Source organism: Micropterus salmoides, unplaced genomic scaffold (assembly GCF_014851395.1).
Source record: "Micropterus salmoides isolate LMB-PRFRI ecotype aquatic unplaced genomic scaffold, ASM1485139v1 Ms_hic_scaffold_2, whole genome shotgun sequence".
Classification (NCBI taxonomy): domain Eukaryota; kingdom Metazoa; phylum Chordata; class Actinopteri; order Centrarchiformes; family Centrarchidae; genus Micropterus; species Micropterus salmoides.
Genome location: NW_024041150.1, coordinates 9,038,160 through 9,109,461, shown reverse-complemented (window position 1 = coordinate 9,109,461; position 71,302 = coordinate 9,038,160). Strand labels below are relative to the sequence as shown.

The 71,302-nt window shown below is 45.6% G+C and overlaps 2 protein-coding genes across 4 annotated transcripts; both read right to left on the bottom strand.

Moving 5' to 3' along the window:
• Nucleotides 1-7,104: 7,104 nt before the first annotated feature.
• LOC119911363 (potassium voltage-gated channel subfamily G member 3-like) lies at nucleotides 7,105-13,087 on the bottom strand. Its single transcript, XM_038730235.1, has 3 exons — nucleotides 12,954-13,087; nucleotides 11,916-12,819; nucleotides 7,105-10,098 (listed from the first exon to the last, which is right to left on the bottom strand). The coding sequence occupies exons 2-3, from the start codon at nucleotides 12,488-12,490 to the stop codon at nucleotides 9,453-9,455; spliced, it is 1,221 nt and encodes a 406-aa protein (XP_038586163.1). The 5' UTR covers nucleotides 12,491-12,819; nucleotides 12,954-13,087; the 3' UTR covers nucleotides 7,105-9,452.
• Nucleotides 13,088-19,413: 6,326 nt separating this feature from the next.
• On the bottom strand, nucleotides 19,414-50,480 carry LOC119911368 (protein quaking-B-like). Of its 3 annotated transcripts, XM_038730243.1 has the most exons (8): nucleotides 50,228-50,480; nucleotides 49,318-49,889; nucleotides 43,611-43,747; nucleotides 42,787-42,903; nucleotides 41,799-41,888; nucleotides 35,986-36,129; nucleotides 25,144-25,231; nucleotides 19,414-24,994 (listed from the first exon to the last, which is right to left on the bottom strand). In XM_038730243.1, the coding sequence occupies exons 2-8, from the start codon at nucleotides 49,457-49,459 to the stop codon at nucleotides 24,588-24,590; spliced, it is 1,125 nt and encodes a 374-aa protein (XP_038586171.1). In that variant the 5' UTR covers nucleotides 49,460-49,889; nucleotides 50,228-50,480; the 3' UTR covers nucleotides 19,414-24,587. The 3 variants fall into 3 exon arrangements, with proteins under 3 accessions (XP_038586171.1, XP_038586172.1, XP_038586173.1); XM_038730244.1 differs by lacking the exon at nucleotides 41,799-41,888 and having other exon boundaries at nucleotides 50,228-50,417; XM_038730245.1 differs by lacking the exons at nucleotides 49,318-49,889; nucleotides 50,228-50,480 and adding an exon at nucleotides 44,029-44,169.
• Nucleotides 50,481-71,302: the final 20,822 nt, after the last annotated feature.

Below are 71,302 nucleotides of genomic sequence, written 5' to 3'. Positions count from 1 at the left end.
CACAGCAGAAATTTGAGGTCGATCCGACTAAATCCCTAGGAGGAGTTCGTTAAAGTACGAAGTATGTAAATCATCCAAAAATGGCCATAAAATTCAAAATGGCCGACTTCCTGTTGACTTTAGGCTATGGGTTCTTGAGGCTTTTTTGTGCGTCTTGATACGATACATGTCCCCAGAAAATTTCGTACATGTAGGTTGAACGTGAACGAGGGGCTAATCATTTCCAATTTTCTAGGTGGCGCTAGCGAGTCATTTTGCCACGCCCATGTGCGAAACTTGTAGAATACGAAATTTTTCACCGGTTCTGACATGTTTGCAAATTTTGGTGAGTTTTCGAGTATGTTTAGGCCATGTCATTTGGGCCTACTTTGCAGAAAAAAAAAAAAAAAAAAAAAAAAAAAAAATTAAAGCTGCAAGCAGCGTTGGGCGGGCCCTCGCACTTGTAAGCGCGTCCGCGCGTGAGCCGGCCGAGTTGCACATTCTGGAGCTCTGCCGGTGCGGCTGTGAATTTCCTACGCGGTTCCGACACCGCATGAATGTGCTATATGTCAGTTCCTGTGTCCCCTATGTGGAGCTACATAGCACTTGCCGCTATGAATATAAATCGGTATTGGCGTGTAGATGTCTGCGGGGTGGGAGAGTTATCAAGCACGTAAAGTTTGTTTCAGATGTGACCATGTACACTGAACAATAATGTACACAAACAATAAAATAAATTCCTTGCCTTGTTGTTTATGTGTACATACAGAGGAAGAATGTGAGAACAGCACACATTTCATCGTTACTGTGTGTTAGAGCATGGGAGAACAGTGGATACTTTTAATACAGCCCACACCCCTAATACTGTGTAACTATAACAAGTAGAGAACAGAAGAAAAAGATGTTCTTTCTTTACAACTGTCTGCATAGCTTATTCATATTGTGTAATGAATGAAAATAAATAGGCCTACTAGGATCCTCTCTACTTTGACATTTAAGATTAGCTTGTTTGATCCACCTTCATACACATGTGACATTACTGTACAACTTGAGAAAGGTGAGTTGTTTTCTGCTCCAGCCTGCCTAAAAGAAAAGCGTTTTTGGGATGAAATGGACTTTATTAGCTGCTGCAGTGCAGGATGAACTCAGAATAGACCCATTTCTCACCTTATTATTCTAAATCATGCAACGAAGAAGAAGAAATGCATAAGAAATCCTGGGACAAAATCTGTCCACAAATACTGTACAGCATGTAGTCTGATGAACAAGACTTGTGTTATAGCTGACTTGGGCAGTGAAATGTTTAATTTTTTTAATTCATGTGGTCATAGTTGTCCACAACTCAAATCAGAATATAAGAAGAAATGTTTTATACCACCTCAAGAAGGCTTCCTATCAGAAAGGTAGGAAGGTATTTCAAATGTACAACTGCAGTACTTAAATCTAAGTAAAGTAATTTCCCTGACATTTTTGTGTTACTTTACTTTTAATAGACCCATGTAAGAGGTTTTATACTTCCTGTGAGTATAATCCAATCAATCTTATTTTCATACTGTATATCCGTTGTGTAATTTGATAAATTGTGTTGTATGTCGTGCTCGCATCTCAGAGAAGACTCTGACTGCAACATGCGTCTTTGTAAAGAGAGAAACAGACAGAAAAAGTCTCTAACTCTGCCTGTCAGCTCGCTCTGCTCCGTTAAAACTGAATTTACCATACAGAATTGAATACGAGTGCACTCCAGATTTAGCTGCAGCCAGCTGACCGTGTGCTTCTCCCTATACCGCAGTCTGTGTCCATGCATGCAGCAAACTGAAAGCACTGTCTGTCGGTGCTTCTACGTGAAAAGAGAAGGAAGACATTGCTGGTAGTATTGTCTTCAGAGTTGTTAAACACCTCAGCGCACTGAAGGAAGCCATCTGACTGTGTGAGGGGCAAGATCGTTGATGTCTGCAGGCAGAGTAGGAGCTCTCCTGTCTGACTGGTCCACCAATAGCAGAGAAGATGACCCCTTGAGACACAGCCCCTCCTCATTTGCATAGTGAGGCAGAAATGCATACAAAAATTTAAGACAGGCAGAAATAAATACCATGGGTGAAAATAAATAAGGTAAATAAATACAAAGGAAGAATAAAACAGACAAAAATATTAAAACACACACATAAATAAATACATTAAAAAAATTAGTAATAAATAAAGTTGAATAAACAAATAAGGTAATTATAACAAAGGTGAATAAGTAAAGGCACTAATTAAAATATACATTTATGTCTCCTTGTATAATTTAATTACTACCTACATTTATTTATTTACTTAATTTTTTTGTGTATTTAATTGGATGCTTATTTATTTATTGAGCATTTATTTATTTCTGTATTTATTTCTGACTGTGTCAGGATCGGTCCTCCATAGCGGGGTGGGAGAGTTATCAAGCACGTAAAGTTTGGTTCAGATGTGAGCATGTACACTGAAGTTACAACAACTTCCTGTGTCATGGCGAAGACTTGATCTCTGACGCCACGCCACGGACACACCCATTGACGAAAACTCGCAAATAGCACAACTTTTCATCTTCAATGCCTTTAGAAGGCACAGCACAAATTTGAAGTCGGTCGGACTAAATCCCTAGGAGGAGTTCGTTAAAGTACGAAGTGTGTAAATCATCCAAAATTTGACGTAAAATTCAAAATGGCCGACTTCCTGTTGATTTTAGGGCATCGCTCCAAGAGGCTTTTTTGTGCGTCTGGACAAGATACACGTACCACAGAAAATTCGTGCACGTAGGTAAAACGTGCGGCGGGGGCTGCTTCGTTAAAAGTCACTTCCTGTTGCCAGCAGGTGGCGCTATGACTGTCTGTGAATGTGAGCATGTACATGTGTTCAGGGCGGGACTCTCATCCTACATGTACAGTTTGGTCCAGATGTGAGCATGTACACTGAAGTTACGACAACTTCCGTGTCATGGCGAAGAGCTGATCTTTGACGCCACGTCACGGACACGCCCATTGACGAAAACTTGCAAATAGCACAACTTTTCATCTTCAATGCCTTTAGAAGGCACAGCACAAATTTGAGGTCGGTCGGACTAAATCCCTAGGAGGAGTTCGTTAAAGTACGAAGTGTGTAAATCATCCAAAATTTGACGTAAAATTCAAAATGGCCGACTTCCTGTTGATTTTAGGGCATCGCTCCAAGAGGCTTTTTTGTGCGTCTGGACAAGATACACGTACCACAGAAAATTCGTGCACGTAGGTAAACGTGCGGCGGGGGCTGCTTCGTTAAAAGTCACTTCCTGTTGCCAGCAGGTGGCGCTATGACTGTGTGAATGTCAGCATGTACATGTGTTCAGGGCGGGACTCTCATCCTACATGTACAGTTTGGTCCAGATGTGAGCATGTACACTGAAGTTACGACAACTTCCGTGTCATGGCGAAGAGCTGATCTTTGACGCCACGCCACGGACACGCCCATTGACGAAAACTTGCAAATAGCACAACTTTTCATCTTCAATGCCTTTAGAAGGCACAGCACAAATTTGAGGTCGGTCGGACTAAATCCCTAGGAGGAGTTCGTTAAAGTACGAAGTGTGTAAATCATCCAAAATTTGACGTAAAATTCAAAATGGCCGACTTCCTGTTGATTTTAGGCTATGGCTCCAAGAGGCTTTTTTGTGCGTCTGGACAGATACACGTACCACAGAAAATTCGTGCACGTAGGTGAAACGTGCGGCGGGGGCTGCTTCGTTAAAGGTCACTTTCTGTTGCCAGCAGGTGGCGCTATGACTGTGGGTGAATGTCGGCATGTACATGTGTTCAGGGCGGGACTCTCATCCTACATGTACAGTTTGGTCCAGATGTGAGCATGTACACTGAAGTTACAACAACTTCCTGTTTCATTGCGAATCATCGACGCCACGGACACGCCCATTGACGAAAACTCGCAAATAGCACAACTTTTCATCGTCAATGCCTTTAGAAGGCACAGCAGAAATTTGACGTCGATCGACTAAATCCCTAGGAGGAGTTCGTTAAAGTACGAAGTGTGTAAATCATCCAAAAATGGCCATAAAATTCAAAATGGCCGACTTCCTGTTGACTTTAGGCTATGGGTTCTTGAGGCTTTTTTGTGCGTCTTGATACGATACATGTCCCCAGAAAATTTCGTACATGTAGGTTGAACGTGAACGAGGGGCTAATCATTTCCAATTTTCTAGGTGGCGCTAGCGAGTCATTTTGCCACGCCCATGTGCGAAACTTGTAGAATACGAAATTTTTCACCGGTTCTGACATGTTTGCAAATTTTGGTGAGTTTTCGAGTATGTTTAGGCCATGTCATTTGGGCCTACTTTGCAGAAAAAAAAAAAAAAAAAAAAAATAATAATCCGAGCAATTCAATAGGGACCTCGCACGGTCGTGCTCGGGCCCTAATAATCCGAGCAATTTCAATAGGGACCTCGCACGGTCGTGCTCGGGCCCTAAATATATATATATATAATCCGAGCAAATTCAATAGGGACCTCGCACGGTCGTGCTCGGGCCCTAAATATATATATATAATCCGAGCAAATTCAATAGGGACCTCACACGGTCGTGCTCGGGCCCTAAATATATATATAATCCGAGCAAATTCAATAGGGACCTCGCACGGTCTAATAAGACTAGTAACAATAGTCGTTGCAGCAGAGGGTGTCGAGCAGGAACACAGGGGCAGCAGGTGACCCGCAACCACAGATCCAGACTCCACAGCTCCAGAGCCAGAAAACCTGCAGGAAGTGATAGGAGGAGAGAGGAGAGGGACGAGAAAGCACAAGACTACCGGAAAGGGGAGAAGTTGTGTTTGTAACATGCAATAATGGGATGAGGTTGCATACAGAGGGAGAGAAAGTAGAGGAGAGAGGAGCTCAGTGCATCATAGGAAATCCCCCGGCAGTCTAGGCCTATAGCAGCATAACTAAGGGATGGTTCAGGACTCACCTGAGCCAGCCCTAACTATAAGCTTTATCAAAGAGGAAAGTCTTAAGCCTACTCTTAAATGTGGAGATGGTGTCTGCCTCCTGAACCCAAACTGGAACCTGGTTCCACAGGAGAGGAGCTTGATAGCTGAACGCTCTGGCTCCTAGTCTACTTTTGGAGACTCTAGGAACCACAAGTAACCCTGCATTCTGGGAGCGCAGTGCTCTGGTGGGGTAGTAAGGTACTATGAGCTCTTTAAGATAAGATGGTGCCTGACCATTAGAGCTTTGTAGGTAAGAAGAATGATTTTAAATTCTATTCTGGATTTTACTGGAAGCCAATGCAAAGAAGCTAAAACAGGAGAAATGTGATCTCTTTTCCTGGTTCCTGTCAGAACACGTGCTGCAGCATTCTGGATCAGCTGAAGAGTCTTAATGGACTTTTTCGAGCAGCCTGATAATAAGGAATTGCAGTAATCCAGCCTAGAAGTAACAAATGCATGGACTAGTTTTTCTGCATCATTTTTAGACAGGATGTTCCTGATTTTCGAAATATTACGTAGGTGAAAAAAGGCGGTCCTTGAAATTTGCTTAATGTGAGACTTAAACGACATGTCCTGATCAAAGATAACTCCAAGATTCCTCACAGTGGTGCTGGAGGCCAGGGCGATGCCATCAAGGGAAACTATATCTTTAGATAATGTGTCACGGAGGTGCTTAGGCCCCAGAGCAATAACTTCAGTTTTATCTGAGTTTAACATGAGAAAATTACAGGTCATCCAGATTTTAACATCCTGAAGGCACATTTGAAGTTTAGCTAACTGATGAGTTTCATCTGGCTTGATCGATATATATATATATATAGATATAGTATCATCTGCATAACAGTGAAAGTTTATGGAATATTTCCTGATAATATTGCCTAAAGGAAGCATATATAAAGTGAAGAGGATTGGTCCGAGGACAGATCCTTGAGGAACTCCATGACTAACTTTGGCGTGCATGGAGGACTCATCGTTAACATGTACAAACTGAAATCGATCTGATAAATAGGACTTAAACCAGCTTAGAGCGGTTCCTTTAATGCCAATGAAATATTCCAGTCTCTGCAATAGGATCTGATGGTCAATGGTATCAAATGCAGCACTAAGATCTAATAAAACCAGTACAGAGACAAGTCCTTTGTCTGATGCAATAAGGAGGTCATTAGTAATTTTCACCAGTGCTGTCTCTGTGCTATGATGAGCTCTAAATCCTGACTGAAAATCCTCAAATAAACTATTGCTCTGTAGAAAGTCACACAGCTGTTTAGCAACTGCTTTCTCCAGAACCTTAGAGAGAAATGGAAGGTTAGATATAGGTCTATAGTTGGCTAAAACATCCGGATCAAGTTTGGGCTTTTTCAGAAGAGGTTTAATTACAGCTACTTTAAAGTACTGTGGTACATAGCCTGTTGATAAAGATAGATTGATCATATCTAGTATAGAGGTGCTGACTAAGGGTAAAACATCTTTAAGCAGCCTAGTCGGGATGGGGTCTAAGAGGCAGGTTGATGGTTTAGATGAAGAAATTATTGAAGTTAGTTGGTAAAGATTGAGGGAAGCAAAACAGTCTAAACATGTATCTGGTTCTACAGCTGTTTCTAAGGTTCCTGAGGTAAGAGATAAGTTGGTGCCAGTTGAGGGCAGGTCTTGGTGAATTTCGTCTCTAATAGCTAGAATTTTATCATTAAAGAAGCTCATGAAGTCGTAACTACTGAGAGCTATGGGAATACTTGGCTCAATAGAGCTGTGACTCTCTGTCAGCCTGGCTACAGTACAAATTATATTTTTATTATTCTGTATTATTTCTCAATATTCTTGCTTCTCTTTGTTGAGTACATGTCTGCACTGCAAAAAAAAAGAAAAAAAGACAAGAAATTCTAAATCTGATAATTATTTTTCTTACCATGTTAGGGTAGAATATTCCTAATGACACCCGAGGGCGTCTAACATGAGTACAGAAGCTTTGGACCGTTGGTTCAGAGCCAGCTGATGACAGTAGCTGCCGTTAGCAGCAGCTAGCAGTTACTGTGGCGTTAGCAACAAGTAAAGCTATCTGTCCATCAGGAAATATTTCCCTTCCCTTCATAATAAAAATACTTTCTGTGAGACACTAAACAACCTGTAGCTCCATAAGCTTCTCTGGAATGGGGACCGGTTTAAATTTTCGGACTCAGGTGAGTCCTTCCAGGTGACGCAAAGACGAGTTTTCTGCCGGTCAAAAACACCCAACTGCTCTTTAATGAAGAACCGATCTGGATTTATTGATGCACATTTAAAGGGGAGCTTAAAGGGACAGTACTGGATTGTGCTTTGGTTTGAACCCTGCAGAAATTCACACCAAAGGAGAAGAAATACAACAAGTGTCTTCAGCGAGATGATTCACACTCCAGCAGCTCCGCTGTCCTGACATTCAAATGTGTCCAACACTTGTATTTCCTGTCTCTGAGTCTGCTGTTGCCATGGAAACAATGGACGGTGTCCAGCCGTTCCCAACAGGTCCGGTTACACCCCAGAGTGCTGGTCCTGAGGGGGGTGCTACAGGAGATCAGCTGGTGTTTCTGTTTCCTTCAGACCATACCTGGTTCTGGTCTGGATTCATGAAGAGTCCCAGAACAGACCTGGTGTTCGTCATTCATCACATTTAAAGGGAAGTTTTTCCACTTTTATGGGAGCAAACAGAAAGATTTGATTTGTTTTACATGAATTTAAAGCACTAAAATATTTTACTTTAAATACCTGTGACAGAATGAAACCCTGGATCTGTTAGAAGAACTGGTACAGGACCTGATAGGAGGGGCCACATCAATCTATTAATACATTATCAATACATTGTTAATACATCATTAATCAAGCAACAATCTGAAGCCAAAACCTGCAGTTCCTCCAGTGACCACCAGAGTCTGGCCCTGAAGGCCGGTCAGTCCCGTAGACCCCCATGTTTAAATGCAGCATTTACAGCAGAAATTCTGACGTTTTGTGAACTGTAAATACTTTTTGAATTCTTTAATCTGAACTTATGAACCCTAAAATATATATTTATACCCCACTCTGACACCAATGTGTTCCTGAGCAAGACCCTTAACCCCTACTTGCTCCACAGGTATGTGACCTCTGACACATATAGTAACTGTAAGTCTCTTTGAATAGAAGCGTCAGCTAAAATAATAAATGTAGTTTACTGTATATATACTGTGTACTCTGTACTGTGTACTGTTTAAATACCAAAAATAAGCCTGGCTGTGACTTCAGAGTCTGATTCAGACTGATGGTTTTCAAAGTAAAATATTTCAGTGCTTTAAATTAACTTTAAATTTCAACATTAATATCTTTGTAGTCATTACAGAGTTTCTTTTAAAGGTGCAGTGTATAAGATTTTTAAAACACACCCCATGATCAACAGGATGTGAAGAAAAACAGTTAGCATGCTAACAGCTAGCCGCAGCCCGTCCTGTAACACCACTCTGTACCTGGAGCGGCGACAGTCCTGTCCAGCTCAGCCCCCCGTAGGTTCAGTTCTCTATGTTCCACCAGCTGTCTGAGCTTTCTGAGTCTCTTAATGAACTAAATAATATTAATAATAATAACTCATCGTAAAACACCCTTCATCCAAACTCCACAGAAAGGAAATAAACTCACAGAACCGTCTTTCAGCTGTTCAACAAACAGCAGCAGCTGAGAGGCAGAAGTGAAAACTTTCCTCCTCCCTGAAGTTCTGTCAGTTTATGCTACCTGTCGAGATGTGCTACTCAGCGGTTCTGCACATGACCCACTTTGTCTTGGTCTGTTTCCACACACACGATACCGATGCATCGAGACTAAATATGCTGTAATAGAGCATGAAAATATGCTCCCTGTGTTCTTATTAGAAAAGGATTCTGTCGTGAGAGCGTCTGCTATTGGTTTGTGCTACTGTAGCATTTTATTAACCAGTCAGCATAAATCTCCCTCTCACTCACTCCCACCGAGTCTTCATCGCGCCCCAGAGTCAGAGTCCTGGTCAGAGTCCTGTCAACCACCTCGTACTGTACTTCCTGTTGTCAGACCGGCATCTGTCGGCCTCTGAGGCTCTGTTCAGTCCAGCCGTGATCACTGGGAGGCTGCAGAGCACGGTTCTGTTGTCCGTTAGCTGCACAGCTATCTGAGCTAACTAGCTAACGGCCGTTACCAGCAGAATGAATCTAATGTGTGGGATCTTTCTGGAGTATGAAGTGAACTCTTACACAGTGCACCTTTTAAAGCTCGCCAGGCTGAACCACAGAGAAACTGAGGTTCTGCCAGCTGGTGAAGCTGAAGGAAACACTTTCAGTCAAGTTTCTCATAAATCAATACGTTCGTTTGTTTGATGAACCCCTGCTGTATGAGGAGGCTGTTCAAACCTTCAGCTCCTAAAAGACACACCTGAACGGGTGAGGCAGCTCTCCAGCTGTAGTAAAGGTGCGGCGCGCTGAGCTCCGAGTGCCGCCCCTCCCCGCCACTGGTCAGTGGATCAGCTCTGCAGACAGGCTGTGGGCGCAGCGGGCGGAGCGCACCTTGAGCTCGTGATAGCACTGGATGAAGCTGTGGTAGATGAAGGTGATGGGCAGCGCCAGCAGCACGATGCCGCTCACCACACAGAGCCCGCCCAGCACGCGGCCCGCCACCGTCACCGGGTACATGTCCCCGTACCCCACTGTGGTCATGGAGATGATGACCCACCAGCAGGCGGCGGGGATGCTGGCGTAGTCCTGGTTCCCTGTCTCCAGGTCCAGGCCATGCTCCAGAAGCTGTGCTAGCGCGCTGAAGATAGCCATGGCGACGCAGATGAAAACCAGCAGCATCATCATCTCGCGGTAGCAACGGCGCAGCGTCAGGCCGAGTGTCTGCAGGCCCATGAAGTGACGCGCCAGTTTGATTACCCAGAAGATCCGCATGATGCGCAGGACACGCAGAGTGACCCCGGCACGCTGCAGCTGGGAGTTCTCCCCTGTCAGAACCGTCATGGTCACGGAGACGTAATACGGTGTGATGGCCAGCAGGTCGATGATGTTCAGAGGACGGCGGACAAACTCACACTTATCCCGAGACAGCAGGAAACGCACAAGACACTCCGCCGTGAACCAACCGATACACACCGCCTCGATGATCCTGCAGCCAAGGGGCAATCAGAGAGAAGGGAGAGAGAGAGGACCAATCAGAGAGAAGGGTAGAGGACCCATCGGTGGGAGGAGGGGACCAATCAGAGACTTGCACATTCACATATGTTTTTTTACAGTATGTCAGCTATTAGGGGTCCAAGCCCATGTGGGGCTGGGATCCAGCGAATGCAAAACATTGTGGGTCCCAGTACCAGCCGTGCTAAGAACCCTTTTGGAACATTAAGGTTTCATTATTTTTATTCTTCTGTACATAAAAGTCCTCATTTCGATATGTAGCATTCTAAACAGAAATCTCATTTTGAGATTACACTGGGAAAAGGTGTAATAGCTTTCCGCTTTACTCTACTTGCTCTAGCCGACCATGTTGCCCTGGGGAGCTGTGCAAAATCTGTCAGCCAGCCACTAGATGGCGCTTTTATGACAACAATAAATATGCTGAAATAGCCATTTGGAGTTGCTCTTTTTGAGCATTTTCCACTGCGTTTCGCGTCCGTGGGGCGCTGGGGGTTTGCTTGCACGACTGGAGGCTTGGACCCCTTTTATAACTGTTTGGAGTTCTAGTTATTATTTTAATTATTATTGTACGCGGTCTGTCTACAGGTGGTCTCAGATGCATTATTGGCTTGTACGCGGTCTGTCTTCAGGTAGTCTCGGTCGTGTCTTGTGTTTGTACGCGGTCTGTCTACAGGTGGTCTCATATGTATTCTTGGCTTGTACGCGGTCTGTCTACAGTTGGTCTCAGATGTATTCTTGGCTTGTACGCGATCTGTCTTCAGGTGGTCTTGGTCGTGTCTTGTTTTTGTACGTGGTCTGTCTACAGGTGGTCTCGGTCGTGTCTTGTGTTTGTACGCGGTCTGTCTTCAGGTGGTCTCGGTTGTGTCTTGTGTTTGTACGTGGTCTGTCTTCAGGTGGTCTCGGTTGTGTCTTGTGTTTGAACGTGGTCTGTCTACTGGTGGTCTTGGTCGTGTCTTGTTTTGTATGCGGGCTGTCTTCAGGTGGTCTTGGTCGTGTCTTGTTTTTGTACGTGGTCTGTCTACAGGTGGTCTCGGTCGTGTCTTGTGTTTGTACGCGGTCTGTCTTCAGGTGGTCTCGGTTGTGTCTTGTGTTTGTACGTGGTCTGTCTTCAGGTGGTCTCGGTCGTGTCTTGTGTTTGAACGTGGTCTGTCTACTGGTGGTCTTGGTCGTGTCTTGTTTTGTATGCGGTCTGTCTTCAGGTGGTCTTGGTCATGTCTTGTGTTTGTACGCGGTCTGTCTTCAGGTGGTCTTGGTCATGTCTTGTGTTTGTATGCGGGCTGTCTTCAGGTGGTCTCTGTTGTGTCTTGTGTTTGTACGTGGGCTGTCTTCAGGTAGTCTCTGTTGTGTCTTGTGTTTGTACGCGGTCTGTCTTCAGGTGGTCTTGGTCATGTCTTGTGTTTGTACGTGGGCTGTCTTCAGGTGGTCTTGGTCATGTCTTGTGTTTGTACGTGGGCTGTCTTCAGGTAGTCTCTGTTGTGTCTTGTGTTTGTACGTGGTCTGTCTTCAGGTGGTCTTGGTCATGTCTTGTGTTTGTACGTGGGCTGTCTTCAGGTAGTCTCTGTTGTGTCTTGTGTTTGTACGTGGTCTGTCTTCAGGTGGTCTTGGTCATGTCTTGTGTTTGTACGTGGGCTGTCTTCAGGTAGTCTCTGTTGTGTCTTGTGTTTGTACGTGGTCTGTCTTCAGGTGGTCTTGGTCATGTCTGGTGTTTGTACGCAGTCTGTCTTTAGGTGGTCTCGGCCGTGTCTTGTGTTTGTATGGGGCCTATCTTCAGGTGGTCTCGGATGGTCCTACCTGTGCTGGTCCAGGGTCTCTGTGGTCTTCCAGTCGGGTAAAGTGCTGGCACAAAGCATCACCATGGAGATGACCACGAACAGCATTGACACAGAGGCCAGGATCTGTGCCGCCAGCGAAGACGTGGGCTCCTCGAACGTCCTCCTCATCCTCTCCAGCCAACGGCCCTGGGGCTCCTCGGGGTCCCGGGGCTCCTCCTCGGGGAAGAAGTGGACAAAGCAGTCGGACAATCGTTCGTCGAGGCGCCGCTGGCAGCAGGGCTGCAGGTCGGCGCTCTCCAGGCCCCAGTACAGCATCTCGTTGTAGAAGGACAGCTCACACATGTGCGGCACAAAGCGCAGCGTCCCGTGCTGCACGTACAGCATGATGAAGCTGAAGGCCTCCGAGTGGCGGTCGAAGAAAAACTCATTCCTGTCGCGGTCATAGTCGTCGCAGAGCTCCAGCAGCTCGCTCTCTGACACGCAGCGATGCAGCCGGCTGAGTCTGCTGAGCGGGAGTCGCTTCATCAGCTCCGCTGAGAAGGAGAACCTGCGGCCGCCCACGTTCAGGGTGCAGAGACCGCTTCCAGACTTCATCCTGTCAAGAGCTGTGTCCACGTCGTGTCTCTGTTCCCTAAACCACCAGCTTCCAAATGTTACTTTCCGTTAATGCAACATGTGGTGCTGCTGCTGAGCCTCAGCTCCCGGCCATGGAATTCCGGCTGCTGCCTCCAAACTTCATTTTGTTTTTTTTAAAAAGCCAGACAGCGTGCAGACTCCATCTTCTGCTGGAAACACGCCACTTCTTTGGAAGAAATAAGAAAAATAAATCAGCATCTAGTCTCAGCTCTCTGCTGAAAACAGTCCATCTGGAGCCGAAGCTTTCCTGTCCTCAGCTTCCTCTGATAAACTCGTCTTCTTCAGGGCTTGAAGGAAATAAAGGAGAGTTATTTCTGTTCAGTGACCTGCTGGCCTACTTGGATTTGAATCATCTCTCGATTCTTATATATTTTACAAAAGAATGTTTCAGTCTCATTTAGCAGCGACATTAAAAACTCACCAGATTCCAGCATGGAAGCTTCACACCTTTCAGTCCTGCAGCGTTTCCATCACATCACTGTTTGACTTCTGCTGCTTCTTGTTGCTGAGAGAGCAGCGCATCCTCCTCCTCCTCCTCCTCCTCCTCCTCCTCCTGTCTGTGAGGAGGAGGATCAGAGCCGATGATTCAGTCAGTGTGAGCTTCTGAACGACTGACAGGCTGAAGAGATGCTCCTCGTTCTCCTCTTTCTGTCGTTTGTTCTCCCCCTCGTCCTCCTCTGGATCTGATTATCTCTATCATCACCCAGAATCAAACACTGACTGGATCACTGAGCACCACGGCAGATTAATTATGATGAGTCCATTTGATGAATTCATTACTCCAGTTTACTGTAGAGCAGTGTCTCACCCTGCTGGATGAGTCTGCAAACTGCAGCTCATCCTGCTTTTATAAACAGGAAGTAAGGACAAACTCGAAGCCAATTCATCTTTGTGTCACATCCATAATGACAGAAATACAGTGTGAACCCATCTAAGATGCCAATCATCCAAAGAGTCACTTTATTATCTGATGTGTTAATCTTCAAACTTTCAACCTCACGTGTAAAAACATGCAGGTAAGAACGTGAAACTAACAAAAGGAAGTGACTGAAACTGATACGGTAGCAGGGCTGAGTGAGCAGACCAGAGCTCAGAGAGGAAACCATGGCTTGAAGTCCAGATCTGAAATACATGAAGCTATTTAAGTGCACATGATGTGGTATTTTCAATCAAACAGTCAGAATATGCCAGAAGTACACAGAAAAACCCTACTAACTGAACTAGCTGAGATACACACCAGAGATAACCCACTTCATCAATCAATCAGTCAGCAGTGTCTGCTGTTTGACTCCAGAAAACTCTCAGAGCTCTGCAGAAACCAACCGTCTAAATAAACCCACAAGAGATTCAGAAGTCTGGAAAACTGATTGATCAAATTGATCAAAAAACAGTCTGCAGCGGTCCAAGGTTAGGTAAGTAGTTAGCCATCTGGACACAATATGGGGCCTGAGTGGCCCCCAGCTCGGTCACCTTGAGGAAGGTGTTTGACACTGAAAGATGGCTCTAGGAGCATCACCGGAGACACGTCCACAACCTGAATCTTAACAGTACTGAACCGTAAAGACCTCCATCTGTCCCAAACTTGAACCTTAACAGTACTGAACCATAAAGATCTCCCTCTGCCCCGACCTGAACCTGGTGGTTTGTATCTCTGCGTGGTGGTTTTGTGTCTCTTTGTGGTGGTTTTGTGTCTCTTTTGTTTTGTGTGTCTTTGTGGTGGTTTTATGTCTCTTTTGTTTTGTGTGTCTTTGTGGTGGTTTTGTGTCTCTTTTGTTTTGTGTGTCTTTGTGGTGGTTTTGTGTCTCTTTTGTTTTGTGTGTCTTTGTGGTGGTTTTGTGTCTCTTTGTGGTGGCTTTGTGTGTCTTTGTGGAGGTTTTATGTCTCTTTGTGGTGGTTTCATGTCTCTTTTGTTTTGTGTGTCTTTGTGGTGGTTTCATGTCTCTTTTGTTTTGTGTCTCTTTGTGGTGGTTTTGTGTCTCTTTTGTTTTGTGTGTCTTTGTGATGGTTATGTGTCTCTCTTTTGTTTTGTGTGTCTTTGTGGTGGTTTTATGTCTCTTTGTGGTGGTTTTATGTCTCTTTGTGGTGGCTTTGTGTGTCTTTGTGGTGGTTTTGTGTCTCTTTTGTTTTGTGTGTCTTTGTGGTGGTTTTGTGTCTCTTTTGTTTTGAGTTTATTTGTGGTGGTTTTATGTCTCTTTTGTTTTGTGTGTCTTTGTGGTGGTTTTGTGTCTCTTTTGTTTTGTGTGTCTTTGTGGTGATTTTATGTCTCTTTTGTTTCGAGTGTCTTTCTTGTGGTTTTAAGTTTCTTTGTGGTGATTTTATGTCTCTTTTGTTTCGAGTGTCTTTCTTGTGGTTTTAAGTTTCTTTGTGGTGATTTTATGTCTCTTTTGTTTCAAGTGTCTTTCTTGTGGTTTTAAGTTTCTTTGTGGTAGGTTTGTGTCTCTTTGTGGTGGTTTTATGTCTCTTTTGTTTTGTGTCTCTTTGTGGTGATTTTATGTCTCTTTTGTTTCGAGTGTCTTTCTTGTGGTTTTAAGTTTCTTTGTGGTAGGTTTGTGTCTCTTTGTGGTGGTTTTATGTCTCTTTTGTTTTGTGTGTCTTTGTGGTGGTTTTATGTCTCTTTTGTTTTGTGTGTCTTTGTGGTGGTTTTATGTCTCTTTTGTTTGTGTGTCTTTGTGGTGGTTTTCTTTTGTTTTGTGTGTCTTTGTGGTGGTTTTGTGTCTCTTTTGTTTTGTGTGTCTTTGTGGTGGTTATATGTCTCTTGTTTTGTTTGTCTTTGTGGTGGTTTTGTGTCTCTTTGTGGTGGCTTTGTGGAGGTTTTATGTCTCTTTGTGGTGGTTTCATGTCTCTTGTTTTATGTCTCTTTGTGGTGGTTTCATGTCTCTTTTGTTTTGTGTGTCTTTGTGGTGGTTTCATGTCTCTTTTGTTTTGTGTCTCTTTGTGGTGGTTTTGTGTCTCTTTTGTTTTGTGTGTCTTTGTGATGGTTTTGTGTCTCTTTGTGGTGGTTTTATGTGTCTTGTTTTGTGCGTCTTTGTGGTGGTTTTGTGTCTCTTTGTGGTGGTTTTATGTCTCTTGTTTTCTGTGTCTTTGTGGTGGTTTTATGTCTCTTTGTGGTGGCTTTGTGTGTCTTTGTGGTGGTTATGTGTCTCTTTTGTTTTGTGTGTCTTTGTGATGGTTTTGTGTCTCTCTTTTGTTTTGTGTGTCTTTGTGGTGGTTTTATGTCTCGTTTGTTTTGTGTGTCTTTCTGGTGGTTTTCTGTGTCTTGTTTTGTGTGTCTTTGTGGTGGTTTTGTGTCTCTATGTCGTGGTTTTATGTCTATTTTGTTTTCTGTGTCTTTGTGGTGGGTTTATTTCTCTTTGTGGTGGCTTTGTGTGTCTTTGTGGTGGTTTTATGTCTCTTTTGTTTTGTTTCTCTTTGTGGTGGTTTATTTCTCTTTTGTTTTGAGTGTCTTTCTGGTGGTTTTGTGTCTCTTTTGTTTTGTGTGTCTTTGTGGTGGGTTTATTTCTCTTTGTGGTGGCTTTGTGTGTCTTTGTGGTGGTTTTATTTCTCTTTTGTTTTCAGTGTCTTTCTGGTGGTTTTAAGTTTCTTTGTGGTAGTTTTGTGTCTCTATTGTTTTGTGTGTCCTTGTCGTGGTTTTATGTCTCTTTTGTTTTCTGTGTCTTTGTGGTGGGTTTATTTCTCTTTGTGGTAGCTTTGTGTGTCTTTGTGGTGGTTTTGTGTCTCTTTTGTTTGTGTGTCTTTGTGGTGGTTTTATGTCTCTTTTGTTTTGACTGTCTTTCTGGTGGTTTTAAGTTTCTTTGTGGTGGCTTTGTGTCTGTTTGTGGTGGTTTTGTGTCTCTTTTGTTAATGTAAATGCTCCGTACTTGTATAGCGCCTTTCTAGTCTTTTCGACCACTCAAAGCGCTTTTACACTACATCTGCATTCACCAGTCACACACATTCATACACTGAGCCTAAGTGCTCAAACGGAAACTAACATTCACACTCACTCATACACTGGCGGAATAGCCGCCAGGGGCAATTCGGGGTTCAGTATCTTGCCCAAGGACACTTCGACATGCAACCAGGGGGAGCCAGGATTGATCCGCCGACCTTCCGATTAACGGCCAACCCGCTCTACCTCCTGAGCCACAGCCGCCCCCTCTTTTGTTTTGTGTGTCTTTGTGGTGGTTTTGTGTGTCTTTGTGGTGATTTTATGTCTCTTTTGTTTTGAGTGTCTTTCTTGTGGTTTTAAGTTTCTTTGTGGTAGGTTTGTGTCTCTTTGTGGTGGTTTTATGTCTCTTTTGTTTTGTGTGTCTTTGTGGTGATTTTATGTCTCTTTTGTTTCGAGTGTCTTTCTTGTGGTTTTAAGTTTCTTTGTGGTAGGTTTGTGTCTCTTTGTGGTGGTTTTATGTCTCTTTTGTTTTGTGTGTCTTTGTGGTGGTTTTATGTCTCTTTTGTTTTGTGTGTCTTTGTGGTGGTTTTATGTCTCTTTTGTTTGTGTGTCTTTGTGGTGGTTTTATGTCTCTTTTGTTTTGTGTGTCTTTGTGGTGGTTTTATGTGTCTTGTTTTTTGTGTCTTTGTGGTGGTTTTGTGTCTCTTTGTGGTGGTTTTATGTCTCTTGTTTTCTGTGTCTTTGTGGTGGTTTTATGTCTCTTTGTGGTGGCTTTGTGTGTCTTTGTGGTGGTTTTGTGTCTGTTTTGTTTTGCGTCACTTTCTGGTGGTTTTAAGTTTCTTTGTGGTAGGTTTGTGTCTCTTTTGTTTTGTGTGTCTTTGTGGTGGTTTTAAGTTTCTTTGTGGTAGGTTTGTGTCTCTTTTGTTTTGTGTGTCTTTGTGGTGGTTTTATGTCTCTTTTGTTTTGAGTGTCTTTCTGGTGGTTTTAAGTTTCTTTGTGGTAGGTTTGTGTCTGTTTGTGGTGGTTTTGTGTCTCTTTTGTTTTGTGTGTCTTTGTGGTGGTTTTATGTCTCTTTTGTTTTGTGTGTCTTTGTGGTGGTTTTGTGTCTCTTTTGTTTTGTGTCTCTTTGTGGTGGTTTTATGTCTCTTTTGTTTTGTGTGTCTTTGTGGTGGTTTTATGTCACATTTGTTTTGTGTGTCTTTGTGGTGGTTTTATGTCTCTTGTTTTGTGTGTCTTTGTGGTGGTTTTGTGTCTCTTTGTGGTGGTTTTATGTCTCTTGTTTTCTGTGTCTTTGTGGTGGTTTTATGTCTCTTTGTGGTGGTTTTGTGTCTCTTTTGTTTTGTGTGTCTTTGTGGTGGTTTTATGTCACATTTGTTTTGTGTGTCTTTGTGGTGGTTTTATGTCTCTTGTTTTGTGTGTCTTTGTGGTGGTTTTGTGTCTCTTTGTGGTGGTTTTATGTCTCTTGTTTTCTGTGTCTTTGTGGTGGTTTTATGTCTCTTGTTTTGTGTGTCTTTGTGGTGGTTTTGTGTCTCTTTGTGGTGGTTTTATGTCTCTTGTTTTCTGTATCTTTGTGGTGGTTTTATGTCTCTTTGTGGTGGCTTTGTGTGTCTTTGTGGTGGTTTTGTGTCTGTTTTGTTTTGCGTCACTTTCTGGTGGTTTTAAATTTCTTTGTGGTAGGTTTGTGTCTCTTTTGTTTTGTGTGTCTTTGTGGTGGTTTTAAGTTTCTTTGTGGTAGGTTTGTGTCTCTTTTGTTTTGTGTGTCTTTGTGGTGGTTTTGTGTCTCTTTGTGGTGGTTTTATGTCTCTTGTTTTCTGTGTCTTTGTGGTGGTTTTATGTCTCTTTGTGGTGGCTTTGTGTGTCTTTGTGGTGGTTTTGTGTCTGTTTTGTTTTGCGTCACTTTCTGGTGGTTTTAAATTTCTTTGTGGTAGGTTTGTGTCTCTTTTGTTTTGTGTGTCTTTGTGGTGGTTTTAAGTTTCTTTGTGGTAGGTTTGTGTCTCTTTTGTTTTGTGTGTCTTTGTGGTGGTTTTATGTCTCTTTTGTTTTGAGTGTCTTTCTGGTGGTTTTAAGTTTCTTTGTGGTAGGTTTGTGTCTGTTTGTGGTGGTTTTGTGTCTCTTTTGTTTTGTGTGTCTTTGTGGTGGTTTTATGTCTCTTTTGTTTTGTGTGTCTTTGTGGTGGTTTTGTGTCTCTTTTGTTTTGTGTCTCTTTGTGGTGGTTTTAAGTTTCTTTGTGGTAGGTTTGTGTCTCTTTTGTTTTGTGTCTCTTTGTGGTGGTTTTAAGTTTCTTTGTGGTAGGTTTGTGTCTCTTTTGTTTTGTGTGTCTTTGTGGTGGTTTTATGTCTCTTGTTTTGTGTGTCTTTGTGGTGGTTTTATGTCACATTTGTTTTGTGTGTCTTTGTGGTGGTTTTATATCTCTTTTGTTTTGTGTGTCTTTGTGGTGGTTTTATGTCTCTTTTGTTTTCTGTGTCTTTGTGGTGGGTTTATTTCTCTTTGTGGTGGGTTTATTTCTCTTTGTGGTGGCTTTGTGTGTCTTTGTGGTGGTTTTATGTCTCTTTTGTTTTGTGTCTCTTTGTGGTGGGTTTATTTCTCTTTGTGGTGGCTTTGTGTGTCTTTGTGGTGGTTTTATGTCTCTTTTGTTTTGTGTTTCTTTGTGGTGGTTTTGAGTTTATTTGTGGTAGTTTTGTTCTCTTTTGTTTTCAGAGTCTTTCTGGTGGTTTTAAGTTTCTCTGTGGTAGTTTTGTGTCACTTTTGTTTTGTGTGTCTTTGTGGTGGTTTTATGTCTCTTTTGTTTTGAGTGTCTTTGTGGTGGTTTCAGGAACATCAGGTTCTTCATCCAGACTTGGACGGTTCATGGTCCGGCTTCTCAGGGCATGTCACTGTCTCGGCCCATCATGTTTTGAACAAACTGACCGGTGAAACAGCAGCAGATGATGAAGGTAAAATAAATAAATCAAGTCTGAATGGAAAAAGAAAAAGGATTCCTGTTCATACAGAGGACACTGATATCTTTCTGCTCTTTTTACTCAATAATAGCTTTTATTGAATTTCAAAAACGAATATTTTCTCTTTACAACAAACATGAAATCTTTGCTGTGATGACAGAAAGCAACACTACAAGTTGTCTTTTCCTAAACAGAAGGTTTGGTGCTAACAGCCCTCAGTGTAAAGACACTATTATTCATAGAAACAGGGATGTCATCTGGACAAAGAACGACAAATTCAAAAATAGAGGATATTTCTAAAGTGGCACTTAAAATCTTTTCCTACAGACTGCCCTCTACTGGTCAGATCTCGCATTTACATTCCTGCTTTATACTTGCTTTCACATAATTTACATAGATTTATATATCTCAACAAGCCACGAGTAAATACTACTTTCTTTGCAACAACAAAAAATGACAGAAATAATAAAACAGAAAACAAAGTCTCAAGTGGAATAATTTCTGTAGATACATCATACTCTTCATCTTCTCAAAGTGACCTGAAGCTGCTCAGGGCAAAACATTTATTCCCTTTAAATCATTGTCTTTGAGGTTTGAGTTTAAAAATGTCTGCCGTGCTGGCGGCAGGAGGAGGAGGAGAAGGAGGACAAAAGTAGTTCTTTCAGAGCTCAGTGCAAAGTCAGATTATTAAATGTGTTTCTGAAGAAGCCACAGATGTTTGTAATGTTTAAAGAAACCGCTGAGAGAGAGAGAGAACAGAGGAACCAGGGAGTCCTCAGACCTCCCAGCTCTGTTTCCCTGCTGACATCCTGAACCTGGAGCTCCTGGCCCAGGTTTCACCGAGTTGTTGTAAAAACACTAAATTGTGAACTTGTTTTTCTGCACTGACATCACACCGAGCTACTGAAGACACATGTCGTCCACCTGTCTGCCGCCATCACAGGCAGCAGCAAACACACAGGTTTACTGGTCGCCCCTGAACGCAACCCGCTGCAGCGTGACAGCATCCAGCCTGACGCCGTCACCATGGAGACGTGAATAAATCCTGTCTGGGCCACATGGCTGTTATACGAGATGTGTGTTGAGTTTAGACGAATGAATTGGATACTGTGATGGAGGTCTCAGGCAGGATCCCAGGACCAGGACTCTGCTGCATCACAGTTCTTCATTAATTCTGTCAGTGTTACCATCGGTTACTTTGTTTTGTGATCAATAAGATTACCGTTTGATCGGTTTAGTAACAACTCCTCACAAAAATACTATAGGATAGGATTCTGCTTCTGGACCAGTTCTGGACCCTTCAGAGTGAGAGAGGAAATCATTCCTGCTGATGACCGTGACCTCACAGTAACTCTGGAACTCTCCTGGATGTTAAACAATCTGATTGGTCTAAAGCTATATGCTGTGACATCATGGCAGCCACAGCCTTTCCGCCTCTGGATCAGGACTGGATTCTCTGTCCTGAATACTGGAGATAAACAAACATTCGTTCATCAGCAGGAACATCAGGATCTTCATCCAGAGGTTCATGGTCCGGTTTTTCAGGGCGCGTCACTGTCTCGGACTAAGGTTGGATAAAGGAGTTTTACGGGTCTGTCGGTTCAGAGAAACCTTAAGGTCTCCAGTCCAATCACCACTCTGGCTCTGAGGGACCTGACCGGTCTGACAGTTGAAAAACTAAATTCATTTGTGGCAAAAAGTCAAACAGACTTGATCTGAGCGCAGACAAACACTAACATTAGCTAACGTCACATTAACCGCTGAGAACTTTTTCCAAACTCTTGTTCTCCGTCTCTTCCAGTGTTTGGTTCTAACTTAGCCTAGCTTAGCACAAAGTTGGGGCGCAAGGGGAAACTGCTAGCATAGCTCCATCTGTAGAGAACAACCACCTTCTAACATGTTTGAGTGGAGAATCATGTGGTCTTAGCAGGAGTTAGCAACTAGTTTGTGCTCAGCTAGGCTAACCATTCCTGGCCCTCTCTTTGGACCTACAGAGATGAAAGTAATATTATTAAAACATCTTTTTAAGACTTGGATTAAATACAGTTTGTCCCTCTTCTTCCAGTTAAAAGTGTCTGGTCCATTATTTTTCATCAACATCACGGCGGGTCCGTAAAGTCCTCAAAATGATGGAGCAGGAAGTCATTTAAACATTTCTGAACTAACAAATATCATCCCTGTGCTGCGACATTTAGCTTCTGTTGGATCACATCCTGGTGGGCTGACAGGGGGGCTTCACCATTGCACATCCCTACTGCATTTCCCAGAAACCACCTCTCCTGTTACCTGTAGGCCGTTTTCACACCTGGAGGTACTCTGATACGGTGTGTCAGACGTTAAAGGACCGGAGACTTTCTGTCGCCTGATCACTCGGGGTTCACTCTGGTGAACTCAGCTGGTTGTTGGTGTGAAAATGCCCTGAACAGATGTCAGCTGAGGTAAAGAAGTGGATTATGGGAAAAGTGGTATAGGAATAGGGGGCGGGTCTGAGCGAACTAACCTATGGTCTACAGTCACCATCCTTCGGTAAGGATGGACTCACAGCTCTTGTCTCCAAACTTTAGCGGCCACCGCACCTGCACCAGACCACAATCACCCAAACCGTCATGAAGTCAGCTGTTCGCAGTGTCACACAGCAGTTCATACAGGTACAGGTAAGTCCAGGTACAGTTACCCTCCTGTACAGGTACGCTCGGGTACAGGTACGCTCCTGCACAGGTACAGGTACGCTCCTGCACAGGTACAATCGGGTACAGGTACGCTCCTGTACAGGTACAATCGGGTACAGGTACGCTCCTGTACAGGTACGCTCGGGTACAGGTACGCTCGAGTACAGGTACGCTCGGGTACAGGTACCCTCCTGTACAGGTACAATCGGATACAGGTACGTTCGGGTACAAGTACCCTCCTGTACAGGTACAATCGGGTACAGGTACCCTCCTGTACAGGTACAATTGGATACAGGTACGCTCGGATACAGGTACGCTCCTGTACAGGTACGCTCGGATACAGGTACGCTCGGGTACAGGTACCCTCCTGTACAGGTACAATCGGATACAGGTACTCTCCTGTACAGGTACGCTCTAGTACAGGTACGTTCGGGTACAGGTACCCTCCTGTACAGGTACAATTGGATACAGGTACGCTCGGGTACAGGTACGCTCCTGTACAGGTACGCTCGGATACAGGTACGCTCCTGTACAGGTACGCTCGGGTACAGGTACCCTCCTGTACAGGTACAATCGGATACAGGTACGCTCCTGTACAGGTACGCTCTAGTACAGGTACGTTCGGGTACAGGTGTGTCAACACATCATCACAGCTACACAGAGAACATCATTAGAAATGCAGGTTAAGTCACAAAAGTCAAAGATTGTGGTTACAGATGAGATGAGATGAGGCTTTCAGGTTTAAACAACAAACAAGTCTTTCTGTGATGTCATAATTAGGACCACGCCCCCTTCAGCTCGATCTCTTATTGGCTATCAGAGCCTTTTCCACAGCTTGGAAAACAAGAACAAATTTAAAGAATAAAGTCATAATATTGAGAAAACAACAGTCTGTTCTGTGCTTTAAAGGACTTCAGTGGTTCTGAATCTAAACCAGTGTTTTACTTTATGCCCTAAATCCTGTTTTACAGCCCTTTGTCTCCTGTTTAGACATGTTTAACTGAGGATTTTTGGCATTTCCCTGTTTTTTTCCTTATTTATAATTCATCTCAGGTCTTAATACATCTTTAAAAAAGTCAAGTTGTTTGGAGCTTTACAGTGTGATTCTGCCGCTGACAACACAGTTTAGTACAGTTAGCAGTTAGCATCAATCCCAAAATGTCATTTAGTATCAGAACACAGATCTGTGTTGGAGGCATGTTGGTGGTGTTGGAGGGGTATTGGAGGTGTGTTAGAGGCGTGTTGGTGGCATATTGGCGGCATGTTGGAGGCATGTTGGAGGTATGTTGGAGGCGTGTCGGTGGTATGTTGGAGGTATGTTGGTGGCGTGTTGGAGGTGTATTGGAGGTGTATTGGAGGTGTGTTGGAGGTGTGTTTGTAGTGTGTTGGAGGCGTGTTGGTGGAATGTTGGAGGTATGTTGGTGGTGTATTGGAGGCGTGTTGGTGGTATGTTGGAGGTATGTTGGTGGCGTGTTGGAGGTGTATTGGAGGTGTATTGGAGGTGTATTGGAGGCGTGTTGGAGGTGAGTTTGTAGTGTGTTGGAGGCGTGTTGGTGGTATGTTGGAGGTATGTTGGTGGTGTATTGGAGGTGTGTTGGTGGTATGTTGGAGGTATGTTGGTGGCGTGTTGGAGGTGTATTGGAGGCGTGTTGGTGGTATGTTGGAGGTATGTTGGTGGTGTATTGGAGGTGTGTTGGTGGTATGTTGGAGGTATGTTGGTGGCGTGTTGGAGGTGTATTGGAGGCGTGTTGGAGGTGTATTGGAGGTGTATTGGAGGCGTGTTGGTGGTATGTTGGAGGTATGTTGGTGGCGTGTTGGAGGTGTATTGGAGGTGTATTGGAGGCGTGTTGGAGATGTGTTTGTAGTGTGTTGGAGAAGTGTTGGTGGTATGTTGGAGGTATGTTGGTGGTGTATTGGAGGCGTGTTGGTGGTATGTTGGAGGTATGTTGGTGGCGTGCTGGAGGTGTGTTGGTAGTGTGTTGGAGGCGTGTTGGAGGTGTGTTGGTTTCACTGTCAAAGATTTCCAGGTGGTACGTGCTTCAGTGCAGTAAGCTGCGGTCACATGACTTCAGGTTGAAAGTGATGAACATGGATTCTAACGTCACTTTGATCTTGTTAAATAAAACTCTGTGTGTAAAACAGTAGTACAAACATATTCAGCCAATCAGACGACAGTAAAGGCAGAGTGAACACAGTTGTACCTGAACGCCTTGTTCACAGCAGACACATCACCTGACTGCAGAAGTTAAAACATTGTGTTGGAGCAGTTATGCCCCCCTGTGGACTGAAGATGAATTTGCTTTTATCCCCTAACATGTTTTACAGCAGAAACTTCATACTGGATTTTATGTTCTGATGGTTTACTGACAGGAAGGACAGCAGAAGCCACCGCCTTCCTACAGAAATAATAAACTCTCCGCTGTCTTTAATGTTGGAACATGTTCAGCTGATGTGAATGAACTCATCCCTTTCCTCCAATCAGAGTTCACAGTTTCTGACTCCGTCCAGCAGGGGGCCATGCTGCAGGTTTCAGCTGTGAACGAGGTGTGTGGCGTGGAGGGGCACTTCTATTCCATCTTTTAGGAGGTGTGTCTGAGGAGCAGTGTGGGGGCGGGGCTCCACTGGCCGTGGGGGTGGTGATGAGGCGCGGGGGAGCAGTCGCAGGAGCAGGGGGGGGCAGGCTTACCTAACACCCCACCAGAGTCCAGAGGGTACTCCAAGATGGAAGCCGGCGCCGCCAGAGCGTAGGGGTAGTCGTACGGCGACGCGTAAATCAGACCGGACTCGGGCCCCGCCCCAGGCATCAGAGCTGTTGGGTGAGGCGTCCCATTGGGCAGCACCGTCTGGATCTGACGAATCAGAGGCATGAGAGTGGGGCCAGTGGGGGCAGGTGTACGCAGGGTGGTGGGTGGAGCCAACACGGGGGCAGGGCCAGAGAGGAAACGAGGAGTCTGACAGGAGGCTGCAAGAGAGAAGGAGACGGCGGCTGGGGGGGGCAGGAGGAGGAGGACGAGGGGGAGAAAAACAAGGAGGAAGAAGAGGAGGAGGACAGTTAGCACAAAGTAAGGTGTGGTTGTTCTGCTTTCTGATTGGTCAGTGACTGGTCAGGCAGCCTCTGATTGGTCGGTATCTTACAGGGTTTGACATTAGCGTCTCTGTAGGTCCCGTTCAGGATGGCTAATTCCATCAGCTGCATCTTTTTCAGACTGTCCTCCCCCTCCGCCTGGAACACAGTACAGCCATCAAATACTACAACTGATGCTACTACTATAGAGTACTGTATGTGCATTACACACATAAGCTGCTGAACAATGTAAAATAGAGCTGTGTGCAGTAAATATGTGAGCACTTTAGCACTTTAATTGTTATCTTGGTGCAACAGGGCAACATGCAATAAACACACTAGCACCTTAGCAGATGCATGTTACACAAACTTCAGTTCAATGGAGCAATGTGCAACAACCACACTAGCACGTTAGCACTTTAATCCATTACATTTACATTACATTTATTCATTTAGCTGACGCTTTTATCCAAAGCGACTTACAATTGCTGTACATGTCAGAAGTCGCACGACTCTGTAGCAATTAGGTGTTAAGTATCTTGCTCAGGGACACAATTGTGGATGGGTCACAGTGGGGGAACCCGGGTCTCTCACACCAAAGGCAGGCATCTTATCCATTGTGCCATCACCACCACCACCCAATCCATGAAACTATGTTGTCAACAATGTATTTTTCTTCTGTGTTTATATTTTCCTCTTGTGAAGTACAACATTCTTGTGATGTTTGTTATGAAGCAACACTGCACTGTGCCCAAGCAGAATTTCCCCTTGGGGACAATAAAGTTAGCCTACCAGGTGGGTTCAGGTGGGAACAAGTAAGGTTAGAGTGGGTTTCGGTGGGTTCAAATGAGAGAGAGCTTCTGTAATGTAGTGAACTGAACCTACAGAAGGCTAGCTATTAGCATGCTAACCTCAGAGCCTTTACTTCTTCACCCCTCACTCTAACATGAAACCAGCTTCCTGTCAGGTCTGAACACATGACACACCGAGCATGTGATCAGGTCCTCTTCCCCTTTCCTCGCCTGGCAACAGAGTTTCCCTGGCTCGTCACTGGCCGGATGAAATCAAGGAAGTGAGAGTGGAGGAAGTGAGGATCAGCAGAATCACTGCACTTCAGAATCCTGTCTGACTGTCTGACACACAAAGTCTAAAGCCTCATGCAGACAAGATTCACATCACAGGAGGAAGTTGGTAAATGAATGTTTCCTCTTCTCCTTCATAATAAAAGCTCTTGTTCTGGACGCCTTTGGATGTTCTGACGCTGTACAAGTGTTTCGGGTCAGATTCATTAAAACCCTCTGAACCAGGGCTCAACAACCTGTTAGATATGAAGTGAGCTTTCCTATCGCTCTGCAAACTTTGTCACCCACAGTGTTGAGCTCTGCATTTCCATATCCTGTGTATTCAGCTGGTCCATCAGAGATAAATCCACTTCATGTCCATCAAAGCTGTCGTGTTAGATGGACAATGAGAACAGTAACACACAGTCACACTGGAACAAAAGTCACACTGTAACAACAGCCAGATAGTACCAACAGCCAGACGGTAACAACAGTCACACTGGAACAAAAGTCACACTGTAACAACAGCCAGACTGTGTGTTAAAGTCACATTGTAACAACGGCAAAACTGTAACACAAGTCACACTGTAGCACACAGTCAGACTGCAACACATGGCGAGGCTGTAGTACAGTCTGACTGTAACACACAGTCAAACTGTAAAAACAGCCAGACTGTAAAAACAGCCAGACTATAACACACAGTTACACTGTAACAACAGCCAGACTGTAACAACAACCAGTCTGTAACAACAGTCAGACTGTAACACACCGTCACACTGGAAAAACAGCCAGACTGTAACAATAGCCAGACTATAACACACAGTTACACTGTAACAACAACCAGACTGTAACAACAACCAGTCTGTAACAACAGCCAGACTGTAACACACAGTCAAACTGTAAAAACAGCCAGACTGTAAAAACAGCCAGACTATAACACACAGTTACACTGTAACAACAGCCAGACTGTAACAACAACCAGTCTGTAACAACAGTCAGACTGTAACAACAGTCAGACTGTAACACACCGTCACACTGGAAAAACAGCCAGACTGTAACAACAGCCAGACTATAACACACAGTTACACTGTAACAACAGCCAGACTGTAACAACAACCAGTCTGTAACAACAGTCAGACTGTAACAACAGTCAGACTGTAACACACCGTCACACTGGAAAAACAGCCAGACTGTAACAACAACCAGACTGTAACAACAGCCAGACTGTAACAACAGCCAGACTGTAACACACAGTCAAACTGTAAAAACAGCCAGACTGTAAAAACAGCCAGACTATAAAAACAGCCAGACTATAACACACAGTTACACTGTAACAACAGCCAGACTGTAACAACAGCCAGACTGTAACAACAGCCAGACTGTAACAACAGCCAGACTGTAACAACAGCCAGACTGTAACAACAGCCAGACTGTAACAACAGCCAGACTGTAAAAACAGCCAGACTATAACACACAGTTACACTGTAACAACAGCCAGACTGTAACAACAACCAGTCTGTAACAACAGTCAGACTGTAACAACAACCAGTCTGTAACAACAGTCAGACTGTAACAACAGTCAGACTGTAACACACCGTCACACTGGAAAAACAGCCAGACTGTAACAACAGCCAGACTGTAAAAACAGCCAGACTATAAAAACAGCCAGACTATAACACACAGTTACACTGTAACAACAGCCAGACTGTAACACACAGTCAAACTGTAAAAACAGCCAGACTGTAAAAACAGCCAGACTATAACACACAGTTACACTGTAACAACAGCCAGACTGTAACAACAGCCAGTCTGTAACAACAGTCAGACTGTAAGAACAGCCAGACTGTAACAACAGCCAGACTATAACACACAGTTACACTGTAACAACAGCCAGACTGTAACAACAACCAGTCTGTAACAACAGTCAGACTGTAACACACCGTCACACTGGAAAAACAGCCAGACTGTAACAACAGCCAGTCTGTAACAACAGTCATACTGTAACAACAGCCAGACTGTAACAACAACCAGACTGTAACAACAGCCAGACTGTAACACACAGCCAGACTGTAAAAACAGCCAGACTGTAACAACAGCCAGACTGTAACAACAGCCAGACTGTAACAACAGTCAGACTGTAACAACAATCAGACTGTAACAACAGTCAGTCTTGAACAACAATCAGACTGTAACAACAGCCAGACTGTAACACAGAGCCAGACTGCAACAACAGCCAGACTGTAACAACAGCCAGTCTGTAACAACAGCCAGACTGTAACAACAGCCAGACTGTAACAACAACAGTCTGTAACAACAGCCAGACTGTAACAACAGCCAGACTGTAACAACAGCTAGTCTGTAACAACAGTCAGTCTTGAACAACAAACAGACTGTAACAACAGTCAGTCTTGAACAACAATCAGACTGTAACAACAGTCAAAATGTAACACAGAGTCAGACTGCAACAACAGCCAGACTGTAACAACAACCAGTCTGTAACAACAGTCAGACTGTAACACACCGTCACACTGGAAAAACAGCCAGACTGTAACAACAGCTAGACTGTAACAACAGTCAGACTGTAACACACCGTCACACTGGAAAAACAGCCAGACTGTAACAACAGCTAGACTGTAACAACAGCTAGTCTGTAACAACAGTCAGTCTTGAACAACAATCAGACTGTAACAACAGTCAGTCTTGAACAACAATCAGACTGCAACAACAGCCAGACTGTAACAACAGCCAGTCTGTAACAACAGCCAGTCTGTAACAACAGCCAGACTGTAACAACAGCCAGTCTGTAACAACAGCCAGACTGTAACAACAGCCAGACTGTAACAACAGTCACACTGTAGTAGTTTTCTCTGGACCCCTGCCAAATCTGACCAGTGATGACATGTATAGCCGCATGTCGTCATTCCGCCGCTGGTTGTCGAGGTGGTGTCCAGCAAACGATGTGGGCTTTGTTGATCATTGGCAGACTTTCTGGGGAAGACCTGGTCTGACCCGGAGAGACGGCATCCATCCCACTTGGGAAGGAGCAGCTCTCATTTCTAGAAATCTGGCCAAGTTTATTAGTGGATCAAATCCATGACAACCCAGAGTTGAGACCAGGAGGCAGAGTCGCAGTTTAACACACTTCTCTGCCCTTCTTTTTCAGCAGTTATCCACCCAAAACCCTACGCAGAGTCTCAGTCTAACACACTTCTCTGCCCTTCTTTTTCAGCAGTTATCCACCCAAAACCCTACGCGGAGTCGCAGTCTAACACACTTCTCTGCTCCTCCATTTCAGGAGTTACTTAGTGAAAATCCTATAGTGACGGTGTCTGCCCCCCGACCATCGAAATTATTTAAAAAGGTAAACAGAAGAGGAGCTGTGCATAAAAACCTCATAAAAATTAAAACCACAAGAGCAATAGTGCAAACGAATAGGAGAGTTAAATGTGGACTCTTAAACATCAGATCTCTCTCTTCTAAAGGTGTACTAGTAAATGAACTAATATCAGATTATGATATTGATTTATTTGGTCTTACTGAAACCTGGCTGGGTGATGGAGAATATGTTAGCCTAAATGAATCCACCCCTCCCAGTCATATTAATACTCACATTCCTCGAGGCACAGGCCGAGGAGGTGGAGTTGCAGCTATCTTCGACTCTAGCCTACTAATCAGCTCTAAACCTAAACTAAACTATAACTCATTTGAAAGTCTTGTTCTTAGTCTTTCGCACCCAAGTTGGAAATCACTGCAACCAATTCTTTTTGTTATAGTGTACCGAGCACCTGGCCCGTACTCTGAATTCTTATCTGAATTAGCAGAGTTTTTGTCAACTTTAGTCCTTAAAACGGACAAAGTTATTATTGTAGGAGATTTTAATATTCATGTGGATGTTGAGAATGACAGCTTTAGTACTGCGTTTATCTCTCTGTTAGATTCCATTGGCTTCTCTCAGAGTGTTCATGAACCGACTCACTGTTTTAACCACACCCTCGACCTTGTTTTGGTGTATGGTATTGAAATTGAACATTTAGTGGTGTTCCCACAGAATCCCTCTTTGTCTGACCACTGTTTGATAACTTTTGAGTTTGTATTGCTGAACTACTCGCCATTGGGCAAAAATTTCTATACAAGATGTCTGTCTGATAGTGCTGTAGCTAAATTTAAGGATGCGATTCCATCAGCTCTAAATTCATTATCAAGTCACAAAGTAACAGAGGACTCCTATGCTAATTTCAGTCCCTCCCAAATCGATCATCTTGTTGATAGTGCTGCAGGCTCGCTGCGAATGACACTGGACTCTGTAGCCCCTCTAAAAAAGAAAATACTAAAACAAAGACGGTTAGCTCCATTGTATAATACTGAAACTCGCAAATTAAAGCAAATATCGCGGAAACTTGAGAGGAATTGGCGTTCCACCAAACTGGAAAATTCTCGTTTAATTTGGCAAGATAGTCTTAAAACTTCTAGGAAGGCCCTCCGTAATGCCAGAGCAGTGTACTACTCGTCATTAATAGAGGTAAATAGGAACAACCCCAGGTTTCTTTTCAGCACTGTAGCCAGGCTGACAGAGAGTCACAGCTCTATTGAGCCAAGTATTCCCATAGCTCTCAGTAGTTACGACTTCATGAGCTTCTTTAATGATAAAATTCTAGCTATTAGAGACAAAATTCACCAAGACCTGCCCTCAACTGGCACCGACTTATCTCTAAACTCAGGAACCTTAGAAACAGCTGTAGAACCAGATACATGTTTAGACTGTTTTGCTTCCCTCAATCTTTACCAACTAACTTCAATAATTTCTTCATCTAAACCATCAACCTGCCTCTTAGACCCCATCCCGACTAGGCTGCTTAAAGATGTTTTACCCTTAGTCAGCACCTCTATACTAGATATGATCAATCTATCTCTATCAACAGGCTATGTACCACAGTACTTTAAAGTAGCTGTAATTAAACCTCTTCTGAAAAAGCCCAAACTTGATCCGGATGTTTTAGCCAACTATAGACCTATATCTAACCTTCCATTTCTCTCTAAGGTTCTGGAGAAAGCAGTTGCTAAACAGCTGTGTGACTTTCTACAGAGCAATAGTTTATTTGAGGATTTTCAGTCAGGATTTAGAGCTCATCATAGCACAGAGACAGCACTGGTGAAAATTACTAACGACCTCCTTATTGCATCAGACAAAGGACTTGTAACAACAGCCAGACTGTAACAGCAGTCAGACTATAACAACAGTTACAGTCTGACTGATTTGACTTGTTTGTAGCGAATTCGTGACATTCGTCCATAACGGCTTGATTCGGCTATAATGGCTACGTATAATAATGCTGCATTTAGATGGCTTTCAGCACTCACATGCATTTTCTTTAGGCAGATAATTTATTTAATAATTACAAAAATAGCATGTAAGGATATAAAAGCAATCCTGCCATTTGTTATAATGAATGCATCAACGTTCTATGGGAAGCGACCACGCAGACTTCAAATCAGGATTCCACCAGTCGAAAGTGATGACACCTGTCTCAGTGACAGTGGGGATAGTGATGAAGACTACACTCCTACACCAGGTGATGAAAGCAGCCATGGTAAGAGTATTGACAACAGCAGCAATGACGAAGACTCGGATGGAAGTCGTGATGTACATCCTAGCACCAGTGCTACTGCTGCAAGAGGGAAATCAGCTGCCACTACAAAAAGAAAAAGAGAAAAGGTAGTATGGAAGACAGTGAAGCAAAAGAAGTCTGCAAAAGATATTCCAATTTGGCAAGGTGCTCTTCCATATGCTGATGCAATCAGCTTGCCCATTCAATACTTCAGAGACTTTTTTGATGCTGATCTTTTGAAAACCATTGTGGAACAAAGCAATCTTTATTGCACACAACAAGATCCAAATGGTGCCCTCAAATTGGATCATAATGAACTGGAGCAGTTTATTGGCACTGTAGTGTACATGAGTGGTTTCCATTTACCGAGATCAAGAATGTACTGGTCCAGTGCATGTCGAGTACCGCATGTGGCTGATGTAATGTCTCGAGACAGATGGGAAGAAATAAAACATTTCATTCATTTCAATGACAACATGGCGCCCGACAACAGTGATAGACTTTTCAAAGTCAGGTCACTTATTGATTCACTCCTCCCCAAATTTCAGGCTCTCCCTCAAGACCAAATGTTGTCTACAACAAATGGTGCCATTCAAGTCTGAAGCAATATATCCCAAAGAAGCCATACAAATGGGGATACAAGATCTTTGTGCTTTGTGACACCAAAGGACTACCAGACATTGGGGCAAGTGGAAACATTGCGCTAAAGCTTGCACAAGTTATCCATGGGGCTGTCAATCATCGGCTGTACTTTGACAACTGGTTTTACTCCTTGGATTTGTTTGTTGCTCTTGCAAACAATGGGATACCAGCTGTTGGGACTGTACGGCAGAATCGACTACAAGGGTGCAGTTTCAGTGCAGACACAGAAATGAAGAAGAAGGGAAAGGCACACTTGAAGAGCAACAGGTTGTTGACAATGTTGAAATAAGAGCAGTCAAATGGAAGTCCGTTCAGATGCTGTGGGTCACTGGCCAGTGGTTGAAAGTGAGCGACAACGCTGCAGACTCCCACATTGCAAGGGCCAGACTGTAATCAAATGTGCAAAGTGCACCGTTCACCTGTGCCTCAACAAAAACAAGGACAAGTAAGACTATTTGATGCAAAGACACTTCAAGGGACATGGTCATTTTACACGACTCAGTTTCACAAGACAGATGAAAGCTCAGTAATTGCTTGTATCCTGAGAACTTTGAAATCTAAAAGCAGGCCAGTAAAGTCTGAGAAACCCTGCCCAAGTGACTCATGCATACACTAAATGTTTAATGTATCTGCTAAACAATCTCCCAATGAGCACATTAAGCAACACTTTAAATCATCCACCCTGTCTCCAGAGCTGTTCATTTACATACCGTAAAACTTCAAATAGCCGCCTGGTGCGGGAACACATTTTGTCTAATTCCTCTAGATTTACCGGTGTAACCTGCATGGCTACAGGAGAGGAAAAGGGGGAAAAAGTGCTGACTCACGTTAACTTTGAAGCGCCCGTTCAGTCCAAATGTGTCCGTTCCTTGATTATTTATCTTCCTTTAGTCTGTAAGGGTCCACCCATCAAAAGAATCAACACAGCTTTTCAGAAAGATTTATCCAAGTAGTGAATCCTGTCGTGTGAAGTCTGTCGCTCTCTGTCTGCTAACTTCTCTCATCCTTGTGAGGTTGCTGCCTTCAAACTAAAAGCCATAAGCCGTCTGTCGGAGATACATCAAATGAACGACGTGTATTTGATAATACTAGATAATTTTTACATAAGTATTATTCTGTTTGAAATAAAGAAACTGTTTCATAGTAGTTTCAGTTTTGTGCAAAAAGAATTAAAGGCCTGTCCCATATGGACGCCTGTCCCAAATAAAGGCAGGGTCAATTCAGTGATTTTAGCAAATAAAAGCCCGGGCTATTATTCAAAGTTTTACGGTATTATAGTTTGTTTGTTTGTTCACTATGCACTGGAGAAACAAGGAGAGCGTTAAACAGACAGAGTTGGAGCAAGTAGGAGAGTGTTAAATCCTCTCTTTTTAGTCTGTAGTTCATTATCTTGTCATTTCTACCTATTTACCTGTAAGAGGCTGAAAGAACATTTTGTTAGGGAGTGGGAGAGCGTTTTGTTTCTTGCTGTTGTTGTTTGTAAATTAAAGTTTAGAAGTTCTGATAACTTTGTGACATGAATAAAATCTACATACCTGAGATGGGAAAATGTTTTATTAATTTTACCATTTTGTAAACTTTTCTACCGTAAATGCCTGTTTGTCGCTAATTTGCATCATACCTAAATTTATGTCTATTCTATGTGCTATAGACAAATTAACAATCTCAACTTAATTTAGCATCAACTTGGAAGCAGAAACACACATCATTATTTTTTTTATATAATTGCAAATAAATTCAGGGGTTGAGGGGTTAAGTAAACAGTAAATACAAAACAGTGGAATGTTAAATGACCAATGTTGTAATGTTGCATTAACATGACAACTTGGAGGTGATGAAAAAGATTTTAGAAAATCTAGCGGTGTTGGTAACAGGAACACACTCCTCATGCTGATAATCCTGATACAGTCTCCTCCAAAAGTATTAGAACGGTAAGGCTAATTCCTTTGTTTTTGTTTGTCTCTGAAGACATTTGGGTTTAAGATCAAAAGACGAGTATGAGACAAGAGTTCAGAATTTCAGCTCTCATTTCCTGGTATTCACATCTAGATGTGTTAAACAACTCAGGACAAACCACCCTTTGTATTAGACCACAGTATTCTTAGGTGAGCAAAAGTAATGGAACAAATAATCTTAAAGTAAATAACATTTACTATTTGGTGGCAGAACCCTTGCTTGCAATATGTGCCTCCAGCCTGCGACCCATCCACATCACCAAACTGTTGCATTCTTCATTTGTGATGCTGTTCCAGGCTTTTACCGCAGCTTCTTTCACTTCTTGTTTCTCCCTTCAGTCTCCTCTTAAGGAGGTGAAATGAATGCTGGGTTAAGGTCAGCTGATTGACTTGGCCAGTCTAAAACCTTCCACTTTTCCCCCTGATGAAGTCCTTTGTTTCGGCAAAATGTTTCTGTCCACTTCTGAATTCATTCTGCTGCGACCATCATCAGTTCTATCATCAATAAATATTAATGAGATCATAAGCAGTTCCTTTCTTTCTCCACACGTTGCTAGAGATTAATCTTGTTCTCATCAGTCCATCAGACTTTTGCGGCTCATCTCTGTACAGATTTCAATCTGGCCTTGCGATTCTTCCTGCTGATGAGCGGTTTGCATCTTGTGGTGCGGCCTCTATGTTTCTGCTCTCTGAGTCTTCTTCCAGCAGTGGATTGTGATACCTTCACTCTGCACTGTGGAGGGCGTTGCTGATGTCACTTCCCGATGTTTTGGGGGTTTTCTTCACAGCTCTCACCATATTGTAGGGGCGGCTGTGGCTCAGGAGGTAGAGCGGGTTGGCCGTTAATCGGAAGGTCAGCGGTTCAATCCCTGGTTGCATGTTGAAGTGTCCTTGGGCAAGAATTGCCCCTGGTGGCTGTTCCGCCAGTGTGTGAGTGAGTGTGAATGTTAGTTTCCGTTTGAGCACTTAGGCTCAGTGTATGAATGTGTGTGACTGGTGAAAAGACTAGAAAGTCGCTATACAAGTACAGAGCATTTACATTTCCGTCATCAGCTACTGTTGTTTTCTTTGGACGTCTGTTGCTCAGTACACCAGTAGTTTCTTTCTTTTCAGGACGTTCCAAATGGTTGTGCTTGCTCAATAAATGTTTTTCAAGTGCGTGAATGAATCCAAAATGACCCTTAAAGAAGGCGGGTCAGCGGGCAGAAGGGTAGTGGGTATGCGAGTGTAGCCCTGCAGTCTGTGTTGTAGCTTCACCACTGTTGTTCCGAGTTGTCCGCACCTCGCGGGACGTTCGGATCATTTATCACCATTGATGAACCACACGAAGAATATTAGATGAAAAATAGACCCGTGAGGAACCGCGACGTACGTGCAGTTTTAGGCCTCACGGCATGCACGCAAGACTCTGCACAAGACTGGAGAATGGCAGGCGACAGAGAGAAAAGGGTCAACAATCAGTCAGTTTATCTGTAAATGTTAGAATATAGACTGCAGCAGCTCTGCCCCCCCACAGTCAACACTCACTGACTGGACTATCAGTCGACTGTAGGCAAGACTTTACAATTCTGATTCGACTGTGTGAATCCTTAGTCGGGGACAGCCCTAATATCTAAATAGATCTACACATCAGAGGTCAGGTGACTCACTGCGGGCACCAACAGCTTGGTGACTTCCTCCACCGCTCGTTTGAGTTTGATCTCGGCTCGATTCTGAGCTTCTTCCACCGTGATGAGGACGTGAAGGTCCTCGTTCAGGTGCTCCCAGTTAGGCTTCCCTCGGTTCTGCTCCTCCTGCACACAGACAAGTAGAGAGACAGACAGGTAGAGACAGACAGTAGAGAGACAGACAGGTAGAGAGACAGACAGGTAGAGACAGACAGGTAGAGAGACAGACAGGTAGAGAGACAGACAGGTAGAGACAGACAGTAGAGAGACAGACAGGTAGAGAGACAGACAGGTAGAGACAGACAGGTAGAGACAGACAGTAGAGAGACAGACAGGTAGAGAGACAGACAGGTAGAGAGACAGACAGGTAGAGAGACAGACAGGTAGAGAGAGACAGACAGAGAGACAGACAGGTAGAGACATACAGTAGAGAGACAGACAGGTAGAGACAGACAGTAGAGAGACAGACAGGTAGAGAGAGACAGACAGAGAGACAGACAGTAGAGAGACAGACAGGGAGAGACAGACAGGTAGAGACAGACAGGTAGAGACATACAGGTAGAGACATACAGTAGAGAGGTTGAAAGGTAGAGAGACAGACAGTAGAGAGACAGACAGGTAGAGACAGACAGGTAGAGACAGACAGGTAGACAGACAGACATTAGAGAGACAGACAGACAGGTAGAGACAGACATTAGAGAGACAGACAGACAGTAGAGACACAGGCAGACAGTAGAGAGACAGACAGTAGAGAGACAGACAGGTAGAGACAGACAGGTAGAGAGACAGACAGTAGAGAGACAGACAGGTAGAGACAGACAGGTAGAGAGACAGACAGTAGAGAGACAGACAGGTAGAGACAGACAGGTAGAGAGACAGACAGTAGAGAGACAGACAGGTAGAGAGACAGACAGGTAGATACAGACAGTAGAGAGACAAACAGTAGAGAGACAGACAGGTAGAGACATACAGGTAGAGACATACAGTAGAGAGACAGAAAGGTAGAGAGACAGACAGTAGAGAGACAGACAGGTAGAGACAGACAGGTAGAGACAGACAGGTAGACAGACAGACATTAGAGAGACAGACAGACAGGTAGAGACAGACATTAGAGAGACAGACAGACAGTAGAGACACAGACAGACAGTAGAGAGACAGACAGTAGAGAGACAGAGAGGTAGATACAGACAGTAGAGAGACAGACAGTAGAGAGACAGACAGGTAGAGACAGACAGTAGAGAGACAGACAGGTAGAGAGACAGACAGGTAGAGACAAACAGTAGAGAGACAGACAGGTAGAGAGAGACAGGTAGCGAGAGACAGGTAGACAGACAGACATTAGCGAGACAGACAGTAGAGAGACAGACAGACAGTAGAGAGACAGACAGGTAGAGACAGAAAGTAGAGAGACAGAGAGACAGACAGACAGTAGAGAGACAGACAGGTAGAGACAGACATTAGAGAGACAGACAGACAGTAGAGAGACAGAGAGACAGACAGACAGTAGAGAGACAGACAGGTAGAGACAGACAGGTAGAGACAGACAGTAGAGAGACAGACAGGTAGAGAGACAGACAGGTAGAGACAGACAGGTAGAGACAGACAGTAGAGAGACAGACAGGTAGAGACAGACAGGTAGAGAGACAGACAGGTAGAGAGAGACAGACAGAGAGACAGACAGGTAGAGACATACAGTAGAGAGACAGACAGGTAGAGAGAGACAGACAGAGAGACAGACAGTAGAGAGACAGACAGGTAGAGACAGAAAGGTAGAGACAGACAGGGAGAGACAGACAGGTAGAGAGACAGACAGGTAGAGACAGACAGTAGAGAGACAGACAGTAGAGAGACAGACAGGTAGAGACATACAGGTAGAGACATACAGTAGAGAGACAGAAAGGTAGAGAGACAGACAGTAGAGAGACAGACAGGTAGAGACAGACAGGTAGAGACAGACAGGTAGACAGACAGACATTAGAGAGACAGACAGACAGGTAGAGACAGACATTAGAGAGACAGACAGACAGTAGAGACACAGGCAGACAGTAGAGAGACAGACAGTAGAGAGACAGACAGGTAGAGACAGACAGGTAGAGAGACAGACATTAGAGAGACAGACAGACAGGTAGAGACAGACATTAGAGAGACAGACAGACAGTAGAGACACAGGCAGACAGTAGAGAGACAGACAGTAGAGAGACAGACAGGTAGAGACAGACAGGTAGAGACAGACAGGTAGAGACAGACAGGTAGACAGACAGACATTAGAGAGACAGACAGACAGGTAGAGACAGACATTAGAGAGACAGACAGACAGTAGAGACACAGGCAGACAGTAGAGAGACAGACAGGTAGAGAGACAGACAGTAGAGAGACAGACAGGTAGAGACAGACAGGTAGAGAGACAGACAGTAGAGAGACAGACAGGTAGAGAGACAGACAGTAGAGAGACAGACAGGTAGAGACATACAGGTAGAGACATACAGTAGAGAGACAGAAAGGTAGAGAGACAGACAGTAGAGAGACAGACAGGTAGAGACAGACAGGTAGAGACAGACAGGTAGACAGACAGACATTAGAGAGACAGACAGACAGGTAGAGACAGACATTAGAGAGACAGACAGACAGTAGAGACACAGGCAGACAGTAGAGAGACAGACAGTAGAGAGACAGACAGGTAGAGAGACAGACAGTAGAGAGACAGACAGGTAGAGAGACAGACAGTAGAGAGACAGACAGTAGAGAGACAGACAGGTAGAGACAGACAGTAGAGAGACAGACAGGTAGAGAGACAGACAGGTAGAGACAAACAGTAGAGAGACAGACAGGTAGAGAGAGACAGGTAGCGAGAGACCGGTAGAGACAGACAGGTAGAGACAGACAGGTAGAGAGAGACAGGTAGACAGACAGACATTAGCGAGACAGACAGTAGAGAGACAGACAGGTAGAGACAGACATTAGAGAGACAGACAGACAGTAGAGACACAGACAGACAGTAGAGAGACAGACAGGTAGAGACAGACAGTAGAGAGACAGACAGACAGTAGAGAGACAGACAGACAGTAGAGAGACAGACAGGTAGAGACAGACAGTAGAGAGACAGACAGTAGAGAGACAGACAGGTAGACAGACAGACAGGTAGACAGACAGAGAGTAGAGAGAGATGAATGTGTCAGTGATACTGATCAGCTGTTTGAGGAATAGGTCTGCATCTGAATCTGGATCAATAACAATACAAAGCTGGTCAGGTCAAAGCGAGGCTGTACTCGCTACTAAAGGTGCATCAGCTAAACCTGGGTCAGGGTCTGAATACTGAGAGAATCCTGTTTCTGCTTTGTTGTTATGGGGGCTGACAGACTGATGAGGGGAAAACAGGAATGTGAGTGATTTCAGCAAAAACCTGCAACCTAACAAAATGCTGTTCCAATGTCCTACTGTCCATGTACTGAGGGATTTAACCCTAACCAAGAAGCTTTAGGTCTAAACCGGACCAAGCCGGCTTTCGTTAACCACCAACCTTTGTAGCGTCCATGTTTCCACTGTACAACTTAGAGCTCATGAACACACCAACATAGGAAGAGGGACTTTCCAACTCAGGACCTGGACTGTCCGAGGTGCCTGTGAATGCACCAGGGTGACGAGACCAAGAGCCCCGAGGAGCCCAGAGGATAACCAGGATAACAAATATACCAGCAGGACGTCAGTCCAGAAACAACTCTCACATTTCTCATCCATCTGGTTTGGTTATACCTTCTGTCTCAAGTGTCTCTGTTAGTGTAGCAGGTGGCTAACCTCATTACCTCACACACACAAAGATAAACACACTTGTTTTCAGCTGTTTGACCTGAAAGGTCAAAATCAGTGTCGATTTTGTGTCTCTTGGTGGTGGTCGAACCACCACCACCGAGACACAAATCCACCACAAAAAAACAAACCAACCAATACAAGGATCCACCACTACGACACAAAACCACCACAGAGATAGAAATCCACCACACAGATACAGAACCACTACAGAGACACAAATCCACCATAAATAGAAAAAACACTACTGCCACACAGAACCACCATCAAGAGACAAAAACACCACCAAGACACAGAACCACCAACAAGAGACAAAAACACCACCAAGACACAGAACCACCAACAAGAGACAAAAACACCACCAAGACACAGAACCACCATCAAGAGACAAAAACACCACCAAGACACAGAACCTCCACAGAGAAACAGAACCACCACCAAGACACAAATCCACCACCAAGACACAGAACCACCAACAAGAGAGAAAAAACCACCACCAAGACACAAACCCACCACCAAGAGACACAGAACTACCATTACGACACAAAACCACCCAAGAGGGACAAACCACCACCAAGGCACAAATCCACCTCCAAGACACAAATACACCACTGAGACACAGAGCCACCACCGTGACACAACAACACCACACAGACACAGAACCACCACACTGACACAGAACCACTATTAAGACAGGCACACAACCACCACGTTGACACAAATCCACCACAGAGAGACAAACCATCACTAAGACACAAAACCACTACTGAGACACAGAACCACCACCAAGACACACAGAACCACCACAGAGATACAAAAACACTACTAAGACACAAAACTACCACCGAGACACAAAACCAACAGCAGGAGACTGAAAATCACCACCAAGACACAGAACTACCAACAAGAGACAAAAAAACACCATTAAGACACAGAATCACCACCAAGACACAGAACCTCCACAGAGAAACAGAATCACCATCAAGACCCAAACCCACCACCAAAACAAACACAATTCCACCACAGAGAGACAAACCACCACTAAGACAAAAAACCACCACTAAGACTCAGAACCACCACCAAGACACAGAACCACCAAGACACACACAACCACCACTAAGACTCAGAACCACCACCAGGACACAGAACCAACACAGAGACACAAAAACACCACTAAGACACAAAACCACAGCTGAGACACAGAACCACGACAGAGACAGAAATCCACCACAGAGAGACAAACCACCACTAAGACACAAAACCACCACTGAGACACAGAACCCTCACAGAGACACAAATCCAACTCAGAGAGACAAACCACCACCAAGACACTAAACCACCACTGAGACACAGAACCACTACTATGACACAAAACCACCACCAAGACACAAAACCACCACTGAGACACAAAACCATCACTTAGACACAAAACCACCACCAAGATCCAGAATCACCACAGAGACACAAACCCACCACAGAGAGACAAACCACTACCAAGACACAAATCACCACCGAGACACAGAACCACCACTGAGACACAAAACCATCACTTAGACACAAAAACACCACTAAGACACAAAACTACCACCGAGACACAAAATCACCAGCAGGAGACAGAAAATCATGACAGAGAAACAGAACCATCAAGACACAACCCCCCCGCAGAAACACAGAACCACCACTGAGTCAGAGACCCACCACTAAGAGACAAAAACACCACCAAGACACAGAACCACCAGAGACACAAATCCACCACAGAGAGACAAACCACCACCAAGACACAAAACCACCACCAAGAGACGAAAACACCACCAAGACACACACCCACCACCAAGACACAGAATCACCACCAAGAGACAAAAACACCACCAAGACACAGACCCACCACCAAGACACAGAACCAGCACCAAGATACAAAACCACCACAGAGACACAAAACCACCACAAATCCCTTGTCCAGGCATGAGGAAGGAAAGTGACGTTTTTATTACCGCAGGTGCAAGATGGGATGGGGATTCTCTGTCATCTCTAAATCTTCCAGCACAATTCCAGAATCCTCTTTCATCCAGTATAACATATGTCTTCATTCAGCAGCCCATTCGTACAGAATTGAAGTTGGACATGGAGAGGCCTCCTTTAGATACAGAGAGCTGCAGTTTTTCCAATTTAAATATTGGTCTTTTTTTTTTAATCCCATATGAATTCAGATATCTGTGCAAATTTCTAAAACATTTTGTTATAGGATACAATATTCTTGGTAATACATTCATTTTAATCAATGCAATCCTACAAATAATAGAGAGCCGAAGCACAGACCATCTTTGTAAGTCATTCTTAATCTTTGCTATTACTGGTAATGTATTATGTTTGGTTAACTGCTTCAACTCATCCAGGACAAAGATATCAAGAGATTTGAGACCATCTCTATTTATCTGGAATTGAATATTTTGTTTATTCTCTCTTAGTCTGTCTATTGATAGTTCAACTGACTTCCCAAAATTAATATTATAACCTGGAAAACTCCTGAATCTATTAACAAACAAAATCAGTTCTGGCAGAGAGGTGCTAGAATTAGTGAGGAACAACAAAACATCATCTGCATACAAGACAATTTTATGCTCATCTTGCTTAGTTTTTCTGCCTTTTTTTCCAAAAACTGCCAATCTTTATAATCTCCAAAGCTTATTTCTTGCTTTAGTGATAAAAAACATAAAAAAAAATAGTAAGTAATGTTCTGTTGGCGTCTTTCTCTCCCGCTACCTGCCACTCGCTTGAATGCTAAAATGAATGCTGGAATATCTGCGCCGGCTAGTTCAGACAAGTTACCACCCGATGCAGCCTGGGTAAAATGGGAGTGTCAATAAAACTTCTGGGAATGTTAACCGTTCTTGGTGAAATATAAACTAAAAGTAAAAGTGTACTAAAAGTACACAGGTACACAAGTGCGTAGGTGTGTGTGTGCGTGTGAGCTTGCGTTACCTTTTTCCTGTCTCTCATGGAGCCCCTCCCTCTCACCATGATCTTACATCCTGTCTCCGCCTCCAGCTGCTTCGCGGTCAGACCTCGAGGCCCCAGAATCCTCCCCACAAAGTTAAACTGGGAGAGAGAGATCACACTCTGGTTACGGTGACAACCAGCCAATCAATGAGCCAGTATCCCCCTCATTGAGCCGATCAGCTGGCTTCTGGAAAATCCAACAGCACTCAAACGCAGCATCATCAAACTCTCAGTAATCATTGATCAGTCACCAATGACTTGCTAATCAGCTGGCATTATAAAGTTTTCGCTGACATCTGTCGATCACCACCTGATGCATGCTGGGTAAAACGGGCGGAGCGAGAACACATCAGGTTATTTGACTGTACTTGGCTAGATGTTTGAATTTGACTTTTGAATTGGAACAGTACTAGGGCTGCAGACTGATGACATTTTACAAGAACACAAAAACAGACAAGAATGCAGACTGAGAAATAGTCTAGGAGTTTATTATTATAGGATATGTTTAAATAAAGTTTATAAGTATTGGAGTTTATTATTATACGACATGTTTAAGTAACGTTTATTAGTATAGGTAGGTCTATGGGGAAAGGGTTTTTTGGGGCTCGCTTTACATCATGTGACCCAGATTGGCTTCAGAGTAGGGATGTTCCAGGGGGCGTGGTCTCATGTAGGACGAGGGGGGGGTCCATGTTAATGTCTAGTTATATTTTGAGGTGGTTTAGCTTCAATGTGACTCCTCAACACACAAAGATGAATCACTAATAATCAGTAAACCTGTCAATATAAATCCTGTTAGTGCTTACATCAGGATGCTCCTTGGTGGGGACGTAGAGTTTCTCCTGCAGCTGGACGTTTGGACCGACGGCGTCCGGCAGCTCGCTGATCCTCTCTGAGCCGTTCAGAGTGTCGATGTACATGTCCTTCCTCACACGGCTGATCTCTGAAACACACACATTAACACAACTATAATAACATGTTCCAGCTGTTTATCTCTACCACGTTATTTAGATATTAGGGAAACCTCTGACTTCACGTCTCTAAACTAAACAGCACAGTGTTATAATGTGACGCTGTGGTTCCCATCAGCCCGATAACTGTTTCAGTCCCCTTCCCATGTCAGCTAGCATGGCGTACACCCGGGTCTCTGACTCAACTGCTGAAACTGAGAGAGTCAGTGTTGGCAAGCCAAACAACTGTCACAGTATTCCTGTCTGAACTAACATGGAGGCTGGCTCGCTGTCACCACAGTGACCATGAGGTTGTCACGCTGCTCGGTAAAATGGAGCAAACTGGGAAATGAATTCCTGCTGACGACGCAGACAACAAGTAGCTTCTCTGACCAGTGTCCCACTTCTTCTCTGATGTCACCAGTCACAACATCAGCTCACAGCCGAGCTACGCCATTGTCTGTTTAAAGTAAAGATTAAAACAGAAATAAAGAACCAGGAGCCCCGCCCGCTCTGTCCGAGGGAACCAGGAGCCCCGGCCGCTCTGTCTGAGGGAACCAGGAGCCCAGAGTGATCTGTCTGAGGGAAGGAGGAGCCCGGAGTGCTCTGTCCGAGGGAAGGAGGAGCCCAGAGTGCTCTGTCCGAGGGAAGCAGGAGCCCCGACCGCTCTGTCTGAGGGAACCAGGAGCCCGTAGTGCTCTGTCTGAGGGAACCAGGAGCCCCGACCGCTCTGTCTGAGGGAACCAGGAGCCCGGAGTGCTCTGTCTGAGGGAACCAGGAGCCCCGACCGCTCTGTCTGAGGGAACCAGGAGCCCGGAGTGCTCTGTCTGAGGGAACCAGGAGCCCGGAGTGCTCTGTCTGAGGGAACCAGGAGCCCCGACCGCTCTGTCTGAGGGAACCAGGAGCCCGGAGTGCTCTGTCCGAGGGAAGGAGGAGCCCGGAGTGCTCTGTCCGAGGGAACCAGGAGCCCCGACCGCTCTGTCTGAGGGAACCAGGAGCCCCGACCGCTCTGTCCGAGGGAACCAGGAGCCCCGACCGCTCTGTCCGAGGGAAGGAGGAGCCCAGAGTGCTCTGTCCGAGGGAAGCAGGAGCCCGGAGTGCTCTGTCTGAGGGAACCAGGAGCCCCGACCGCTCTGTCTGAGGGAACCAGGAGCCCAGAGTGCTCTGTCTGAGGGAAGGAGGAGCCCGGAGTGCTCTGTCTGAGGGAACCAGGAGCCCCGACCGCTCTGTCTGAGGGAACCAGGAGCCCCGACCGCTCTGTCTGAGGGAAGGAGGAGCCCCGACCGCTCTGTCTGAGGGAAGGAGGAGCCCCGACCGCTCTGTCTGAGGGAACCAGGAGCCCGGAGTGCTCTGTCTGAGGGAAGGAGGAGCCCCGACCGCTCTGTCTGAGGGAACCAGGAGCCCAGAGTGCTCTGTCTGAGGGAAGGAGGAGCCCGGAGTGCTCTGTCTGAGGGAACCAGGAGCCCCGACCGCTCTGTCTGAGGGAAGGAGGAGCCCGGAGTGCTCTGTCTGAGGGAAGGAGGAGCCCCGACCGCTCTGTCTGAGGGAACCAGGAGCCCAGAGTGCTCTGTCTGAGGGAAGGAGGAGCCCGGAGTGCTCTGTCTGAGGGAAGGAGGAGCCCGGACGCTCTGTCTGAGGGAAGGAGGAGCCCGGAGTGCTCTGTCCGAGGGAACCAGGATCCCCGACCGCTCTGTCTGAGGGAACCAGGAGCCCGGAGTGCTCTGTCTGAGGGAAGGAGGAGCCCCGACTGCTCTGTCCGAGGGAACCAGGAGCCCCGACCGCTCTGTCTGAGGGAAGGAGGAGCCCATAGTGCTCTGTCTGAGGGAAGCAGGAGCCCCGACTGCTCTGTCCGAGGGAACCAGGAGCCCGGAGAGCTCTGGACTTCACACTTCCAGTAACAGCAGTAATCTCTAAACTGTTTTGAGCAAAACCTCTGCAGGTTAAACTAAACTAACTAAACATGTTTACTGCTGAGGGACCTGAACAGACTCATTAGAAATCGGTTAAGTTTGTGAGCCCTGAAACCAGACCGGACCCGGACGTACAGCCGATCTATTATTGAGAATCAATATCTCATGATGGAGTGTTTCTATTTTATCCTGCGCAGCTTTTCTAGCATTTATTGTACCGGTTTAGCGGCACAGGAAACTCACAGACCAATCGCATGTACTCCAGTCATCTCATGTGATGCTGCTCAGCCAATCAAATCTGTGCAGTCCGAGAAGCATTGCCAGAGCCGTTAACGGCCCCGAGTCCGCGAGTGAGATACACAGAGGAAGAGATGAGATGAAAGATACTTCACATGGCTTTTAACCAAGAACGTACAGATTCTCACATGTACATTCTTCCCACAGGAGGTTCAAAACCAGAGTATCTCATGGATCTCCAATCGTAGCCAGAGCTCAGGTTTCTCACTGGACAAGAGAAAGTAGGGAAGTGGGAGCTATATAAGAGGGAAAGAAAGAGGAGGCATTAAAGTGTGAGAGTGTTAATTGCAAAATTGGTTGAGACTGAACTTCAATCACTCAAAGCTACAATTTTTGTTTTATTTTTTCTGAAATTACGCAACAAATAAAAAAATTTTATTTTCAGATGCACATTTCCAAAATGTTTTTTAAATGCTGCCTTTAGATTACTTAAATTTAGAATTTATTCTTAGCATAGTTATTATTTATCAGTAAATATTGTTGAGATAGGATCTGATTTGACCTTTAAATACAGTCTATGGGTCAGTTGTTGAGTAAAAACACACGTAGGTCCAGCTAGGCTAAACGTTATGGAAGGCCACTGAATGATAACGCAAGTTGATGTTCGGTTGACCTTGCTTCATTAACTTCTGTTCTCTAAATGGACCTCTTTGAATTTTAATTGAATTCCCCTGATCTAGTGTTGTGAACGTAACACGAACACGATGACCACCGTGTCCAGCCAATCAGAGTCCAGGATCCTTAATATCAAAATATTGCATAACTTACATGTATAACATATTCTGAATAGGGAGGACAGACGGTTTGAAAGAGAAGCGCAGAGAAACCATCTCTCAACAGGGGGAGAGGTTTGAGACACCACCTCTCCTCCACCTTCAGCGCTGGCCTTTATCTCTTCTCAGGAGACCAAACGCTCACATGTGGCCTCATGTGAGAACGACGGTCGCTCAGACTCAGGTGACTCCGACGACCACGACTGTCGTTCTAACAGCCAGCAGCACTAACGAACCAATCAATGTCCACCGACTCGTTCGTCTTCAGTGCCCTTGACTTCAACCTTTTTGGATATGTAGGTCATTGGTTTCCGTTGTAAAGCTGTAGTAGTAATTGGCGGTGATAACCTGATGGACTAGTTCATCCACACTCAGGATGAGGCGGGAACGTCTGGCTGAAGGCCTCCAGAATACCTCCAGCATCTCGGGGGAGGCTGGAGACACGGACTTAGAATGAACCATGTTCTTAACCTCCTTTGTGGAGGTGGTGGATCGAGGTTTTGTTCAGAAACCAAAGAACCTGCTGGTAGAAAACAGGCCGGTTGTCTCAGTCCTGAAGCAGCAGGAGGTTTCAGGAGGACTGCAGTTTCTGAAGAACAAAAACTCAGTTCAGGGAAGTGAAGAAGGACTCTCAGCTGGCTCAAAGGGAATGTGACGAACCATCAGACAACTCAAGAGGGGGGGCAGCACTGAGGCCGGACTGCTTTCAGCAGGGAGGAGAGGTTCTGACCCAGAATGAAGATGCCATCAGATAAACCCGAGAGAGACCCGACTGATAGGAGGCATAGCTGGGAGAATTTTATTCATAGAGAACTAAATCTTATCTGAGGGCCCTCTTCATATCAGGTCCAGCAGGTCCAGACCGGACTCTGTAGGTTCTGGTGGTTTGAAAGCAAAGGCACAAGGCAACATTGCAACTCTGATGGTCTGGCAGGGAACGGATAGAACCGGGCCACTATGTGCAGAGCTTAGGAGAGGGAACAGGTGTGTAAGTGGGCGGGGCAATCAGGTGACCGTCTGGTGGACGGGTAGAAAATGGCAATGAAGGGGGGAACAGGGACCGTGGCTGGAGTGGAGAGACAGTATGTGGTCCCTGTGAGGACTGGATCACAGAGGAACAGAAGAGTTCACCTGTAAAACAGTATTTTAAAGACGTAGGCGTCTTTGTTCCAGCTCAGAAACATTCGTCCTTCACGTCTCTGGGTTGCACTTCTTAATGAAGCTGTTCTTTAATCACTCTGTCTGCCTGCAGAGCCCATTACAGCACCGACGCCAGCAACAGGGAATTATGGGTAAATTGATTTTGCTTCCACACTTCATTTCATTTTAGCTTCTGAATTCATTTTTAGACCAATTAAGTGATGAATAGCTGCACTGAGTGAAACTGAGAGAGACATACATGACCAGAGAGAAGAAGAAGAAGTGGATACAGTCCGGTGCGTTCAGGTGCTGCTGGAAACTACAGCTCCAACAATAAATCTTTTAAGACCAACTGTCCACTGAGGACGTCTTCAGGAAACACCTGAGCCCCACCAACCAAACTCTGTAGAATTTTCTGAGCATTTAAAACAACATTCTCGTCTCTCTGTAGAATAAACAAACACTGGCAGATGTTTCCAGTTAGTGTGGCCTCTCTTCTTCTTCTTCTCTCTATCAGCTCCACATGTTTTTGACCCCCCCACTGTCTGGTTAGTGTCTTCACCTGTTTCCTAACACATGATGGCAGCTCGTGATTTCTATAGAAACCTTGATGGCGTATGAAGTGAGTTTTAGGGTGTTCTGGTCCACTTACGGTGCTGTAACAGAGACGAGACTGTGAGATTTAAAGAGAGTTTGAACTGCTCTTTCACCATCAGCTCTTTTAGTTTAAAGGTTCTCTCAGTTTTCAGCTGATTTTTACAGTCAGCAGACAGAAACTGTTAAATTTGCCTCCAGCTCCTTTAAGGTGAATCTGTGCCCCCCCCCACGGTAATTCTACCAAAAAACACAAAATGTCACTATTTGTTGTCTTCTGGCTGCTTCTCGTCTCACTGAACTAAACATTTCCTCTGATTCATCGCAGTGTTTTAAGTTATTTGATCAAAGCCATTCTGACCTGAGTTGATCTCAGCAATTTTTTTTAGTGTTTAATTTATATATGTATATTTAGTTTAACGGGAGCCTTTAGATAAGTTTGAGTAGTCAAATGCTAGATTAGTATGTTTGAGGTAAGACGCCCGTCAGCCAACCAGCAGCTTCACTATCAGAAAGTCTGAGGTTAGAAGCTCACATTTCCAGCTAGCTGGCAGACTGTTTAAAAGTCTGAGAATAACATCAGGCAGGTTTATTTCTACAACACAGGTCTGTAATCCTCCTGCTTTTAACCAGCTAGCTGTAGTTTCTTTTATCTGTAATTTGCACATATTAAAGTGATAATTGATGATAATTGATTAAGTAACCCCACTCTACCCTACACCTCAAATCTACTTTTACCAAAGTAAAACTCGAACTGCAGGAACTTCACTTATATCTGCTATATGACAGACTGGGACAGACAGAGGGGTCCGGTCAGGTCCAGTCGGGTCAGGTCGGGTCGGGGCTCACCCTCGTCCAGCAGTCTCTCCAGGTGCTGGAAGATCCCGCAGAAGTTCGGGAGACTGCTCATCAGCTTCTTGTCGTTCATGAGCTGCATCAGATAATCCGGACTGGGTCTCGGCTTCTCCTTCCCCTCCATCTCCCCCACCATGGTCCGGCACTAGAACAACTATCAGAGAGAGGACAGCACGGCGGACCCGGATCACAGCGGACCTCCTGTGTGTGTGCAGACCATGAAGATAGCCTAAATCCAGACCCGGACCCAGACCCGGTCCCGGAGCTCTCTCGTCTTGTTCTGCGTTTAATCCCACAAGTTTATAAACACGAAACAACGATCAGTTCAAGTCCGGCGGTGACTCCGGTGTGACTCCGGTGTGACTCCGGTGTGACTCTCCAGCAGCTCCAGCTCTGCCCCGGCTCTCTGCTCCGGACCTCCCCGGCTCTCTGCGGCTGTCTGTCGGCGAGCAGCGGCTCCGTTCCCCGCTGGTCCGGTCCTCCACACACCCTCACACAGAGACTGAGACTGGTGGGGGGGGGGGGTCAAGTTCAACAACAGGAAGCACACCGCTTCCGGTCCCGGCCTTCAAAATAAAAACACGAGCCTTCAGAATAAAGGTATGATGATCTGAGCTGATAAATTTAACATTAACTTTTATATCACAGCAAACTTTAAAAGAAACTAATCGTCAGTCAATAATAATCACTTTAAAGTGAAGGATAACAGATTGATTGATCCGTCACGTATCAGCTGTTTATTTCAGATTCAATTAATAATTAACATTAATATTAATAAAGAAATCCCAACGCTGTTGTCTGTTTCTTGTGCTTTTATTTTGAAACCAACAATCCCTCCCTTCCTGTCCCACTTCCTCCCACTTGACAAACCTCCCACTGAGCTCTACCTGTACCCACACCTCACCTGTCAGTCACATGGGTTCACTGACTGTCCAATCAGAGACCGGCACGGTTGGCAGGGCCCTGTGATGTGTTGATGATCCAGGATCAGTTCCTAATGAGCTATAAATGTGGATCAGCTGATCAGCGGGGTTTAGTGGTTTGTTTATTCTTTATGTTTCATGCTTCGGAGGGGTTGAACATTCCTCCAACGATCAATCGATCATTTTAAAGGAGCGAGGACAGAGAGCGAGCCGGCGTGTCTCGCTCGTTCCCAGGCGTCGGTGTGAATAAAGCTTCTTAGTTTGAATCTGTCGCCTTAAAGACTTTAATTGGCTCAATGCTTTTGCTTCTTTTTCATATGCCCCCCCCCCTGGGAGCCAGAGGAGAAGAAAAGGCCTGAAAAGAGAGGAAGGGGGGGGGCACTTCTTCTTCTTGTGTTTGTGGTGTCAGTTTGGCCGAAGCCTCGTCTCTCTGAGCAGAAACACATCAGACTGAGGAATGTCTGAATCAGGACCAGAGTCTGTCTTTGCCCTGTGCTTCGTCTGTTAGGCTACATTGAGGGAACCCCCCCCCCCCACACACACACACACACACACACGAAAACAAACCTACAGCCTTGTCTAGATTCACAGAACAATCCAGAATCTTTTCTTCCCCCTCTATTCACAGAACTCAGACCTCCAGTCCTGTGATGGCTGAGCCGCTCACCTGAGTCCAGGTGCACAGGGACTCCAGCAGAGGTCAGTGGATTCACACCTGTCTTGGTGCGGCAGGTGTGAACACAGCAATCGCTCTCTGCTGCTGACCAAACAAGCGACCAAACAAACAACCAACCCTGCGTTTCAGGTCTGAACGTGGCCCGGCCTCACTCCAAAGTGCAGAAAAGTGTGCGCCTTTTTGGAGTTCCCAGGCTCCTGTAGTCAGAGCGGGTCTTCATCTTCGACCTGTGTGACAGACAGAGCTGGAGACACTATGAGCCGAGTGGGACGGGGGCCGGGTTGTGATCAGGACTCATCAGGTACTACACAGAGCAGGTTGCAGTACTGTCAGCAGGAATACTTTCTGGTGGTCTAGTTGTGTGAGTTCAGACTTATACCTGATCCTGCGCAGTGACCCTGACCTGAACAACCTCCTAAACTCATCCTGTCGGCCCTGGATCTGTTGAGACCTCCTGGATCCATGACTGTCTCATGTCACTCGTCGGTGGCTAGCTGCTCTGATGGTCACGAAGAGACACTCAGTTTCAACGCTGAGATGTTAACGCTGTGGTGGAGGAGAGAGAAGACCTCTGGAGAACATGATGAATGAGTTGGTACATTAACACCTGGTCAGGGAGCTTTAAAACATGATCATACGGTTCTAGGTAGCGTCCAGAGGTCATATGTATTTTCTGCCTTGAGGAAATGTAATTCTGCAGATAGATGATGCGTTGGATCAGGTCTAAGTACAGCTCAACATGTGTGAGGGGCTCTGGGCTCTGGGCTCTGGGCTCTGGACTCTGGACTCCAGGCTCCGGACTCTGGACTCCAGGCTCCGGACTCCGGACTCTGGACTCTGGACTCTGGACTCTGGACTATGGACTAGACTCTGGACTGTGGGCTTTGGACTATGGACTATGGACTACGGACTATGGACTAGGCTCTGGACTGTGGGAATTGGACTCTGGACTCTGGACTCTGGACTCTGGACTGTGGGCTTTGGGCTATGGACTCTGGACTCTGGACTCTGGACTCTGGACTCTGGAATGTGGGCTCTGGACTGTGGGCTCTGGGCTCTGAACTGTGGACTCTAGGCTCTGGACTGTGGACTCTAGGCTGTAGGCTCTGGACTTCGGACTCTAGGCTCTGGGCTCTGGGCTGTAGGCTCCGGACTCCGGACACTAGGTTTTGGACTGTGGACTGTGGACTCTAGGCTCTGGACTCTTGACTCTGGGCTCTGGACAATGGACTGTGGGCTCTGGGCTTTGGACTATGTACTATGGACTCTGGACTCTGGACTCTGGACTCTGGACTCTAGGCTCTGGACTCTAGGCTCTGGGCTCTGGACTGTGGGCTCTGGACTGTGGACTATGGACTCTGGGCTGTGGACTCTGGGCTCTGGACTCTGTGTTCTAGACTCTGGACTATGGACTATGGACTACGGACTATGGACTAGGCTCTGGACTGTGGACTCTAGGCTATAGACTCCAGGCTCTGGACTCTAGACTCTAAGCTCTGGACTGTGGGCTCTGGACTCTAGACTCTGGACTCTAGACTCTAGGCTCTAGGCTCTAGGCTCTAGGCTCTGGACTGTGGGCTCTGGCCTCTGGCCTCTGGCCTCTGGCCTCTGGACTCTGGGCTCTGGCCTCTGGACTCTGGACTAGACTCTGGACTGTGGGCTTTGGACTATGGACTTTGGACTAGGCTCTGGACTGTGGGTTTTGGACTATGGACTCTGGACTGTGGGCTTTGGACTATGGACTAGGCTCTGGACTGTGGGAATTGGACTCTGGACTCTGGACTCTGGACTCTGGACTGTGGGCTTTGGGCTATGGACTCTGGACTCTGGACTCTGGACTCTGGACTCTGGACTCTGGAATGTGGGCTCTGGACTGTGGGCTCTGGGCTCTGAACTGTGGACTCTAGGCTCTGGACTGTGGACTCTAGGCTGTAGGCTCTGGACTTCGGACTCTAGGCTCTGGGCTCTGGGCTGTAGGCTCCGGACTCCGGACACTAGGTTTTGGACTGTGGACTGTGGACTCTAGGCTCTGGACTCTTGACTCTGGGCTCTGGACAATGGACTGTGGGCTCTGGGCTTTGGACTATGTACTATGGACTCTGGACTCTGGACTCTGGACTCTGGACTCTAGGCTCTGGACTCTAGGCTCTGGGCTCTGGACTGTGGGCTCTGGACTGTGGACTATGGACTCTGGGCTGTGGACTCTGGGCTCTGGACTCTGTGTTCTAGACTCTGGACTATGGACTATGGACTACGGACTATGGACTAGGCTCTGGACTGTGGACTCTAGGCTATAGACTCCAGGCTCTGGACTCTAGACTCTAAGCTCTGGACTGTGGGCTCTGGACTCTAGACTCTGGACTCTAGACTCTAGGCTCTAGGCTCTAGGCTCTAGGCTCTGGACTGTGGGCTCTGGCCTCTGGCCTCTGGACTCTGGGCTCTGGCCTCTGGACTCTGGACTAGACTCTGGACTGTGGGCTTTGGACTATGGACTTTGGACTAGGCTCTGGACTGTGGGTTTTGGACTATGGACTCTGGACTGTGGGCTTTGGACTATGGACTCTGGACTCTGGACTGTGGGCTCTGGACTGTGGGCTCTGGGCTCTGAACTGTGGACTCTAGGCTCTGGACTGTGGACTCTAGGCTGTAGGCTCTGGACTCCGGACTCTAGGCTCTGGGCTCTGGGCTGTAGGCTCTGGACTCCGGACTCCGGACTCTAGGCTCTGGACTCTGGACTCTGGACTCTGGACTCTGGGCTATGGACAATGGACTGTGGGCTCTGGGCTTTGGACTATGTACTATGGACTCTGGACTCTGGACTCTGGGCTCTGGACTCTGGGCTCTGGACTGTGGCTCTGGACTGTGGACTATGGACTGTGGACTATGGACTGTGGACTATGGTCTATGGGCTGTGGACTCTGGGCTGTGGACTCTGGGCTGTGGACTGTGGACTGTGGGCTCTGGGCTCTGGACTGTGGACTGTGGACTCTGGGCTCTGGACTGTGGACTCTGGGCTCTGGGCTCTGGACTGTGGACTCTGGACTGTGGACAGTGGGCTATGGACAATGGACTGTGGGCTCTGGGCTTTGGACTATGTACTATGGACTCTGGACTCTGGACTCTGGACTGTGGGCTCTGGACTGTGGACTGTGGACTATGGACTGTGGACTATGGACTGTGGACTATGGTCTATGGGCTGTGGACTCTGGGCTGTGGACTCTGGGCTGTGGACTGTGGACTGTGGGCTCTGTGCTCTGGACTGTGGACTGTGGGCTCTGGGCTCTGGGCTCTGGGCTCTGGACTGTGGACTGTGGGCTCTGGGCTCTGGGCTCTGGGCTCTGGACTGTGGACTGTGGACTCTGGACTGTGGACTGTGGACTGTGGACTGTGGACTGTGGACTGTGGGCTCTGGACTGTGGACTCTGGGCTCTGGGCTCTGGAATGTGGACTCTGGACTGTGGACAGTGGGCTCTGGACTGTGGACTGTGGGCTCTGGACTGTGGACTGTGGGCTCTGGGCTCTGGGCTCTGGAATGTGGACTCTGGACTGTGGACAGTGGACTGTGGACTGTGGACTCTGGGCTCTGGGCTCTGGACTGTGGACTGTGGGCTCTGGGCTCTGGGCTGTGGACTGTGGGCTCTGGACTGTGGACTGTGGGCTCTGGGCTCTGGAATGTGGGCTCTGGACTCCAGGCTCTGGACTGTGGGCAGGTGTATCTGAACTGAATTTAGCTTCTTCTTCGTGTCGCTGCCAGGTTGCCAAACAAAACTTTTTTAAATCCAAAAACCTGCTGATGAGCTCCTCCCTAGAACTAAGTCCAAAGAGGAAGGTGAACCAGGACTCCTGGACTAAAGGCTGATCAGTTGGATAGAAAAAGGCAGAGCTGCTCCCTGGACAGGTGCTCCTTCCTGTCAGACCTCTCTAATGAATTAATCCCACACAGGAACCTCACAGTACGAGATGGGAAGAAGTCTATGCTCCAGTCCAGACCTGCCACCTCAGCTGGTCCCGGCTCACAGATGGAAGAACATGGTCCACATCAGTTTCAGCACTTCCTGAAGGTTCTCTTCAACCTGTCTCAGATCAGAGAATCCGCAACAGGATGTTTAGAAGTACCTGTCCTGGAGGGAGCAGGACCACAGAGGAGACTCTGGAGACCTCCGTGACACTGAAATCTATAGTTAGACCACGTGACTTCGGAAAGAAACAAACATGGAGGCAGACTGTCGTGGTTGAACTGAAGGCTGAGGAGACGCCTGGCCGCTCGCTGTCATTGGTTGCTGTAGGTTTCTGATCAGAGTCAGCACACCTTTGTGTCAGCTGACAGCGTCATGTGACCGGGCCGTGATGAGTCAGCACACCTTTGTGTCACCTGACAGTGTCATGTGACCGGGCCGTGATGAGTCAGCACACCTTTGTGTCACCTGACGGCGTCATGTGACCGGGCCGTGATGAGTCAGCACATCTTTGTGTCACCTGACGGCGTCATGTGACTGGGCCGTGATGAGTCAGCACACCTTTGTGTCACCTGACAGTGTCATGTGACCGGGCCGTGATGAGTCAGCACACCTTTGTGTCACCTGACAGCGTCATGTGACCGGGCCGTGATGAGTCAGCACACCTTTGTGTCACCTGACAGTGTCATGTGACCGGGCCGTGATGAGTCAGCACACCTTTGTGTCACCTGACGGCGTCATGTGACTGGGCCGTGATGAGTCAGCTGATATTACAACAAAGTTTTTGCTACGAAACAATGAATCTGTTCTTTCTTTCAAAGAACAAGACGCTGCTGTTCATCACTCAGCGTAGGAGGAGTGTGAGCGGTTCTGCTGATGTGCTGTTGTTCTCCTCTGAACAAGGTTCTGATTGTTTGAATCCAGAGGAGACAGAGAGGGTTTGATAAACGATTTTCATCCTGGAATGCTAACATTAGCCACATTAGCTAACATTAGCCACATTAGCTAACATTAGCTCTTAAGAAGTAAAAGTACAAGAGTATTATCAGAAAAAGGTACTTATAAACATTACTGCAGAGCACTGAGGAGCATTGAGGAGTACTGCAGAGTACACTGCATGATGTTCATTTAGTAAATTATGGTCCCATTTAGAGGAACCAGAAAGCAACAGGTGACGTCACAATGACCACATCTACTTCTTATATATACACACACACACACGTTGTAAACATCTCAGATTTGTAAATATACGTTCTAAATATCTTTTAAAAAGGACATTTTGTACACCATATGTTAGTTTGTGTAAATATGTCTGTTCTGTAAATTTTTGTAATCTGTGTCAATTTTGCAATTTCCCCTCAGGGATCAATAAAGTTCTATCTGTATACAGTCTGTGTGTCTCTGTGTTCAGATCAGCTGACTGTGTGTACTTTCATTGTTTCCTCCAGACAAAGGAAGACAAAGAGTCGTCTGTCTGAGATCTAAAGTTCACGATGAATCCTCCTGTTGTGTTGTGAGAAATCATCTCCGTGGCGTTGTGACACAGACTCTTAAAGTTTGTGATTTAATATTTTCAGAATAATCAATGACCTCCCCGTCACCTGGTTGTCACGGGTCGAGGTGCTGAGTGCAGACTGAGGTGAGGACCCAAATGCAGACAAAGGCGAGGGGAGGATGCAGTTCAAAAGGAGATTTATTAACTCAAAACTAAACTGAAACAGGCTTACAAAGAGCTCGAGGCAAAGTCCAAACCAAGGTAATCCAAAAACCACAGGGAAATCCAGAACAGGGAAAACGGAGCACAAGGCGGAGAAAGACTGGAGAGACAGGCAGGCATACAAATATGACCACATTACTCCTATTTTAGCTTCATTACACTGGCTCCCAGTGTGTTTTAGAATTAACTTTAAAATTCTATTGATCACATTTAAAGCTCTTCATGGCCTCTCGCCTTGTTATATTTCTGACCTTTTAGTCCCATACGCACCAGCACGTACCTTGAGATCCTCGGGCAGAGGTCTGTTGTCTGTTCCAGAGTCTCGACTGAAAACTAAAGGGGACAGAGCGTTTGCTGTCAGGGCCCCGAGGCTCTGGAACAGCCTGCCCGAGGAAATCAGGTCGGCTGAGTCAGTGAACTCTTTTAAGTCCCTTCTTAAAACATACTTTTATAGGAGAGCCTTTCCGATCTTATTTGACTTTATTTTATCCCTTTTATTTTATTCTATTTTACTAATTTTATATTAATTTTTCATGCTCTTATCTTGTTTTTTTGTATTATTCTTTACACTTGTTAAAGCACTTTGTAACTTGTTTTTGAAAAGTGCTCTACAAATAAGGATTATTATTATTATTACATATACACAGGGACTAACGAGCAGGGCAGGAGCAACACAGGTGAGCGGGATCAGGGCTAACGAGGCAGGCAGAGAGCATGGAAAACAGAGAGACAAGCAGGGGGAAACAGAGAGAACACTAGACAAGCAGACATGGGGTAGAGTGAATAACCAAGAAGACAGAAACACACACAAGTTACAAAGAACCAGAACCTAAACGAGAACACAGAACTAGAACACAGAGTACAGAGGAGACTAAACCACAATAATGCAAACAAGGACCAGGAATGAATACCAAAACATGAACTAAGGACATGGAACTAAACCCAGACTCCCAAACAAGATACACAGACAGGATCATGACACTGGTCTCCTAATAATCAATAACCTCCCCGTCACCTGGTCTCCTAATATCTATGACCTCCCCGTCACCTGGTCTCCTAATAATCAGTGACCTCCCCGTCACCTGGTCTCCTAATATCTATGACCTCCCCGTCACCTGGTCTCCTAATAATCAGTGACCTCCCCGTCACCTGGTCTCCTAATATCTATGACCTCCCCGTCACCTGGTCTCCTAATAATCAGTGACCTCCCCGTCACCTGGTCTCCTAATATCTATGACCTCCCCGTCACCTGGTCTCCTAATAATCAATAACCTCCCTGTCACCTGGTCTCCTAATATCTATGACCTCCCCGTCACCTGGTCTCCTAATATCTATGACCTCCCTGTCACCTGGTCTCCTAATATCTATGACCTCCCCGTCACCTGGTCTCCTAATATCTATGACCTCCCCGTCACCTGGTCTCCTAATAATCAATAACCTCCCTGTCACCTGGTCTCCTAATATCTATGACCTCCTCGTCACCTGATCTCCTAATAATCAATAACCTCCCCGTCACCTGGTCTCCTAATATCTATGACCTCCTCGTCACCTGATCTCCTAATAATCAATAACCTCCCTGTCACCTGGTCTCCTAATAATCAATAACCTCCTCGTCACCTGATCTCCTAATAATCAATAACCTCCCTGTCACCTGGTCTCCTAATAATCAATAACCTCCTCGTCACCTGGTCTCCTAATAATCAGTGACCTCCCCGTCACCTGGTCTCCTAATATCTATGACCTCCTCGTCACCTGGTCTCCTAATAATCAATAACCTCCTCGTCACCTGGTCTCCTAATATCTATGACCTCCTCGTCACCTGATCTCCTAATAATCAATAACCTCCCTGTCACCTGGTCTCCTAATAATCAATAACCTCCTCGTCACCTGTTCTCCTAATAATCAGTGACCTCCCCGTCACCTGGTCTCCTAATAATCAATGACCTCCCCGTCACCTGGTCTCCTAATATCTATGACCTCCCCGTCACCTGGTCTCCTAATAATCAATAACCTCCTCGTCACCTGGTCTCCTAATAATCAATAACCTCCTCGTCACCTGGTCTCCTAATAATCAGTGACCTCCCCGTCACCTGGTCTCCTAATAATCAATAACCTCTCCGTCACCTGGTCTCCTAATAATCAATGACCTCCCCGTCACCTGGTCTCCTAATATTCTATGACCTTCCCGTCACCTGGTCTCCTAATAATCAATAACCTCCCCGTCACCTGGTCTCCTAATAATCAATAACCTCTCCGTCACCTGGTCTCCTAATAATCAGTGACCTCCCCGTCACCTGGTCTCCTAATAATCAATAACCTCTCCGTCACCTGGTCTCCTAATATTCTATGACCTTCCCGTCACCTGGTCTCCTAATAATCAATAACCTCCCCGTCACCTGGTCTCCTAATAATCAATAACCTCTCCGTCACCTGGTCTCCTAATATTCTATGACCTCCCCGTCACCTGGTCTCCTAATATTCTATGACCTCCCCGTCACCTGGTCTCCTAATAATCAATGACCTCCCCGTCACCTGGTCTCCTAATATCTATGACCTCCCCGTCACCTGGTCTCCTAATAATCAATAACCTCCTCGTCACCTGGTCTCCTAATAATCATAACCTCCTCGTCACCTGGTCTCCTAATAATCAGTGACCTCCCCGTCACCTGGTCTCCTAATAATCATAACCTCTCCGTCACCTGGTCTCCTAATAATCAATGACCTCCCCGTCACCTGGTCTCCTAATATTCTATGACCTTCCCGTCACCTGGTCTCCTAATAATCAATAACCTCCCCGTCACCTGGTCTCCTAATAATCAATAACCTCTCCGTCACCTGGTCTCCTAATAATCAGTGACCTCCCCGTCACCTGGTCTCCTAATAATCAATAACCTCTCCGTCACCTGGTCTCCTAATAATCAATAACCTCTCCGTCACCTGGTCTCCTAATATTCTATGACCTTCCCGTCACCTGGTCTCCTAATAATCAATAACCTCCCCGTCACCTGGTCTCCTAATAATCAATAACCTCTCCGTCACCTGGTCTCCTAATATTCTATGACCTCCCCGTCACCTGGTCTCCTAATATTCTATGACCTCCCCGTCACCTGGTCTCCTAATATTATATGACCTACCCGTCACCTGGTCTCCTAATAATCAATAAACTCCCCGTCACCTGGTCTCCTAATAATCAATAACCTCTCCGTCACCTGGTCTCCTAATATTATATGACCTACCCGTCACCTGGTCTCCTAATATCTATGACCTCCCCGTCACCTGGTCTCCTAATAATCATAACCTCCCCGTCACCTGGTCTCCTAATATTCTATGACCTCCCCGTCACCTGGTCTCCTAATATTCTATGACCTCCCCGTCACCTGGTCTCCTAATATTCTATGACCTCCCCGTCACCTGGTCTCCTAATATTCTATGACCTCCCCATCACCTGGTCTCCTACTAATCAGTGACCTCCCCGTCACCTGGTCTCCTAATAATCAATAACCTCTCTGTCACCTGGTCTCCTAATAATCAATAACCTCTCTGTCACCTGGTCTCCTAATATCTGACCTCCCTGTCACCTGGTCTCCTAATAATCAATAACCTCCCTGTCACCTGGTCTCCTAATAATCAATAACCTCTGTCACCTGGTCTCCTAATATCTATGACCTCCCCGTCACCTGGTCTCCTAATAATCATAACCTCCCCGTCACCTGGTCTCCAAATATCTATGACCTCCCCGTCACCTGGTCTCCAAATATTCTATGACCTCCCCGTCACCTGGTCTCCTAATAATCAATAACCTCCCGTCACCTGGTCTCCTAATATTCTATGACCTCCCCGTCACCTGGTCTCCAAATATTCTATGACGTCCCCGTCACCTGGTCTCCTAATAATCAATAACCTCCCCGTCACCTGGTCTCCTAATAATCATAACCTCCCCGTCACCTGGTCTCCAAATATTCTATGACGTCCCCGTCACCTGATCTCCTAATAATCAATAACCTCCTCGTCACCTGGTCTCCTAATAATCAGTGACCTCCCCGTCACCTGGTCTCCTAATAATCAATAACCTCTCCGTCACCTGGTCTCCTAATAATCAATGACCTCCCCGTCACCTGGTCTCCTAATATTCTATGACCTTCCCGTCACCTGGTCTCCTAATAATCAATAACCTCCCCGTCACCTGGTCTCCTAATAATCAATAACCTCTCCGTCACCTGGTCTCCTAATAATCAGTGACCTCCCGTCACCTGGTCTCCTAATAATCAATAACCTCTCCGTCACCTGGTCTCCTAATATCTATGACCTTCCCGTCACCTGGTCTCCTAATAATCATAACCTCCCCGTCACCTGGTCTCCTAATAATCAATAACCTCTCCGTCACCTGGTCTCCTAATATTCTATGACCTCCCCGTCACCTGGTCTCCTAATATTCTATGACCTCCCCGTCACCTGGTCTCCTAATAATCAATGACCTCCCCGTCACCTGGTCTCCTAATATCTATGACCTCCCCGTCACCTGGTCTCCTAATAATCAATAACCTCCTCGTCACCTGGTCTCCTAATAATCAATAACCTCCTCGTCACCTGGTCTCCTAATAATCAGTGACCTCCCCGTCACCTGGTCTCCTAATAATCAATAACCTCTCCGTCACCTGGTCTCCTAATAATCAATGACCTCCCCGTCACCTGGTCTCCTAATATTCTATGACCTTCCCGTCACCTGGTCTCCTAATAATCAATAACCTCCCCGTCACCTGGTCTCCTAATAATCAATAACCTCTCCGTCACCTGGTCTCCTAATAATCAGTGACCTCCCCGTCACCTGGTCTCCTAATAATCAATAACCTCTCCGTCACCTGGTCTCCTAATAATCAATAACCTCTCCGTCACCTGGTCTCCTAATATTCTATGACCTTCCCGTCACCTGGTCTCCTAATAATCAATAACCTCCCCGTCACCTGGTCTCCTAATAATCAATAACCTCTCCGTCACCTGGTCTCCTAATATTCTATGACCTCCCCGTCACCTGGTCTCCTAATATTCTATGACCTCCCCGTCACCTGGTCTCCTAATATTATATGACCTACCCGTCACCTGGTCTCCTAATAATCAATAAACTCCCCGTCACCTGGTCTCCTAATAATCAATAACCTCTCCGTCACCTGGTCTCCTAATATTATATGACCTACCCGTCACCTGGTCTCCTAATATTCTATGACCTCCCCGTCACCTGGTCTCCTAATAATCAATAACCTCCCCGTCACCTGGTCTCCTAATATTCTATGACCTCCCCGTCACCTGGTCTCCTAATATTCTATGACCTCCCCGTCACCTGGTCTCCTAATATTCTATGACCTCCCCATCACCTGGTCTCCTACTAATCAGTGACCTCCCCGTCACCTGGTCTCCTAATAATCAATAACCTCTCTGTCACCTGGTCTCCTAATAATCAATAACCTCTCTGTCACCTGGTCTCCTAATATCTATGACCTCCCTGTCACCTGGTCTCCTAATAATCAATAACCTCCCCGTCACCTGGTCTCCTAATAATCAATAACCTCTCTGTCACCTGGTCTCCTAATATCTATGACCTCCCCGTCACCTGGTCTCCTAATAATCAATAACCTCCCCGTCACCTGGTCTCCAAATATTCTATGACCTCCCCGTCACCTGGTCTCCAAATATTCTATGACCTCCCCGTCACCTGGTCTCCTAATAATCAATAACCTCCCCGTCACCTGGTCTCCTAATATTCTATGACCTCCCCGTCACCTGGTCTCCAAATATTCTATGACCTCCCCGTCACCTGGTCTCCTAATAATCAATAACCTCCCCGTCACCTGGTCTCCTAATAATCAATAACCTCCCCGTCACCTGGTCTCCAAATATTCTATGACGTCCCCGTCACCTGATCTCCTAATATCTATGACCTCCCCGTCACCTGGTCTCCTAATATTCTATGACCTCCCCATCACCTGGTCTCCTAATAATCAGTGACCTCCCCGTCACCTGGTCTCCTAATAATCAATAACCTCTCCGTCACCTGGTCTCCTAATAATCAATAACCTCTCCGTCACCTGGTCTCCTAATATTCTATGACCTTCCCGTCACCTGGTCTCCTAATAATCAATAACCTCCCCGTCACCTGGTCTCCTAATAATCAATAACCTCTCCGTCACCTGGTCTCCTAATATTCTATGACCTCCCCGTCACCTGGTCTCCTAATATTCTATGACCTCCCCGTCACCTGGTCTCCTAATATTATATGACCTACCCGTCACCTGGTCTCCTAATAATCAATAAACTCCCCGTCACCTGGTCTCCTAATAATCAATAACCTCTCCGTCACCTGGTCTCCTAATATTATATGACCTACCCGTCACCTGGTCTCCTAATATTCTATGACCTCCCCGTCACCTGGTCTCCTAATAATCAATAACCTCCCCGTCACCTGGTCTCCTAATATCTATGACCTCCCCGTCACCTGGTCTCCTAATAATCAATAACCTCCCCGTCACCTGGTCTCCAATATTCTATGACCTCCCCGTCACCTGGTCTCCTAATATTCTATGACCTCCCCATCACCTGGTCTCCTACTAATCAGTGACCTCCCCGTCACCTGGTCTCCTAATAATCAATAACCTCTCTGTCACCTGGTCTCCTAATAATCAATAACCTCCCCGTCACCTGGTCTCCTAATATCTATGACCTCCCTGTCACCTGGTCTCCTAATAATCAATAACCTCCCGTCACCTGGTCTCCTAATAATCAATAACCTCTCTGTCACCTGGTCTCCTAATATCTATGACCTCCCCGTCACCTGGTCTCCTAATAATCAATAACCTCCCGTCACCTGGTCTCCAAATATCTATGACCTCCCCGTCACCTGGTCTCCAAATATTCTATGACCTCCCCGTCACCTGGTCTCCTAATAATCAATAACCTCCCCGTCACTGGTCTCCTAATATTCTATGACCTCCCCGTCACCTGGTCTCCAAATATTCTATGACGTCCCCGTCACCTGGTCTCCTAATAATCAATAACCTCCCCGTCACCTGGTCTCCTAATAATCAATAACCTCCCCGTCACCTGGTCTCCAAATATTCTATGACGTCCCCGTCACCTGATCTCCTAATATCTATGACCTCCCCGTCACCTGGTCTCCTAATATCTATGACCTCCCCGTCACTGGTCTCCTAATATCTATGACCTCCCCGTCACCTGGTCTCCTAATATTCTATGACCTCCCCGTCACCTGGTCTCCTACTAATCAGTGACCTCCCCGTCACCTGGTCTCCTACTAATCAGTGACCTCCCCGTCACCTGGTCTCCTAATATTCTATGACCTCCCCATCACCTGGTCTCCTACTAATCAGTGACCTCCCCGTCACCTGGTCTCCTAATATTCTATGACCTCCCGTCACCTGGTCTCCTACTAATCAGTGACCTCCCGTCACCTGGTCTCCTAATAATCAGTGACCTCCCCGTCACCTGGTCTCCTAATAATCAATAACCTCTCTGTCACCTGGTCTCCTAATATCTATGACCTCCCTGTCACCTGGTCTCCTAATAATCAATAACCTCTCTGTCACCTGGTCTCCTAATATCTATGACCTCCCTGTCACCTGGTCTCCTAATAATCAATAACCTCCCCGTCACCTGGTCTCCTAATAATCAATAACCTCTCTGTCACCTGGTCTCCTAATATCTATGACCTCCCCGTCACCTGGTCTCCTAATAATCAATAACCTCCCCGTCACCTGGTCTCCAAATATTCTATGACCTCCCCGTCACCTGGTCTCCTAATAATCAATAACCTCCCCGTCACCTGGTCTCCTAATATTCTATGACCTCCCCGTCACCTGGTCTCCAAATATTCTATGACCTCCCCGTCACCTGGTCTCCTAATAATCAATAACCTCCCCGTCACCTGGTCTCCTAATAATCAATAACCTCCCCGTCACCTGGTCTCCAAATATTCTATGACGTCCCCGTCACCTGATCTCCTAATATCTATGACCTCCCCGTCACCTGGTCTCCTAATATTCTATGACCTCCCCGTCACCTGGTCTCCTACTAATCAGTGACCTCCCCGTCACCTGGTCTCCTACTAATCAGTGACCTCCCCGTCACCTGGTCTCCTAATATTCTATGACCTCCCCATCACCTGGTCTCCTACTAATCAGTGACCTCCCCGTCACCTGGTCTCCTAATATTCTATGACCTCCCCGTCACCTGGTCTCCTAATAATCAGTGACCTCCCCGTCACCTGGTCTCCTAATAATCAGTGACCTCCCCGTCACCTGGTCTCCTACTAATCAGTGACCTCCCCGTCACCTGGTCTCCTACTAATTAGTGACCTCCCTGTCACCTGGTCTCCTACTAATCTGTGACTCCCCGTCACCTGGTCTCCTACTAATCAGTGACCTCCCCGTCACCTGGTCTCCTAATATTCTATGACCTCCCCGTCACCTGGTCTCCTACTAATCAGTGACCTCCCCGTCACCTGGTCTCCTAATATTCTATGACCTCCCGTCACCTGGTCTCCTACTGTCCATGTACTGAGCCATGCCTCCTCATCTTAGCCGCTATGATGCCTGACAGGAGCTTCCGTGTTGTGCAGAGGCAGGTTATTGGCCGGAAGTTGGATGGGATTGTTCCCTTCTGGGGATCCTTCACGATCAGGACTGTCCAAGACATCCACAGGTGAACACTTCCTGCTGTGCTAATTGATATGTGTTTTACTAACGGTCAGATGTCTGAACTGCACACACTAAAAAAAAAGAACAAAATAAAATATTAAGTATTTAGATACGGAGATAAAAAGAGGCACTGACTTGAAAAATCCAGCAACTACAAAGAGAAGTGATCACTGCAAAGCACACTGTAGCATGACTGTAACACGATGTATTAATCATTGTTTTCTCTCCCAAACTCCCAGCAGATGCTCCCAGGGAGAGAAAATCAACAGGTCAGAAGTTATTGTGGCTGTTGTTTCAACAGTGCCAATAAACAAAATAGCCTCCTTATTGAAGTGGGACTATAATTTGGGAGAATTATTCAATTATTTAATTACAATTAATTAAAATTATATAGGCCTATATATATGTATCCCATTTAGTGCGTGTGCCATACATTTCTTGGGTGACATATTTCAGTTAAGAGCAGTGATATTTTTAGCTTCTCACACATTCAGTCGGTCCACTATTGGCTATTTTTTTTTTATGTGCTTTTATTCTGCCTACTACTCGTTGTGTGCAAAGTATGGTGCACACGTCTTCTCCGACTATAAAACCCAATAACCACAAACTGCTATTTCAATGCAGGCTAATGGAAAATATGCAAAACACATACAGTACATGAGAACATGCAATGATTGAAAAAAACACATTGGTTTCTGATCGGCGTGAGCGCTGACTGAACAGACAAGGCACCAGGATTAACTAAGCCTGGCTGTTATCCTGGTCTGGAGCAGGATATCAGCCAGGATATCTGGAAAAGCCCGGCTTAATCCGCTATCTTGCTTTTGTGAAACAGCCCTCTGATCTGATTTCAGAATCCTTTTTATATTTTGAACAAAACATTTTCAAGATCTGATCCAATCAGATTACTTCTGAACAGCTGGGCACTGGGGAAGTTATTCAGATCACCAAAGTACATTTCTGCTTTAGTACAAACACTAGTACTTATACGTCACTCCAGTATTTGTAGATTAAGGTACTCCATGAGAATACTTGTGTACTTGAACTGAAGTAGGATTTTAAATGCAGCAAGTATTAGACTGTAGTATTTGTACTTTTCCTTCAGTACAGGCTCAGAGTACTTCCTCCTCCTGTGTGTGATGGATGGAGGAGGTCCTGGGAAAGGTCCTGGCTGGTCTCGGTCCCAGTTTTGGACCGAGACCAACTGATCTGAGTCAGACTAATGAACCAGCAGAGACTCCACAAATCAACTAGAGATGCCAAAATCAGAGGAAGAAGAAGCTTTTATTGTGAAGGAGGTTTAATTAAAGGAGCAGCAGCTGTCATTTAAAGGAGGAGCAGCACCTCCCGCTCTGCCTCACATCTGGGGAACCACACCCCGGGAGGAGAGGAGAGGACAAACTTTCTCCCACCAACTTTCTCCTGCAGTCTTTGAGGAGATCTGGATTTGCTGTGGGATGTTTGGGTTGAGTCCAGACCTCCATGTTGTATGAAAGGAGAGGTCTGACCCCTCCTCCTCCCTCCTCCTCCCTCCTCCTCTCCCACCGCCTGGTGTCTTTGTGTCTGTCCTTGGCAACCTCGGCCAGTCCTCAGAGCTTCTTTCAGCAGGAAAGAATAGCAGATTGTCTTCATTAAGGAGGACGCCGTGTTTCAGGAAGTCCAGGCCGGGAGGAGGTGCAGAGAGAAGGGAGGGTGAAGCAGAATGTCAAGGCGAATGTCTTTTGTGTCGGGTGTTTTCCGCCCGGCGACAGCTGATTCATATTCAAATAGAGCTTTTGAATGGACGGTTCACACACATTCCAACACACACACCTCGCTTACAAAGAGAGTGATGTCATTCCTGTAGGAGGCGTGAAGCGGGGAGAGGAGGAAACAACCAGACTGAAACTATAATCAGGTCTATTAGTGCTGATCACCGATGGGACTTACACGATCAACAGGATCAAACCACATGATGTCACAACACGTCTGTCAAACACAAATACAAAATCAAGTCTGTTCCCACTGTGAGCAGCTGAAGGCTAACAGGGAAAAAACAGGACCACTCTGTGGTCTCTGGAGTCTCTTTGCATTGTCTCTTTGTGGTCATTTGCGTCTCTCTGTGGTCACTTTAACGTCTCTGTGTAGTAGTTTGGAGTCTCTTTCTGGTCATGCTGCGTCTCTTTGTGGTAGTTTGGAGTCTCATTGTGGTTGTGTCTTTTTCATCGTCTCTTTCTGGTCACTTTGCATCTCTTTGTGGTAGTTTGGAGTCTCTTTGTGGTCACTTTGCATCTCTTTGTGGTAGTTTGGAGTCTCTTTGTGGTTGTGTCCTTTTGATCGTCTCTTTCTGGTCATGCTGCGTCTCTTTGTGGTAGTTTGGAGTCTCTTTGTGGTTGTGTCCTTTTGATCGTCTCTTTGTGGTTGTGTCCTTTTGATCGTCTCTTTGTGGTTGTGTCTTTTTGATCGTCTCTTTGTGGTCACTTTGCATCTCTTTGTGGTCACTTTAACGTCTCTGTGTAGTAGTTTGGAGTCTCTTTCTGGTCATGCTGCGTCTCTTTGAGGTAGTTTGGAGTCTCTTTGTGGTTGTGTCTTTTTGATCGTCTCTTTGTGGTCATTTGCGTCTCTCTGTGGTCACTTTAACGTCTCTGTGTAGTAGTTTGGAGTCTCTTTCTGGTCATGCTGCGTCTCTTTGTGGTAGTCTGGAGTCTCATTGTGGTTGTGTCCTTTTGATCGTCTCTTTGTGGTCACTTTGCATCTCTTTGTGGTCACTTTAACGTCTCTGTGTAGTAGTTTGGAGTCTCTTTGTGGTTGTGTCTTTTTGATCGTCTCATTGTGGTTGTGTCTTTTTGATCGTCTCTTTGTGGTCACTTTGCATCTCTTTGTGGTAGTTTGGAGTCTCTTTGTGGTCACTTTGCATCTCTTTGTGGTAGTTTGGAGTCTCTTTGTGGTTGTGTCCTTTTGATCGTCTCTTTCTGGTCATGCTGCGTCTCTTTGTGGTAGTTTGGAGTCTCTTTGTGGTTGTGTCCTTTTGATCGTCTCTTTCTGGTCATGCTGCGTCTCTTTGTGGTAGTTTGGAGTCTCTTTGTGGTTGTGTCCTTTTGATCGTCTCTTTGTGGTCACTTTGCATCTCTGTGGTCACTTTAACGTCTCTGTGTAGTAGTTTGGAGTCTCTTTCTGGTCATGCTGCGTCTCTTTGTGGTAGTTTGGAGTCTCTTTGTGGTTGTGTCTTTTTCATCGTCTTTTTGTGGTCACTTTGCATCTCTTTGTGGTAGTTTGGAGTCTCTTTGTGGTTGTGTCCTTTTGATCGTCTCTTTGTGGTTGTGTCTTTTTGATCGTCTCTTTGTGGTCACTTTGCATCTCTTTGTGGTAGTTTGGAGTCTCTTTGTGGTCACTTTGCATCTCTTTGTGGTAGTTTGGAGTCTCTTTGTGGTTGTGTCCTTTTGATCGTCTCTTTGTGGTTGTGTCTTTTTGATCGTCTCTTTGTGGTCACTTTGCATCTCTTTGTGGTCACTTTAACGTCTCTGTGTAGTAGTTTGGAGTCTCCTTCTGGTCATGCTGCGTCTCTTTGTGGTAGTTTGGAGTCTCTTTGTGGTTGTGTCTTTTTGATTGTCTCTTTGTGGTCATTTGCGTCTCTCTGTGGTCACTTTAACGTCTCTGTGTAGTAGTTTGGAGTCTCTTTCTGGTCATGCTGCGTCTCTTTGTGGTAGTCTGGAGTCTCTTTGTGGTTGTGTCTTTTTCATCGTCTTTTTGTGGTCACTTTGCATCTCTTTGTGGTAGTTTGCAGTCTCTTTGTGGTTGTGTCCTTTTGATCGTCTCTTTGTGGTTGTGTCTTTTTGATCGTCTCTTTGTGGTCACTTTGCATCTCTTTGTGGTAGTTTGGAGTCTCTTTGTGGTTGTGTCCTTTTGATCGTCTCTTTGTGGTTGTGTCTTTTTGATCGTCTCTTTGTGGTCACTTTGCATCTCTTTGTGGTCACTTTAACGTCTCTGTGTAGTAGTTTGGAGTCTCTTTCTGGTCATGCTGCGTCTCTTTGTGGTAGTTTGGAGTCTCTTTGTGGTTGTGTCCTTTTGATCGTCTCTTTGTGGTTGTGTCTTTTTGATCGTCTCTTTGTGGTCACTTTGCATCTCTTTGTGGTAGTTTGGAGTCTCTTTGTGGTCACTTTGCATCTCTTTGTGGTAGTTTGGAGTCTCTTTGTGGTTGTGTCCTTTTGATCGTCTCTTTGTGGTTGTGTCTTTTTGATCGTCTCTTTGTGGTCACTTTGCATCTCTTTGTGGTAGTTTGGAGTCTCTTTGTGGTCACTTTGCATCTCTTTGTGGTAGTTTGGAGTCTCTTTGTGGTTGTGTCCTTTTGATCGTCTCTTTGTGGTTGTGTCTTTTTGATCGTCTCTTTGTGGTCACTTTGCATCTCTTTGTGGTCACTTTAACGTCTCTGTGTAGTAGTTTGGAGTCTCTTTGTGGTCACTTTGCATCTCTTTGTGGTAGTTTGGAGTCTCTTTGTGGTTGTGTCTTTTTCATCGTCTTTTGTGGTCACTTTGCATCTCTTTGTGGTAGTTTGGAGTCTCTTTGTGGTTGTGTCCTTTTGATCGTCTCTTTGTGGTTGTGTCTTTTTGATCGTCTCTTTGTGGTCACTTTGCATCTCTTTGTGGTAGTTTGGAGTCTCTTTGTGGTTGTGTCCTTTTGATCGTCTCTTTGTGGTTGTGTCTTTTTGATCGTCTCTTTGTGGTAGTTTGGAGTCTCTTTGTGGTTGTGTCTTTTTCATCGTCTTTTTGTGGTCACTTTGCATCTCTTTGTGGTAGTTTGGAGTCTCTTTGTGGTCACTTTGCATCTCTTTGTGGTAGTTTGGAGTCTCTTTGTGGTTGTGTCCTTTTGATCGTCTCTTTCTGGTCATGCTGCGTCTCTTTGTGGTAGTTTGGAGTCTCTTTGTGGTTGTGTCCTTTTGATCGTCTCTTTGTGGTTGTGTCTTTTTGATCGTCTCTTTGTGGTCACTTTGCATCTCTTTGTGGTCACTTTAACGTCTCTGTGTAGTAGTTTGGAGTCTCTTTCTGGTCATGCTGCGTCTCTTTGAGGTAGTTTGGAGTCTCTTTGTGGTTGTGTCTTTTTGATCGTCTCTTTGTGGTCATTTGCGTCTCTCTGTGGTCACTTTAACGTCTCTGTGTAGTAGTTTGGAGTCTCTTTCTGGTCATGCTGCGTCTCTTTGTGGTAGTCTGGAGTCTCATTGTGGTTGTGTCCTTTTGATCGTCTCTTTGTGGTCACTTTGCATCTCTTTGTGGTCACTTTAACGTCTCTGTGTAGTAGTTTGGAGTCTCTTTGTGGTTGTGTCTTTTTGATCGTCTCTTTGTGGTCACTTTGCATCTCTTTGTGGTCACTTTAACGTCTCTGTGTAGTAGTTTGGAGTCTCTTTCTGGTCATGCTGCGTCTCTTTGTGGTAGTCTGGAGTCTCATTGTGGTTGTGTCTTTTTCATCGTCTCTTTGTGGTCACTTTGCATCTCTTTGTGGTAGTTTGGAGTCTCTTTGTGGTCACTTTGCATCTCTTTGTGGTAGTTTGGAGTCTCTTTGTGGTCACTTTGCATCTCTTTGTGGTAGTTTGGAGTCTCTTTGTGGTTGTGTCCTTTTGATCGTCTCTTTCTGGTCATGCTGCGTCTCTTTGTGGTAGTTTGGAGTCTCTTTGTGGTTGTGTCCTTTTGATCGTCTCTTTCTGGTCATGCTGCGTCTCTTTGTGGTAGTTTGGAGTCTCTTTGTGGTTGTGTCCTTTTGATCGTCTCTTTGTGGTCACTTTGCATCTCTGTGGTCACTTTAACGTCTCTGTGTAGTAGTTTGGAGTCTCTTTCTGGTCATGCTGCGTCTCTTTGTGGTAGTTTGGAGTCTCTTTGTGGTTGTGTCTTTTTCATCGTCTTTTTGTGGTCACTTTGCATCTCTTTGTGGTAGTTTGGAGTCTCTTTGTGGTTGTGTCCTTTTGATCGTCTCTTTGTGGTTGTGTCTTTTTGATCGTCTCTTTGGGGTCACTTTGCATCTCTTTGTGGTAGTTT

What these genes read in the sequence shown, in the direction of transcription:
- LOC119911363 (XM_038730235.1), bottom strand. Translation starts at nt 12,490, where the DNA reads ATGAAGTCTGGAAGCGGTCTCTGCACCCTGAACGTGGGCGGCCGCAGG. An exon ending in GAGACCCTGGACCAGCACAG is followed by an intron (nt 10,099 to 11,915) that starts GTAGGACCATCC and finishes CCTTGGCTGCAG; the next exon opens with GATCATCGAGGCGGTGTGTA.
- LOC119911368 (XM_038730243.1), bottom strand. Translation starts at nt 49,459, where the DNA reads ATGGTGGGGGAGATGGAGGGGAAGGAGAAGCCGAGACCCAGTCCGGAT. An exon ending in CCACCAAGGAGCATCCTGAT is followed by an intron (nt 42,904 to 43,610) that starts GTAAGCACTAAC and finishes TCTCTCTCCCAG; the next exon opens with TTTAACTTTGTGGGGAGGAT. An exon ending in CCAAGCTGTTGGTGCCCGCA is followed by an intron (nt 25,232 to 35,985) that starts GTGAGTCACCTG and finishes ACTGTGTTCCAG; the next exon opens with GCGGAGGGGGAGGACAGTCT.